Source organism: Ceratocystis lukuohia, assembly GCF_044167205.1.
Source record: "Ceratocystis lukuohia strain C4212 chromosome Unknown Supercontig4_pilon, whole genome shotgun sequence".
NCBI classification, from domain to species: Eukaryota; Fungi; Ascomycota; class Sordariomycetes; order Microascales; family Ceratocystidaceae; genus Ceratocystis; species Ceratocystis lukuohia.
The window spans coordinates 2,163,300-2,231,621 of NW_027263523.1; the positions used below are offsets into that span (position 1 = coordinate 2,163,300).

General features: G+C 47.2%; 16 protein-coding genes across 16 annotated transcripts; 9 read left to right on the forward strand and 7 right to left on the reverse strand.

Moving 5' to 3' along the window:
- Window positions 1–1,386: 1,386 nt before the first annotated feature.
- HOO65_040522 (G-protein coupled receptor protein) lies at window positions 1,387–2,491 on the forward strand (the record flags this gene model as incomplete). Its single annotated transcript, XM_071002907.1, has 2 exons — window positions 1,387–1,616; window positions 1,861–2,491. The coding sequence occupies 2 exons, from the start codon at window positions 1,387–1,389 to the stop codon at window positions 2,489–2,491; spliced, it is 861 nt and encodes a 286-aa protein (XP_070859365.1).
- Window positions 2,492–3,595: 1,104 nt separating this feature from the next.
- Window positions 3,596–5,201, reverse strand: HOO65_040523 (uncharacterized protein; the record flags this gene model as incomplete). The annotated part of the gene is made up of 2 exons (XM_071002769.1): window positions 3,596–4,509; window positions 4,580–5,201. The coding sequence occupies 2 exons, from the start codon at window positions 5,199–5,201 to the stop codon at window positions 3,596–3,598; spliced, it is 1,536 nt and encodes a 511-aa protein (XP_070859366.1).
- Window positions 5,202–10,209: 5,008 nt separating this feature from the next.
- On the forward strand, window positions 10,210–12,257 carry HOO65_040524 (purine transporter; the record flags this gene model as incomplete). Its single annotated transcript, XM_071002684.1, has 10 exons — window positions 10,210–10,233; window positions 10,295–10,391; window positions 10,456–10,549; window positions 10,616–10,749; window positions 10,798–10,973; window positions 11,037–11,146; window positions 11,202–11,369; window positions 11,418–11,682; window positions 11,739–11,863; window positions 11,924–12,257. 10 exons carry the CDS (start codon window positions 10,210–10,212, stop codon window positions 12,255–12,257), a joined length of 1,527 nt encoding a protein of 508 aa, XP_070859367.1.
- Window positions 12,258–12,686: 429 nt separating this feature from the next.
- On the forward strand, window positions 12,687–13,721 carry HOO65_040525 (Ubiquitin carboxyl-terminal hydrolase 2; the record flags this gene model as incomplete). Its single annotated transcript, XM_071002938.1, has 3 exons — window positions 12,687–12,708; window positions 12,776–12,789; window positions 12,840–13,721. 3 exons carry the CDS (start codon window positions 12,687–12,689, stop codon window positions 13,719–13,721), a joined length of 918 nt encoding a protein of 305 aa, XP_070859368.1.
- A 210-nt stretch (window positions 13,722–13,931) lies between these two features.
- Window positions 13,932–15,653, reverse strand: HOO65_040526 (uncharacterized protein; the record flags this gene model as incomplete). Its single annotated transcript, XM_071002742.1, has 2 exons — window positions 13,932–15,314; window positions 15,384–15,653. The coding sequence occupies 2 exons, from the start codon at window positions 15,651–15,653 to the stop codon at window positions 13,932–13,934; spliced, it is 1,653 nt and encodes a 550-aa protein (XP_070859369.1).
- A 1,050-nt stretch (window positions 15,654–16,703) lies between these two features.
- HOO65_040527 (Phosphatidylserine decarboxylase proenzyme 1, mitochondrial) lies at window positions 16,704–18,851 on the forward strand (the record flags this gene model as incomplete). The annotated part of the gene is made up of 3 exons (XM_071002660.1): window positions 16,704–17,326; window positions 17,468–17,599; window positions 17,768–18,851. The coding sequence occupies 3 exons, from the start codon at window positions 16,704–16,706 to the stop codon at window positions 18,849–18,851; spliced, it is 1,839 nt and encodes a 612-aa protein (XP_070859370.1).
- A 344-nt stretch (window positions 18,852–19,195) lies between these two features.
- HOO65_040528 (putative nitroreductase HBN1) lies at window positions 19,196–20,082 on the reverse strand (the record flags this gene model as incomplete). Its single annotated transcript, XM_071002987.1, has 2 exons — window positions 19,196–19,408; window positions 19,678–20,082. 2 exons carry the CDS (start codon window positions 20,080–20,082, stop codon window positions 19,196–19,198), a joined length of 618 nt encoding a protein of 205 aa, XP_070859371.1.
- Window positions 20,083–22,392: 2,310 nt separating this feature from the next.
- Window positions 22,393–24,578, reverse strand: HOO65_040529 (putative FAD-binding protein C12C2.03c; the record flags this gene model as incomplete). The annotated part of the gene is made up of 2 exons (XM_071002653.1): window positions 22,393–23,611; window positions 23,653–24,578. The coding sequence occupies 2 exons, from the start codon at window positions 24,576–24,578 to the stop codon at window positions 22,393–22,395; spliced, it is 2,145 nt and encodes a 714-aa protein (XP_070859372.1).
- Window positions 24,579–28,129: 3,551 nt separating this feature from the next.
- HOO65_040530 (uncharacterized protein) lies at window positions 28,130–29,455 on the reverse strand (the record flags this gene model as incomplete). Its single annotated transcript, XM_071000675.1, has 1 exon — window positions 28,130–29,455. One exon carries the CDS (start codon window positions 29,453–29,455, stop codon window positions 28,130–28,132), a length of 1,326 nt encoding a protein of 441 aa, XP_070859373.1.
- Window positions 29,456–32,111: 2,656 nt separating this feature from the next.
- HOO65_040531 (uncharacterized protein) lies at window positions 32,112–33,688 on the forward strand (the record flags this gene model as incomplete). Its single annotated transcript, XM_071002778.1, has 4 exons — window positions 32,112–32,190; window positions 32,478–33,017; window positions 33,078–33,282; window positions 33,352–33,688. 4 exons carry the CDS (start codon window positions 32,112–32,114, stop codon window positions 33,686–33,688), a joined length of 1,161 nt encoding a protein of 386 aa, XP_070859374.1.
- A 474-nt stretch (window positions 33,689–34,162) lies between these two features.
- HOO65_040532 (glycosyl hydrolase family 43) lies at window positions 34,163–35,833 on the reverse strand (the record flags this gene model as incomplete). Its single annotated transcript, XM_071002751.1, has 2 exons — window positions 34,163–35,221; window positions 35,279–35,833. 2 exons carry the CDS (start codon window positions 35,831–35,833, stop codon window positions 34,163–34,165), a joined length of 1,614 nt encoding a protein of 537 aa, XP_070859375.1.
- Window positions 35,834–36,575: 742 nt separating this feature from the next.
- Window positions 36,576–37,496, forward strand: HOO65_040533 (Rhamnolipids biosynthesis 3-oxoacyl-acyl-carrier-protein reductase; the record flags this gene model as incomplete). Its single annotated transcript, XM_071002979.1, has 2 exons — window positions 36,576–36,682; window positions 36,755–37,496. 2 exons carry the CDS (start codon window positions 36,576–36,578, stop codon window positions 37,494–37,496), a joined length of 849 nt encoding a protein of 282 aa, XP_070859376.1.
- A 203-nt stretch (window positions 37,497–37,699) lies between these two features.
- Window positions 37,700–39,069, reverse strand: HOO65_040534 (methyltransferase family; the record flags this gene model as incomplete). The annotated part of the gene is made up of 2 exons (XM_071002830.1): window positions 37,700–38,846; window positions 38,969–39,069. The coding sequence occupies 2 exons, from the start codon at window positions 39,067–39,069 to the stop codon at window positions 37,700–37,702; spliced, it is 1,248 nt and encodes a 415-aa protein (XP_070859377.1).
- Window positions 39,070–39,783: 714 nt separating this feature from the next.
- HOO65_040535 (uncharacterized protein) lies at window positions 39,784–40,447 on the forward strand (the record flags this gene model as incomplete). The annotated part of the gene is made up of 2 exons (XM_071003029.1): window positions 39,784–39,966; window positions 40,214–40,447. 2 exons carry the CDS (start codon window positions 39,784–39,786, stop codon window positions 40,445–40,447), a joined length of 417 nt encoding a protein of 138 aa, XP_070859378.1.
- Window positions 40,448–45,561: 5,114 nt separating this feature from the next.
- HOO65_040536 (Importin subunit beta-2) lies at window positions 45,562–48,532 on the forward strand (the record flags this gene model as incomplete). Its single annotated transcript, XM_071002561.1, has 3 exons — window positions 45,562–45,666; window positions 45,733–48,366; window positions 48,431–48,532. 3 exons carry the CDS (start codon window positions 45,562–45,564, stop codon window positions 48,530–48,532), a joined length of 2,841 nt encoding a protein of 946 aa, XP_070859379.1.
- A 16,997-nt stretch (window positions 48,533–65,529) lies between these two features.
- HOO65_040537 (Sterol regulatory element-binding protein ECM22) lies at window positions 65,530–67,748 on the forward strand (the record flags this gene model as incomplete). Its single annotated transcript, XM_071002644.1, has 5 exons — window positions 65,530–65,564; window positions 65,642–66,238; window positions 66,312–66,348; window positions 66,421–67,382; window positions 67,571–67,748. The coding sequence occupies 5 exons, from the start codon at window positions 65,530–65,532 to the stop codon at window positions 67,746–67,748; spliced, it is 1,809 nt and encodes a 602-aa protein (XP_070859380.1).
- Between the last annotated feature and the right edge of the window lie 574 nt (window positions 67,749–68,322).

Genomic DNA, 68,322 nt, shown 5'->3' on the forward strand with positions numbered 1-68,322 from the left:
AACTAGGGTCTTTGCCCAACCGCACCCCAACTCCAACTCCAACGGCTATTTCTCGTGAACAATGGAGAATTACGAGAGTGTCGGCTGTTATCAGCAATTCTAGAGCTAGCGTTATTAGTGCTAAGTGAAGCTAGTCTAATTTGTACACATGTTGCCAAGGACAATGAAGCAGGACGCGGACGCAAGTGGAAAGAATGTTTGTAGATAGGTATCTGCTACTCCAACCTACTTGTGCTTCTTATTGTCAACCCGAGTACCTCTGAAGTTTTACACTCATGTCCCCTTTTATGTTATAGAAATAGATGGCATGTGGCAATCGATGTAGTACATGGAATCAATGCTTTCATCACGCAAGTAAAGCCCGAGTTTGCTCAGAGAAGACGTGCATTGCAAAGCTCAACTTTCCTTTAGAGCGCCCTAGACTTACTTTTATGCATGATCTACGTGAGAAGTCTCCTACGTGATAACCACATAAAAAGAAATATGACAAGGAGCCCGACATCCTGGCCTTGACCCATACTATGGTAGGTTCGGATGGTCAAGCTGCGCTACTTGCTGTGTGTTCATGCGACTAAATAGATGACTGCGGTTAATCTTTTTTTTTCCTTTACCTCATTCACATTTTAGAGCGCCCAAAATAGCTAGTGCTGATGGACTGTGAGGACATGACGGCTCATCACACCTCTCCAACTCCAGAGATATCTCCATGCGTTTTAAACAAGGGCTGTGACAATAACTCCAAGCTTATCCCAATGCTACCTTGGCCTTACGTTTTACTCATGATGAAGAGCTGCGAAAAGGTTTGCCATGCGGAGTGCCGTGAGTCTCGCGAGCTTTTATTATAGCCCAAGGGCCGTTAGAAGACTATTTATCGCCTTTTGAAACATAATCATTTAAGTAACAGCCAATATTTTTTCGACATCACATCGTTTGACTTGTCTGCCTTTCTCTTCCTCGCAATAGTTGTTATTGTTTCTAGATTTCACATGGCATAATACGAATCTTGCTTGAGATTATGGCTGTAGTGAGGCCCGAGAGACTTTCAGAGAGCCAGCTCAACTCTTTGAGCACTATTGAGCGCACATGCTCGTCTCTGTCTTTGATGGGGTGTATAATCACCATACTTACGTTCACTTTCTCCCCCAAGTTCCGTAAACCTATCAACAGAATAATGTTCTATGCGACGTTTGGGAACATGGCGACCAATATAGGTACTCTGATGGCCAGAGCGTATATAGGGTCACCCAGTTCTGGGCCATGTCAGTTTCAAGGATTTCTGATTCAGATGTCAGTTGCTTTCTTCTTAAGAGACCTGCTCGGAAGCTACTTTGTCTAACCACCAGGCTCTTCAGGTTTATGCCCGCTGATGCATACTGGACTCTTGCTATGGCCGTTAACGTGCACCTGACCTTTTACAATCACTTTGGTGACAGAAAGCTGCGATCCATGGAGATTCCTTACATCTTATTGTGTTACGGAATCCCTTTTATACCGGCACTTACACTTCTATTTATTCGAAATGACGGAGACCTTCCCTATGGAGATGCTACTTTGTGGTGCTGGCTCACCCCAGACTGGGATCTCTACCGTATTGTCCTCTTTTATGCACCTGTCTGGTATTGTTGCTAGCTCTCCCCGCCTCCACGCTACCTTGTTTTAGCTGGTTGAAGCCTTCTAACGTCGTGATGGTAGGTTTGCCACGGTGATCACCATAGCCATATATATTCGAGCTGGGCGAAAAATCCTTAGAATACGGAAGCAGCTTCGTTCTTTTAAAGACACAGTAAAGTCTAAATCGGCATCTCTCAAAACAACAGAAATAGCTGTTACGTCTGTATGCTCCGCAAACCTTCATGATAGTCTCCCACCGGGTTTTGCAATAGAAGACTTCGAGGAGATACACAATACACTGAGTGCCTATTCAATCACCATTGATGCTACTGAAGTCCCATCATCTGTTCAAACAGTGCCGCTGGAACCCGGTAATCACACACCAGCTGTTGTGGTAGCTGCCGACCCGAATCTGGGGAATCTTCATCACCTCATGCCACACGTCATTAGACACTGGCCTCGGCGTCATAGCCGTGCGACTACCTCAGAAAGACTACATGCACATGATGCCAACAAGGCAGCATGGTCTTATGCAAAATGCGCCATTCTCTTCTTTGCTGCTATGTTGATAACTTGGATCCCATCAAGCGCCAACCGCGTATACTCCTTCATCCACAAGAACCGTACTTCTGCGCCGTTGGAGTTTATGAGTGCCTTTGTGTTGCCCCTGCAAGGCTTTTGGAACTTCTTCATCTACGCAGTCTTCTCTTGGCGTGCCTTCAAAGAATTGTGGGAGGACTTTAAAAGCTCGTCTCGCTTCTTCACTGGCGGTGGTACGGAAAGAGTCCAGTTATGGAAAGGGGTATCCATACATCCTGTAGATATAAGAGGGGGTCACGCTGATAGTGCGACTGAGCTTGCAACTCATGGAGCATCCTAAGAGTGTAAACATTTGGCTTGAACTCGCTACACAGAGTTGCTCTCTATAAGGTACTATAAGAATTTGCAAAAAACAATTAGTAATAGGATATAACAAAATAATTTACAGAACCGTGAGCCTTGATATCCTTCCACACCAATGTTGATATAACCAACGCCATTACGTGCCCCTAGGCTTAAAGAAGCTCACCACAAACTCAAATGTACATGCATAGATAGAGCTATAACAAAAAGAAATGGCCTGAAAAACAGTGATATCGGAGCCCAAGTCGCTTTCGTTCTGCTCCCTTAGACTCGTTACGCTCGCACAGCCTCTATTAGGTGGTACTCCCATGTCGTATCGTACTCCATACACTCTTGTAGTACCTCCGGATAGTCCCACCACCATTTGTGTGCCCCCACAAACCGGCTCCATGTTTGTTTCCACAACAAACGCCCAGTCAAATTTCTGAGCTCCGTTTTGGCTTCCAGATCTGACAATTGGTCAATCTCTGAAATGGCCATATTTTCTCTGTTTCGGGCTTTTTCCATTTCTTTGTGCATTGCTAATTGGGTACTTGATCTGAACAGTTTTTTCCGCTCACTAGGAAGAATAGCCTTGCAACTAGCAGTAGTGATGGTGCTTCCTGGTCCGCGCAAGTTCGCGTTTTGCAGCCATTTGCAAAATGTCTTTGATGGAGTACAGCACCGGAACTGTTGGGTCATGGTCTTGGATAGATTTGCAGTTATCCATTGTCTCAAAAGAGGGCCTACAGTCCTTTCGATGGGCATGGGATCAATTAAAGCCAGGTGAAGAGTGCCTCCTAGAGACAAGCAGTTATAAATACAACCTAAAGCTTCTGGAATCTCAGAAGCTGTAAGAGCTGATGGTAGAGAATAGGCATACACCTCTCCAAATGTATGATTAACTGCTGGTATCTGTGCTGGAGAAACTGCTGGAACCTGTATAGGAACCACGTTGCCATAGGCAGGCGATAGATACGCAGAGTTATTGGTGACAAAGAACACCTGCTTGGTCGGATTGCTGGTGGAAACAAACGAAGCCACCCCTATGATGTGGAATGGAAAGGTTAGGTATTGGATGATCAAGTCATACTAGCGGAATTTAATTAAGCTTACCAGGTGATTCGAAGAGACACATGATGCGACTAGTATGAGAAGATTTCGCAACTAAGCCAGTAGGTAACGGCTTCTTTTCCTCTTCTTGGTTGATGTTGTGAATGGCAGTAAGCATCCACCGCTTCTTCTCCATTTCCATTTCTCTATACACAGCTGCATCTTGCTCAGAGCCCCAATTTCGGTTAAGGGCAAACAGAATGGTTTTATCACAGGCTGACTCCATCATCTTGGTTGAATCTTGTAGCGCCTGGAACTGTTCTACTAGAGTAAGTTCTCTTGGAGGAGGATGGTGAGGAAGAGTATCTTCATCTGCTAGAAGGTCCTCCACGTTGACCTTGCTTGCAATCGTGTTGTTCTTCTCGGGCTCATCTTCCCATTCATCAGGGGTTTTCCAAGAGGCCTGGTCATTTGGACCGAAAGCCTGGATCCAGCCAGAGAGACTCCCAGGGCTATGGGACGCGGATAAACTAAAATTAACAGGGAAATCTTGCAAATCAATCGTTTTTATCGATGTGACGGCCGAGCTTTGATCGTCAACATGGGAATCATCTTCAAAGTCGTCATTGTCATATATTATTGGCTGTGAAGAAATATTGTGCGTTTGTTGGTTCTGGGGTGTTTCTGGGGGGGTTGGTGGTCGCCCAGTGGAAGCTGAATCCCCTTTGAAGGAAGAAGCACTCTTAGGTTTTAAAACGTCAGGGTCATAGTCTTTAGATTGTCTTGTAGCTGCGAAAGGCTTCGAGCCTAGTGTTGTAATTGACGATTGTCCTGATTTGTGGGCGTGTGATGAGTACTTGCTGTCCATTGAAGAGCCATATTGGTGTGATGTCTCGAAGGCGAGGTCGAAAGCAGTAGACTGCGTGTAGACAGAGGGTGTGGTCCACTTTGAAAAGACCGAGTCTAGATATTAAGTGTAAGCAAGCTGGACAACATAGTCGAGGGGAACAAGAGCAGTTCTTGTTTTGCTTACCTCGTGATACCGGACTCGTGGGGTCTTCAATTTCGGGTACTTCAGCCATGATACCATCTGCAAGTGCTGGATCTGGGATAACAACCTGGATGATGTCCTGGGCTGATCTCAGCTTTCTATTGCTCAGAGTTGAGGGACCAGGGCCGCCATCACTAATGTTTGAAATAGAATCATGGCCAAAACTTAGACGTGAATGTGCCCGTGATTCTGATCTTGGTATAGAAAGGTCTGTGTCTATGTTGCGTACGGACGGTTGGAAGGAGCTTTGTGATGTCATGGAACCGGCTTTTCCGCTATTTTTGCTTGATGAAATAGAATCTAGACCAAAGAATGAAATTTTGCGTTTAGAGTCATCGCTAGATCCTGGGGCCTGAATACTTGGTGATAGAGGTCGATTCTTGCTTGCATTTCTAGCCACGCGTCTAATAGTGCGGGAACTGAAGAGACTGCTGAAAGTAGTGTGCTCACTCTTCTCACTTTGCCGCTCGCTGGATGAAGTTGTACCGGTACAAACGGATGTCCGGGCAGCATCTGTTGTCTTCTGTCTCCTTTCGATTTCCTTGCGAGCGCGGCGCTCGCCGACTGACTCGCGTTGAGGGTCAGTCCATACGACGTCGAACATTTTAGTCTGTTTTAGAATAATAAATCTGTGTAGTTGCAAAAACTGATATCGAGAGTACTAGTAGAATGGGAAGATGTGCTGTAAATGTAACTGTTAGTGATATTCGGACAGAAGCTCGACAAGGACAAGGACGCAAGCAAGTTGGCGAGGTCTAGCGCGGTGAAAATATTGCTCTAGATAAGACCGCAAGTTCCAAGACACGGAAAGAAGAAAGCAAGCGTTTCGCTACGCAAGTTGTGCGATGAAGCAAGAAGCCGATACACAGCGAGCACCATGAACTTTTTCATAGCGCAATAGCAAAGCAGTTAAGACATTGGAGCGCGGATTAAAGGCTAATCGGGTTCTTCGAAACAAAATATCAAACTTGACAACTTACGATTGTGATAGACGTCTTTTTGGAAAAGAATTTCCAGCAAAGTTGGTGTTGAGACGGCCTCGCTAAAGTACCTGTGATATGATGTGATATAAAAGCACAGCGGTATTGTAAAATAGAATCTGAAAATTGGCGATGTAAAAGCGAAGAACAGAAGAAAATAAAAGGGTAGAAGGAGGGAAAGTAAGAACGAAGGCAAGATAGAAGAGAAAAAAAAAAGGAAAAAAAAAAGAGAAAGAACAAGCAGTTGCCTCAAGGAGAGACTTAGCAGGACAGGAAGGTACGGCACCGCTAGGGAAGGTACGTAGTTTCTTGAAAAAGTGATGATGTGAAGCTTGGGCTTGCGCCAGAGGAAGGAGCCGTCTCAATGCAAGGGATGTATGATGGAGATGAGATAGTAGCAACAGGGAAAAATAGCGCCGTCAGTAGATTTCTTTGTTGGTAGTAGCAGCAGTTGAAAAAAAGCAAAGGTGGATGTTCAAGGGAGTGGGAAATAGTTTCGAGGCATAAAATGTAAGATCTCAAACAGAGAAAGTGAAGGGGAGAAAGGGCTATTCGACGCAAAAGAAAGTATTGTTTCTTGTCCCTTACAAAAATTGAAGTCAAGAGAAGGCAGCAAGGGTGAAAGTAACCATCGACAAAGTGCGCGCTCCTCCCGCAATGGAGGTAGCCTGTGGCACTTACACATTAGTACCTGGGGCGAAACTAATGCCAAGGTTCAGTCAAAACAGCAAAAGCAGCTACCTTCTTCTTACCAGCTTTTGGCGCGGAAAGAATGATGGGACCTCATGTGGCTTGTATCAGGATGAAAAAAAAAGCAGTACTTGCTAAAAATACGGCCGGAATATCTTCACATTTGCTTGTACGCTTTGCCTTACCAGCAATTGCTAACCTCTATTTCACTCAATGCAGCTGCCACATTGGCGCCAGCTAGACCAGTTGTGAAAATTTCGCCTTTGAAAAGCCGTTTAAGGCCCTAGCTGTTCTGGTCCTTTTCTGTGTGGCAAAGAATCTCCATTGTTGTCGATGTTCTGTCCCCTTCATTTTCCAGACCTCCTCTTATCACCAACTCAAGTTCTACTAGGTATAGCTGTAGCCTATGTTTTACATCGTCATAATCTTCCGCCCTTGCTGTGAAGCACAGGCACAGCAAAGTGAAATTTCAGCCTAGCTTTTCACTTCATTAAAGCCGCATGCCAAAAAAAAAGGAGCATGAGATGAACAGAGACGGAGAGACCATATGGAGGGCTAGGCGGGCTACTATAAAAGGTTTAGAGAAAGACGGGAACTCACAGTGTTTGTTCCAAAGAACTAATCTTGCATCTAACAGTATCGAGACCCGAGGTGGCTGAGTGGCTGATTGGCTCTGGTGCATAAGCACGTAGTTGGCGAATCCTACTAGACATACGTCGTATGGGTGAAAGCCACTGATAATAACAAATCCCACCTAGTACCACTTGAAAGAGTTTTCAAAAATTGTGGCAATGAGATCGGGTTATGGCCTTTACAGCTCGCGTGGATTTAGACTTTTACATTTTCATCTAGAGTCCTGACAGAGTCCGTTCACGCTGTCAGCCAATGTCCAAGGAATGGAAAGTTCAGCCCAAGTGCTCATCCTGGATCGCGATTACCTACACGCCTTTTTGATCTCCAGCAGAATTTTCTGCTTCTGGATTCTTACCCCAGGTCGCCCAATATGTTAGTGTGGATGTACGACAGGCATAGTAGCGAGAGTGAAGTGCAGTGCAACACCCTGTACTACATGCATTATAAACACAGCACATGTAATATTTAGCTTAGCTTTGCACTCTTTCTTTTGGCCCTCCTGCAAAGGTTTCTTTGGAAATTCTCTAATTTTGTCTTAGAAGATAGCCACCTAGTTTTGATCCGTCCTAGCTCCCCTACAAGGCGTTGAAAAGCGCATTTCGGGATGATAGATAGCATGCGCCATACTCCCTTAAGACATGGGATTAGAGCTGCAAGTTCTGCTCCAACATGACCGGATAACGGTGCAGGGGATTCCTCTGATTAAAAATTAGCAAGATGCAAATTTAATAACGAAAAGCGCCTAAAACAAGCTAGTGTGCTAAGCTATCCATGGTCTTGCCCTTGAAGGATTTTACCGTCTCGGGGTCGGATGCTGAGAGTGTCTTATAACCCTTAGATATCGCATTTGCAGTACGTATTTGGTACTGGTTGATACAAGGCACGTACAAACCAATGATACAACGGCTTAGTTGCCGCCTCTGGCCAATATCAAATGCTAGCACACAAGGTCTTACTGGGCGTTAAATATATTCAAATCAAATCAAGGTCTTACTGGGAAATTTTAGACTAGCTGCATTTGCGCTTTTCCGAAGGGTTTGAAAAAAAGTGTTGGTGAAGGATTTTTTGTAAATAAAACTAGTTGCATCTAGCATGCCCGCTCATATAATATGGCCTTTCCCTCTCTCAACAAGCCCTAGGCTACGCTGCATTTAGTCTACATATGCGTATTCTGCATCAGCTTGGAACAGCAGCCTTGGGTGAATTTGCCTTGCCTCCTGTTTAACTTTGTTGTCAACATGTACAAAAAAGGGTTACCAAACACTGGTAAAAAAGCGGCATCCAGCTGTGCTGGAGCATTGGGAATTGAGCCCAATGCGGGGGTCGAACCCGCAACCTTGAGATTAAGAGTCTCACGCTCTACCGATTGAGCTAACCGGGCGGGATTTCACGAGATTTCGAAAATACTCATGGAAGTTTGCCAAGAAATTACTACCGTGTTACACAAAGCATACACGTGATCGCCATAGCTGTGTAACACATACTCGCGTACTTCCTGATACTCATGTATGCGACTAATTCCTAAGCATTTATTAATCTAAGTCTGTTGTTATACCCCAATTTTCTGAAGATATTAGAGGAAGTTCATAGATACAGTCTGCGATCTTGGCAGAGCGAGAATAAACTCCCTTAGGTGCTTGAAATGTACTTGTAGGCGTGAAAAAAAGCAACATCCGCATTGCAATTGTTCCTGGTCCTACGATGATGAGGCCTAACCTTTTGGCATATCGATACGTAGCTCTCCTTTGCTTCTAAGAGAGGAAGTTCTAGGAAATATAATTTTCGCACCCGGGAATATATTTATCGAGCTACTGATAACCGGTGCCTCTCGCTACGATGATTGATGTTTGCCTGTAGTGATTCAACTCACAAATTTTTTAACTCATACAAAGAATGCAACCGAGTGAAAGCTACACGGGAGTATCTGTCGCTGTGCCCAGGAGATATGCATATCACCCCTGCCTAACCAGTCATGGGCGGCCAAGAACCTTGTGCTACTCTGCAGTGATACGTCTAAACCTTGTGTTAGTAGAGGAAAGTCCAAACGAGCAAACAGTGAGCTTGCAACAAAGCGCCCCTTCTGTTTTCCCGTACACCCTTTAAGACATATAAGGAGGACAAAGGCGCGGACAACTCACCCGTCTTAGAAAGATTCTAGCTCAGATTCATGCTGCCGTTCCTGTCTTTTATAACCGAAATTATCACTCACCGTGGCGTAATACGTTAATCAAGTAGACTCACCTTTTATCCAGATTCAGAAAGAGCAAACGCAAGCCATAGCAACCCCCGCCTTTTGGAATAATCCTCTGCATTTGCATTGTCCAATACAACCCCACTCCCCCATGAACTAGTCGACAAACTTTTCTTTTCTTCTTCCTTGCCTTGAAGCTCCCAAACGTTGGTCCAACAAGACGCACAAACCAACGTTCTGGATATCCGCCAATAGACACGAAAAACAGAAAGCCAGTCTTAGACAGGTGTGCCTAGTGGAACCTTTCCCGCGAGACTATTCTCTATTCCTCCACGCCTAAAAGATTATAGCTTTACTTCATTTACGAGTCTGTTGGTACTAGACATCCATATCCTTCATATGCACCTGTCTTCGACTTGGTTCCACCTCGAGCAATCTTTTATGAATCAAGTTTTAGTATTCTATTGAGCCAATCTAGAGAGAGTCGGGCTCTTTAAGTCTATTGCTTCAAGACAATATAGTTCGCCATTTTGAAGACATGAGCCTGTCTACAAAATAGTTAGTGAAGTTTTCCTCATCCAGGATGGACATGTCAAACATGATGTCTATTCTTTACAGTTAACCTATTCACGCTAGCCTACAGCCAGTTCTTCAAACTGATCTTGATGCAACATACAGATATCGAAGCGTCACTCCCAAAGTCCAAACTATAGCGAGAAAAGCTCTCAGACTCTACACATCACCCGAAAGGTCACTTGCAACTTATCGAAGTTATCAACCGCAATATTTCCATGTCTCCAATACACCAGATGCATCACGTCGACCCACCCATGGGAAATCGAGCGAGTCAGAGCAGACACAGCCCTGAACAACCAACTTTTCTTAGCTGGTTTAAACCGAAATGGTCTTGGTTAATCCATGTGGCCCGGCATTTAGACCGCAAGATATCTTCTTCTACATTTGGAAGAATCTTTCGACTCCAGGGATCGGGACATGTAAGCAAACCTCAAATGATGTTTTGTAGGTTTTTTTCTGACCTAGAAACTATACAGATTGACGAAGTTCCATCGGCTACCTTCTTCACAGAGATTCGGGCAGGTATGACGACTTTTGCTACTATGGCGTACATCATCGCCGTAAATGTGAGTTTCTGTATTTGAAATTCAGCAAGAGTTAGTTGAAACTTCTAACGTTTTAAACAAGGCTACCGTTCTCTCACAAACTGGAGGAAATTGTTTTTGCAGCGAGTCTAACAGGCAAAACTGCGATAACGATCCCGAGTATTTGATATGTAAAGAAGGTAGGTGGTATACCCCGGTTTATACCTCCCATCCGTACAGACAGAAGATCTAACTACAAAGCAGAGGTTCGAAGAGATCTCATTACGGCAACAGCTGCGATTGCGGGTCTATCTAGCTTTCTATTCGGATTTCTCACAAACTTGCCAGTGGCACTTGGGTGAGTATATGAGCCAAACGGACAACCCCGATATTCAATGGATAGGCATCTAATCGGTGTATCTAGACCGGGAATGGGCCTCAATGCCTATTTTGCTTTCCAAGTTGTAGGCCCTAATGGCAGTGGCTCCATACCCTACAGTCTTGCTCTAACAGCCGTATTCGTAGAGGGCTTGATTTTCGTTGTCCTTGCCTTGACAGGTATGCGACAGTGGCTTGTGCGATTAATTCCCGCAACAATAAAGACAGCAACGGGCGTTGGGATTGGTCTTTTCTTAACTGAAATTGGCCTTTCATATGCTGCTGGTATCGGGGCCATCACAGGCGGTTGGAAATCCACACCGCTTGCACTAGGCGGGTGTGCCCCCGAGCTGATTGATTCACAAACGCAAATGTGTGGTAGCGGTCTCATGTCGAATCCAAAGGTTTGCTTATCCATAGCTTTGGATTATACTATTTGACCGACCAAGAAGGCTGACATTTTATAGATGTGGGTAGGCATTGTTGCTGGAGGAATACTGACAGCATTCCTCATGTCATTCAGGGTCAAGTACGCCCTCATCATAGGAATTGTTTTTGTCTCTATCTTGTCATGGCCGTAAGTTTCAACTTCATAGTATTATTGCATTGTTTGCGGGACTGACAATTAGTAGGCGCAACACTGCCATTACCTACTTTCCACACACTGATGAAGGAAACTCCCGATACGAGTTCTTCAAGAATGTTGTATCATTTCGTCCGATTAAGCATACACTAGCGCAGCTTGATTGGGATTTTGGTACCAATGGCTCTCAGTTTGCTCTAGCTTTGTTCACATTCTTGTATGTGGACATTATCGATGCAACTGCCACACTCTATTCTATGGTCAGATTTTGTGGTGTTGTAGACCCAAAAGATGGCGATTTTCCAAGATCTACTCTAGCATACTGCACAGACGCCATGTGTATTTCAGCCGGGGCTTTACTAGGCTGCTCGCCAGTCACCGCATTTATAGAGAGTGGTGCTGGGATCGCGGAAGGTGGAAGAACCGGCCTGACTGCAATGGCTACAGGCTTATGCTTCTTGCTATCAATATTTTTTGCACCTATATTTGCCTCGATTCCTCCTTGGGCGACAGGGTGTACCCTAATTTTGGTAGCTATTGTTTTCCCGGGCGTGTTACGAAGTATGAAGCGGCTAACATATATTAGGTCGGATGTATGATGATTCGCCAAATCACACAAATCAACTGGAAGTATATTGGTGATATTCTCCCATCATTTGTTGTGATGACATTCATACCATTTAGCTACAGCGTGGCCTATGGCCTCATTGCGTAAGTGCTGATTGCTGTCCAAAGCCAGGCTAGAGAAAGAAGCAAACTAACACCATAAAGTGGCGTCTTTGTCTACACTGCACTCAACTCAATGATTGCCGTTGCTGTTTGGGCATCGGGAGGCCGTCTTGAGCCGCGTGAATATGACATGAAAGAATATTGGACGTGGAAGGGAATGGGTAGACAGCCATGGTTTGTACGTGCCGTGAGGAACCGTGGACGGTTCTGGTATGATCAGGATGACCCGACAAAACAAGGCTACAATTTGGAGGAGGACCATGACCACGGCCGACGGTCATCCTTTGAAACTCCGCCCCCAGTCCAACCAGGAGAGAGAGACAAGGATGGCATGGCAGTGCAAATGCCCGAAAGGGCTTTTACGACACGCAGATGATGATGATGCCAAGAGGTGATGGAAAATCAAATAAAATACAAGTTAAAGGTAGAATACAAGAGACTCTGGCGTCTTGAAGTAAAGTAGTTTTGGGAATATGATGGAGCTGCTTTTGTACTGATGGAGATTCTAATTTGAGGTGTGTGGCTATTAAGATGTAGAAGTGGGTATGCTATTCTATTAGGAAGACTTGGGTTTTACTGAGGTGCTTTCTTCATTGCATATTTATGGTGGGGCATACGTAATATGGAGGTAGACCTTGGGAATTCAAACTTGCGACAAGGACTTCTTGTTCAGATTGAAAGCCTAATTTTTTCGAACTACAATCTTGTTCCTGTGGCTTACACAAGAAGAAATAACAGACAACAGCGACGGTGATTCTTCTTGACTCTCGATTTCTTTATCTTTGGATCTACCATCATATCAAAAATGTCTGGAGGGTGGAATACTAGTAAGCTACCTACTCTAGACTATTAGTGAAGAAAAAGAACAAATACTAACAGCTCTCTTCATAATAGTTGAGTCCGATGCGGTTCGTAAACCATCACATTCTAAACCTACGCGCGACTAACCCAATATCAGGGCGTGTTTACTTATCTGCTCGAAAACCTCGGCGTCAAAGGCGTCCAATTCGAGGAGCTCATTAGTCTCGACCCTGACATGCTTGCACAACTACAACCTGTCCATGGAGTAATCTTCCTTTTTAAATATCCTACCGACACTCCGTACGCCCCAACATCCGGTCCCCTAGATGGAACATTTGATCACGCCGCATCCGAAACTATGTTTTTCGCTAGGCAGACTATACAAAATGCCTGCGGCACACAGGCATTGCTCAGTGTTCTCATGAATAAGGCTGAGGAAATTGACCTAGGCGATGAGATGCGTAACTTCCGCGACTTCACCTTGTTTCTACCACCAGAGTACAGGGGGGAATCGCTCGGTAATAGCGATCTTATTCGCAGTGTGCATAATTCATTCGCGCGATCCAGTCCCTTTGTTGACGAAACCCAGCGCGGTGGCGAGACTGAAGATGTCTTTCACTTCATTGCATATACCGTACACAACAACACACTATACGAGCTAGACGGCTTGCAGCCAGCACCTATCGCCCATGGCCCATGTAGCCAGGAGCAATTCCCAAGCAAGGTTGTTGATGTGCTGCAACGTCGAGTGGCGCGGTATTCGTCTTCAGAAATTCGCTTCAACTTACTGGCAATGGTTGGCGATCAACGTGTGCGGGCACGCGAGTTTGGTGACCATGAAATGCTAGAACGGGAGGAAAAGAAGAGGCGAGACTGGATATCCGAAAACTCGCTACGCAAACACAATTTCGTTGGGTTTTCAGGCGAGATGCTTAAGTTGGTAGTGGCTGATAAGGAGGCCAAGGGCCAGTATAAAGAGTGGGTTGACCAGAGCCTCGAGCGCATGAAGAGCCAACAGGCCATGTATAAAAAACAATAAAGTGGGTGGCGCAGGTGATGGTGACGTGGACACGTAGGGGTAAGAAGATGAATTAACAATTCCGAGCACCATTATCATCATGACACAGCCTGTCAGTTTACGTTCAATTTCCACACCAAGGTTATAGACAATCACTTGTAAGAATTATTTAAGACTATTCCAGTAATCTCGGAAAAAAGGCAGGCAATCTATCTGTACGTTAGATGCTCCTCAGACGGTAATCTCAGGGGCTTGTGCATCCTGATTCACGACGGTAGTGGCATCTGTAGTTGAGCCTTCCATGGGTTCCAAGCTAGAAGTCCCGTCGGCCTTTTTGGTACCATGGTTATTTACCGCCGCCTCATCCCCTTGTTCTTGTTCGCCGAGTTCTATCTTCGCCTTCTCCTTCTCTTCGGCTTCTTTCTTCTTGGCCTCCTCTTCCTCAGCTCTACGCCGCTCAACCGCTCTCCGCCTCTCCTCCTCGGCCTCAACATTAGCTATGTGGCCTTCGGCAAGACCAGGTGCTAAGCTAGCCAGGAAGATCATAAGACCTCTTTCGAGCTGTCTGGCAATGTTCAGTAGCCAGGTGGCTTGATCTCGCTGTACGCGTCTTTGCAATCTTTCAGCAAGAACGGCAGGATTTGCTGGAACTTGACCGCCCTGAGGAGGGTCAGTTGGATGCTGTGCGTCTGCTGGACGACCATGGGCATCAATACGGGGCATCAAGCCTCCTACAAAGTTGTTCCAAAGCCTGCGACCGGTATCTTCAAACAGACCAACATTCATGGCAATGAAGACCATCGCCATGGATAATGCGCCAGCCCAACGGTATAAATCACTGCTGCCACCGGCAAACCACCAAATAAACAGGACAAGACGCAGTATGAACCATATCTCAGACCATAGGAGCCTTAAAAGCTGCTGCCAAAGCGGGCGGTTTGGTTGCGCCCGAGCAACACCTGGAGGCGGGACATTAAGATGGATCTCAATGTTGTTTGTTGCTGCGGGCGCCGGATTCTGGGCTGCAAAAACTAGGGGAACCGTCTGTGTAGGGGCAAGAATGGTGTTCTGAGATGGCGGGATAAACGCAGTTGGTGGTTTAATGCCACTGGTATCAACAATGATGCCATGAGATTGGCCATCTGGAGACTGCAACACGTACATCCTAGGTGTAGGTTGTGCAGCAGAATCAGCCAGCTGTGGAGTGTGAATACGGAAAGGCGGATGCGTGAATAAAGGCGTAGTAGAGGTTCCCCCAATATGTGGATTAGGAGAGGCATGGTGATGGCCATGTGGCAGAGGAGCCATCCCCGACAACGAACGCTGCATAGCCGTGGCAATGATATTGACCGCTTCTTGGGTTCTGTGCTCTGTTGTGCTGATGGGAGCTGGTCTGGGGCCAGCAGGGGGAATGTGCTGTGGGGTTTGAGAGCGGCGCTGGTAGTGAGCTTGAATGCGGCGTTGCATCTCGGCCTCTGTAAGTAGTGGCGACGATCGCACGGCAGGCGTAGGGCGGGAAATCAGTGTGGCAGCTTCGGGTTGGGGGGTGCTAGACTGCGAGTTTTCAGCGGCTGAAATGGCTAGGTGAATCGTGTGCTCGGTCGAGAGGCGCATCTAGACAATAGAGAGTGGATATTAGCGAATGTCACTGTGGGCGGGAATATTGGGGGGGGGGGGGCCTACCTGCTGTTCGCCAAATACAGAGAGCATGCTAGCGTTGTCATCAGTAAGAAGCCGGCCTCTGTAAATAAGACGGAGGCGAGAATCATGATCAGCAACAGAGCGCAAACCTAGGGAAACTAGGAGTCTCGGAATTCGCTGTCGCAGCTCTCCAATAGTAGCTGTGGTGTTGACATTGCGAACAATGAGGGGTTCAGGGAAAGAAGGGCAAAGAACGTGAAGCTCAAAAACAAGGCTATCAATAGGCGCTGTCTGTCGCGAAGTATCAGTCATGATGCGCCTAGATGGAGCCGGCTCCATTTGAGAAATAACGGCGAATTCAATTTCAAACAATAGCTTTGCAGTTGCAGGCTACAAGGAAAGCTGAGAAATCAGCCAGATAAGAAAGATGCTGACAGAGGCGCTGTAATATGAGATAAAAAAAGTAAAAATCAAGATAGAAATCAACGCTGTAACGGGGGAAAAAAGGAAGAAGAGGAAAGTCAAATTCGTCGCTGAGAGTTGACTAAACTCTCGTCTCAAGAAAAATATATGGTTTAGCGATTTATATGAAATGTAATAGAGGATTAACAGAGCTGAGCATCTAAAATCGGGAGTCGTTTTCTTCTCTTAGAACAAGTTGCATGATTTACACACGTTGCCAGTTTAGCGATAGGTACCACCTGGCCCATTTTACGCTTGGCAGGTACTTCTTCAAACATGGCCTTCAGTTTTAATTTTGCAAGGGACTCCCTCCCAACCTGCGTTGATATCACGTGACCGGTAGCTTCCCAGCTGTGGGCAGCTGCCACAATAGGCAGAAGGCAAAAAGGTCGAAAACTTATGGGCCTCCTGCCCCCGTTCTATTCTAGTATGGCCATACCCCTGTCGCCTGCGGGAAGATGTGTCAAAAGAACCCCAAGGTAAAAAAAAAGGGTGTCGTGCATTTTCACAAGCAAATTCGACAAGGCCAAAAAAAAAAAAAAAAAAACTGATAAAGTAGACCAATAGACGAAAGCCCACCCTTGCTACTATCGTTGAGAGGGGAGCTCCTTTCTCTGGTTCAACCGCCTCTAGTTATTTTTCTCTTATAACTTGCTCCTTTATCCTCTTGCTTGCCTTCTCTAGTCCTTCGCTTGTGCTCTTTCTTGCTTCTTCGGCACAGTCATGAGTTTCAAGGCAGTTGCTCAGTGAGCCTTTCTCGTTGTGTTTTGCCCATCTTAGTTTTCTTTTTCTTTCTTTTTTTTTTTTTTTTTAATTCATTTTTCCTTGCCATTTTTGCCATTCTCAGCCTGACGCCCGCTCCTACTCTTTTCTTGGATGGGTCGTGACTGAGGCTCCGCAATGGTGCTCTCTACTTCTACTGCAAATGCTAACCCCAATCTCGATTTTGCCGGGTCATTGGCAGCCAACTCAGACCTAGCATCGTTCAATCCGACAACTAGTAGCAACTCGACAACTTCGCGGCCTTCATCTTCGTGTTCTAACCATTCGACTTCTAATTTTACGACTGCGACTTTAACATCTTCAACAACCGTTTGTGACCCTGACGAAGATCCTGACGCCAAAATGAGACCCCGAGTCCCGCTCTCAGGTGCTGGCCCTGTGCCTATGCTGAAGCCTCATCCACTAGGTCCGCCATCTGGCGGCTTTGCTGCTGCTTCTATGCGTCGTCAAGATCCACTACAACAGCAGCAGCGGGCTCGTAGGCAGTCAGCAGCTTCTCTACGTACACGTTTCTTCTCAACTTATGCGCCGAGACGCCTGCGCTTCACCAAGATCAAGACTGCCATCCGCAACACCCGCCGTCACTGGTACCGGATCCCAGTTGGTCTAGGAATTGGTCTTCTAGGCATGCTCCAATTCTACAAACTGTCCAGCAGACAAGACCAAGAGCGTGAAGAGCTTTTGGGAGAGGAAAACAGATCCCCCAAGAGACGACCGCGTATCCGTCCTGATGGCCCTTGGTATGTTGCATTTTTTTTCCCTCGTTTTCTCCTTATTTTCTCTCTCATTCATTTCCGTTACCGCCATTATTGCTTAGATTCTTTTGATCTGCATGAGAAAAAAAACATGTAACTGACATGTGATACAATACAACATAATAGGCAAGTCCAGGTCATGTCTACTCTGCCCCTCAAGGCCATCTCTCGTCTCTGGGGTCGTTTCAACGAACTAACCCTTCCTTACTATCTACGAGTCCCTGGCTTTAAGTTGTACTCTTATGTATTCGGTGTTAAGTAATTCTCCCTCCCCCTTATCACCCCTCTTTCTTCTTTTCTTTTCTTTTTTTATTTCTCTTTTTTAGCTCCGTCCCTTTTCTATATCCGTATCATCAGCCTCCCCCCTCTTTCACATGCTTTTTGTTGGGAAAATTTTGAGTCCCCTGCGCTAACCCGTGCATGCAGCTTGGTTGAGGTCGCTGAAGATGATCTCCACACTTATCCTAATCTGGCTTCTTTCTTTTACCGCACTTTGAAACCTGGCTCTCGTCCTCTGGATCCCCGAAATGACGCTCTTATCTCTCCTTCAGACGGTCGCATCCTTCAGTATGGCAAAATCGAAGGCAACGACATTGAACAGGTTAAGGGGATGACCTACACTGTGGATGCGCTGCTTGGAAAGAACACTCCTGCGCCCAGTATTGTTTCCAGCCGCTCCCCTACTGCGACAACTGCAGAAGCTGTCGTGTCTGAACGCGATGAAGATATTATTAAGCGTGATGAGGAATTCGCCCGCTTGAATGGTATTTCATACACCTTACCATCTCTTCTGTCAGGTGGCTCTCGTGGCCGTGCTGCTTCTACATCCGCCGATCTGTCTACCCCCGCATCCAAGAGTACTGAACAGGAGGTCATTGACGAACTTGCCCTTGGTGAGCGTCCTTGGTACCAGCAGCTGTCTGGAACTCGCAAAACTGCCCTATTTTATGCTGTAATCTACCTAGCCCCCGGAGACTATCACCGCTTCCATTCACCTTGCAACTGGGTTGTCGAACGTCGTCGCCACTTTGCTGGTGAGCTCTACAGTGTTTCCCCTTACCTCCAGCGTACCCTACCTGGACTCTTTACCCTGAACGAACGTGTTGTTCTCCTAGGTCGCTGGCGCTGGGGTTTCTTCAGTTACGTGCCCGTTGGTGCCACCAATGTTGGGTCTATTATTGTAAACTTTGACAAAGAACTCCGCACCAACTCACTAACCACGGATACTGCTGCTGACCGTGCGGCCGAAGAGGCTGCGGCTCATGGAGAACATTATTCTGGATTTTCTGAAGCTACATACGAGGCTGCTAGCCCTGTTCTGGGTGGCCATGCCCTTAGTCGTGGTGAAGAGATGGGTGGCTTCCAGCTTGGAAGCACTGTTGTCCTGGTGTTCGAAGCACCTGTGGAAGGCGAGAATGGCGAGAAGTGGCAATGGGAAGTCGAGAAGGGCCAGAAAATCCAAATGGGCCAGGCGCTGGGCCACATTGCCACCAAGCCCAAGGCAGAGTGATCGGATTTTCAGTGACATGGTCAACTGGTGTGATGGGAAGAGCGGGAGAAGTAGATTTTGCATATACATACCCCTATACTCATGGTGCTATATTCAACACTGCCTAGAGCGTTTTTAATACATACCAACTTAGCAATCGCCTCTGCTGCTAAAGTGAGAAATCCCATGAAGTTTTGAAACAAGCAAGTGTGCCAGACTACTAAAAGCCAAAAGCCGATATCTACTTTCACAACCATATAAACCGCCTGTCACGTGAGAATGGATATGATATGCCACAAGTGAGGCAGGATTAATTCATTCACTTTATTGAAGCTATTCTCTCGTTAAATCATAAAAGCCGTAGCTTAAGCGCCGTAGGACTTCACACGCTCGTCAATGGGGGCGAAATCCTTAGGGTAGGTCTCGGCGGCAATACCGCCGAAGACCAGCTGGGCATCTAGAGTCCAGTTCTCGGGAATCTTCCACTCAGAAGCGACCTGGGCATCGATGACGGGGTTGTAATGCTGCAGGTTGGCGCCAAGCCCTTCGGCCTCTAGGGCGGTCCAGATAGCAAATTGCTAAAATAAAGTTAGCCAAGGCCATGCAAATATGGAAATCGTTGGTTATAAGAAAGGTTCAGCAGGAAATGTTGTTTTTTGAGAAGGTGGGGGGGGTAAGGACAAAAGGCGGGGCGCGGATAAGAAAGCTAGGGGCCAGCTTGTAGAGGATTCCTTTGGAAAAGAAAGGGGAGCTATGGGCCTCATCCAAGCTCGCTTGAGGGTTTCAACAACAGATAGGCAAAGTGGCCTAAGGGAGAGAACGGCAAATAGAGAGGGGGAATACGTACACTCATGGCGTTGGTCTGAGTGGCCCATCCAGGGAACTTGGGAGCATAGGTAGCGAACTTATCCTGCAGAGCCTTGACGGGGACGTTGTCGGTGAAGAAAAGAACGGAGCCGGCAGCAGCGCGGAAGCCACTCAGCTTGTCGCCAGTAGTCTTCCAGTTCTCAGCCGGGACAATCTTCTTGAGCTCGGCGATAGCGAAGTCCCAAAGCTTCTCGTGTTCAGCACCGAATAGGACCACAGCACGGGTGCTTTGGGAGTTGAACGAAGACGGAGTCTGCTTAATGATCTCCTTGACGATCTCGGTGACACGGTCATTCGAGATGGGCAGAGTCTTGTTAAGGGCGTAGTAAGTGCGGCGAGCAGTCATAAGACTGATGAGGGTATCAGCAGTAGCCTTGGTAGCCATTTTGGATGGTGATTGAGTGAAGATAAACGGAAAAAAGGATGACAGAAGAGGAGAAGATGCAAGTACGAGTTGTGAAGACTGAGAGAATGAAGATGGGAATACAGCAGCAAGTCCAACAGCTAGAAGCAACAGGAGAAGCGGGTATTTATATGTTGTCCCCATTGCGAAATCCCTTCTTGGGCTGGCAGGAAGGCGTGCTACTTAGTAAGTAGCCAACAATGATGAAGGGCGGGGGGTGGTGGAGTGGAGAGTGGGTGGGAATAGCGTGAGTGGAATAACGGCAAGAGGTTCCTCGCGGAATTCCAGAGCTGGAAAGAGGGACAGTCCGTTTGTGTTTTGTGGGCGAAACAGACAGAAGGACATAGCTGTCCCCTACAGAAGCTTTGGCTATCTCTTGCCTGGTTAACCATGGCTATTGCCGTTTTTGGTCGAGAGGTGGCTATGATGCCGTCGGATTGTTTGATCCTTGACCCCTTTTCCCACACCCTTGACTTGCCCGCCCGGCTCTTGCCAGATTTTAGCAGCAGCAATTGGAATCCATGTTCTTTTCTTGCCTCTGTAGCTACTACTACTACGTATGCATCTGCTAGATTCATCATGGTTAACTGCACTATATGCAACAAGGGAACTGCTGATAAACGACGCTAAACCGTAGTCTCAAGTCTGAAGGTTTCGTAACAGCCCAGGTCAAAGTAACACTGTCCCCGCTTTTTCATTACTGAGATTTTGTCAGCATTATATACAAGCCTTGGGCGTTGTTTCAACAGACTTTTGTGGCTAAGTATCACGAAATCTGTCCTCGGTGGCCGAATGGTACCCGACTGGCCCCCGCATGGCCCTCATCCTGCGTTATTACGAACAGCAAACAGCACACACCTTATGTTCTAGCACCGGGCATCGCTGCACCGACAGGATAATGTTGATATTCTTATAATATTAACCTAAAGCTAGACGGCGCTGAAAGGTTTATGACAGTTGGGTCCTCGTTCTACGCAACGAATCAACAAGCCCTAATCGTAGTGGAAACGGTCGAAAAAGACGTTTTTCTCTTTTTTTTTTTTTGTATTTTTACTTTTATTTGATGTGCTGTTTACTAAGCAGTTTGTAATACATGTTGCTAGCCAGCCTCTTTTTTTTTCCACAGCTGGCAGCCATCAAGTCATGTCTCTGTTCGTTGTAAACAACGCTCAGGATACCGCGCGGGGGGAGTGCGAGAGATAAGCTTGTTCTTACGAAATTCAACATTTGCGTGCTATCATGCAATGTAGCCAGATTACTAACCCGATCTTACTTTTCTTCGTCAGGACCGCTCATTGCTTTGTCCGTGTTCTCCACCCCGGCGTTCAAGCGCGCGCGGGTTCAGTCGGTCGGTGCCATGGACATTGATTGGGCCAGAGCCATGTAAGCTACATGTTGCACCTTGCATCTTGCCTGTATTTGCATATAGCTTCAGACAAATGAGGTAATGAGGCATTAGTGGCACGCCGTTTGATTTCCAGGAAAACGAAAGAGGCTGAAAATAGATGCATATGTATATCGATACCTACGTGCTTATTACATGAGGTGGGACAGGTTCGCACCAGGATTATACAGGTGCAAGACTCAGCAATTGGTATTGCAAAGCCCTGAATCGACCCTTTTCTCCATCGCATCCGGCATCTATTGATGGTATCTCTACAATATGCGACATGCTACATTCAACGCTAGGCGTGTACTTGTATTGTAGTATTGAGAAAGAATGAGCTGACTGCTGAAAACACACAAATCACAACGTCGCAGTAAATGACATGAACTCCCGCCCCTTTAGATAACCAGTCGATTTTCTAAGCACATGTACAAGAAATCATCATGGGTGATGGATGGTAGGGCGGGCAGGTATAGCAAAAAAGGGGCGGGGTGCGCTTTATCTACCAACCCAATACACAAGCAAGCGATTGTTCAGAACCCAAAAAAATTCTATAACCAAAAGATAAGAACAGCAAGGGAGAAGAAAAGCAAAGCAAAAGGGGGGCTCGAAAGGAATATAGAAATATGAGAAAAAATATGATGCAATAATGGCGATTTGGTGAGTAATGAGTGGTGTGAGTGTGCAAAAGATGTTGTTCAAGGCACAAAGTTCTGGGCAAACCAGAAGTTGGCCTTATTTGCTGGCACCATTCAGCCTGTTTATCCTCTTGGCTTCTGTCGAGCCTTCCAGCCAAAATGCAAACCCTCAAAAGGGAGAGAAAAAAAAAAACTCTTAATACAAGGCGAAGTATACATTGGGCAAAAATGCTTTTCTGAAGATGGCTAATTCAAAGCTTCTTGAGACTACCAGGTCTCGGCAATGTATTGGCCGGCTTCGTTCTTCAGCTTCCAGAAGTTCTTGGCCTCGTCTAGACCAAGGTTTCCTTTTTCCATGGCAACCTCAACTAAAGCTTCCTCGACGCCTTCGCCCATGCCACGAGAGCTACCGCAAACAAAGACACGGCCGTCAACGGAGTTGATGATGTACCACACTAGGTCGGCCTGTGCACGGACTTCTTCTTGAACGTAGCGGCCAGTCCCTCTGCGAGACTCAACCACACGCTTGACCTCCTCTTCATGGATACCCCATTCGCCGCTATAGATTTCATCAACAAGAGAATCACGGATGCCTTGAAGCACCCACACCTTGTTGGCACAGTTGGCTGTCTTCAGGCGACGCTGAACGAAGCCACGGAATGGAGCAATACCTACACCAGCGCCAATAAGTAGCATAGGACCGTCCGAAACAAACTTCTTAGCCAGAGGGTTCTGCATCAAGCCTTTGAACATGGGAATGTACACAACAGGTTCCGCAACACCGGCTTTCTGGGCTGCAATATACTTGCGGGCTTGGCGCTCGAAGAACCCAGAGCCAACACCAGTACGAGGGCCTTTCTTCCAGTCATGAGACTCGTGAACCGTGACCGCAATCTCAATAACACGACGGGCAGCCTTGCCGTCGGTAGTCATGGAAAACGACTCGTGGGGGTCATTTGACAGAGAGTAGAAGCGGGGCATCAGGGTTTGGAGGACAGAAAGAAGATGGTCAAGCGGAGGGGTGGCTGAAGGGAAAGCTTCGAGAATCTGCGAAACAGTCACATGGGGACCAGTGCGGAATTCGCAGAAGACTCCCTGGCCTTCATTGGAGCAAAGGTACTCTAAAATACGGCGCTCTGAGGCGTCGCTAGCATGCTCAGCCATCAAGCGCAGCATTGGCTTAGTAGGAGGGTACGATTGGACATCAGAGCACCAGGTAAGCAGGTCCCGACGAGTGGTAACAAGCTCGCGAGGCTTCTCGTCGCCCCATACGGTAGGCCAACGGCCATTGGTAGTCTTCAAGAGTGTCGGCTTGTCGCGCAAGGTGCGGGGAATGCACAGAATATCCATGATCTCCTCCACGAGTGATGTTTCATTCGGAGCCATAACACCAATCGCACCGCCAACTCTGAAGTCAACACCACTTTCACCAGGATAATCAGTGACATCAAGATCAAAATGATAGGTTCTTTTCTCAGCACCATCCCTAGTCAGCTCGCGGGCATTGTGGAGCCTTGCAGGGAATACATGGTAGGGGGGTGGGGCTGGACAAAGCTTGGAGGTTGAATGGAAGTATCAAGGTTCTCAAGAGAAAAGGACGATGACTTTTGAGTTTCGGCCTTGACTTCCTGGACATCATCATTAAGTGTGCTGACGCTTTCCATAGCGGTAGAGACAGTAGAGACATCTGAAACAACAGAAGAAGAAGTGTCGTCTTCATAAGTGATGTTGCTAGCATTGACGCTAGAGACAGTAGCGGGGGCAGAGGCTGCTTCAATGTTGTTGATGGCGGCAATCATTTCAGCCGGCGTGTCAAGAGGGCCAACCCCAACAACTCCTCCCGAAGCAGAAGAAACTTGATTGGGAGCGCTAGCTGTTAAAGAAGTACACGCTGAAGGAGTCTCGGGGGTATGGGCAGTGCTGGCATCTTTGTTGGGCTGAGAGACGGCTGTGATCCCAGATTCTGATGCCTGTAGCCTTGGGATGGCAGCATTATCCTTTGGGAGAGGCAGGAGATAGACAGTCTGCTCAGGGAGATCACATAGGCCAGTTAGTATGGTGGGAATGTCGTTGATCTTGAGATTCAAGGAGCGGAAGGCGTCATTGTCCGGAAGCGGAATCTGATCACACTCGGTGCCGGGATGCCTTGTGTTCTCAGAATTCTGGGCAGCGCCGTCATTGGTCCGGCAACAGCCACCACCACAGCAGCGAGAAACAAGCTCAGCTGTGGTTTGGCCTGTTATCCGCTCAATATCAGCAGCATTTTGAGAAATGAGGCGGGTGGATGCTCTGCGCTGTCGGGAGCTGGCAGAAACCGGAGCGGGGTCTTCGTCAATCTCTGACTCTTCGGAATATGTCAGAGAGGGGGCCAGTGATGCTACCGAGGGCTCCTGCGGAATGCAGCACGAGTTTGACTTCGGCAAGAGAGTGTGAGTGGGCTCGACAGCAGACATGGTGACGATGGAGGTTGCTAGGCTATATGTGAGGATGTCGAGGAAGAAGAATGGCGAGAGTTGCAGTGGAGAAGGAGAGAGAGAGAAACAGAGTAAATAAGCAGATTCGAAAAGGGCAAAGGGCCGGTTGTTTATCTGATCTTGCTCTGACTGAAAGGATTCCTTGCCAAGTCGACCTCTTTGCCTTGCCTTAGAGCCCAGGCGATTTGATTGTGCGGTTGTTGGTGGGAGAAGGGAGAAATATATTTACCGAGCCAACACAACGCAAATAAATCAAAGGCAGTGAGGAAACTCAAGTTCAAGCCGGGGGACAAGAAATACCACACCAGGTGACTAGGGGCAGGAAGAGAGGAATAATAATCTAAGCGGTGGCCAAATTGCAATGTGTTAGCGTTTTAAAGATAGGCACAGGGAGCCGAAAAAAATATAGAAAAAAATATGAACTAGGACTAGCAGCATGTGCAAAAGAAGCGGCGGGGTTCCCAGATTCAACGGAAACACTGCGAAAACGGAAAGCGGGCCAAGGGGAGAGAAGGAATTAAGGCGTACTAAAAAGAAAAAAATTCCAATGAGCTGGGCGTCTGAAAGGGCTTTTGGATTTGGTGATGCGGTGCTTATCTGATTGGAAGTCGATGGGAGGGAGAAGCACGTACTAAAAAAAAATGAGACAAAACGGGAAGTTACTGGTTTAAACGAAAATGAAAACGTGCGATAAGTAGTGAGGATATACTTGGCAAGAGCGATATTTAGCCTAGGGGCTTTACTTGGCATCAAAGACAGACAAAAGGGTTTCCAGGGCGTCTTTATCAATCAGAGGAAGCTGAACAAGCATCATCAAAGAAAGGCAGTTGCTACGATTTAATTAGGGGATGGATGGCCTGACTTTCTTGTGCGAAAGCCTCGGCATTTTCTTCTGCTTTGACTCAATTCAATTTCCTCTACGACATCTAGGCTCTGGATGTTGGGCAGTTTGCTTTGGTGATGCTCCCTGTTGTGGTTTTGTGCATGCGTGTCTCCATGTGCAGCCAACTATTTTTCTCTGGGCCGTTTCTGGTTTTCTCTCGTCGAATTTATCAGATTTTACCTGCGTCTTCCCAGGGCTGGGGCATGGATAAAATGTGGGGACATGCGTACATCTACAACAAAACAATTCGTCATTTAGCCAAGAAAAGTACAGCCCCAGCCAGCCCTTGCTGAGGCTTTACGCACCACACGAGCAGAGTCCTATATCAGCTCTCCAAGAGAAAAAAAAAAAAAGAAAAAAAAAAAGACAAAGCCAAACAGGGGAGAAAATAACACAGGGCCTACGGTGTTAGCGGCTATTGGCTACGGCAATTCGCCGGGAAGAACGAATAAACGGACGAGCCTTAGTAAGTAAGAAAAGAAAATTCAACAAATCAGCACATGTAATTTTACCAACTCAGCCGATGCTGGTGTGATAGCCATGGTAAGAAAGAAGGGAAAAAAGCCTGTCGTCTCCCGTTAGACCCTGTTCTCAACTCACAATAAGGCCATGTTGAATGTGCCCTGTCTGTCAAGCTTATTTATTACTCCTGGATTAAGGACACTGTTATTAAACAAACGCAAGTCCGATTTCGATTTCATGCATCGCCCTTAAGCACAGGGTTCTACAGCCTTTGGTGCAAGCCTTCATGAATGCCACTAATCTGATAAGCTCCATAGCCCATAGAATCGTGCGCGCAACTGTGAGGGCTACTACAACAAAAATCAGTTAGACTGTAGAATCTCGTAGAAACATGGGCACGCAGTGCAAGGCCATGGACGATTCTTGATGCAGTGCCGCCTTCATCGTCCTACAAGAAGCAAGTCCTTGATTGTTCTCTTCCAGTGATGCATCCTATGATTGGGAATTAGTCACATGGTTGGGCACTGGGCGAATCTTCGGTCATGTCTTGCCTCTTTCAACGATGGCCAATGCACATAAATTCACACAGGTTTTCTCAGCTCCACTTCCATCTGATCAAACTTGACGGACGGCATTAAGAAAAAACCACATCTGCGTAACTGATGGACGTTGGGGGCTAGCACTTGGCGTCGGAAAAATGACGTTTAGAGAAGCAAGCCCTCGTTGGATAGCACATTGATGGGTCTTGCCCACAACTTCCACACTTTGTTTTGTTCTTCCGCGCCTTGTCTTGCTCTTCCACATTTTGCCTCGTTCGCCCACGCCCTCATGACCTTATGGACTTGTATCACTTGAATTTCCAAGAGATCTTTGGATCAGGGGGCACGCTTAGCAAGGATCTGGTGAATTGAGCAAAGACATCCAGCGCCTCGTACTGTATTTTCAGAGTTCCAGGGTTTTGGGCGGTCTGTAGATCATGATTCTCCGCGGCTTATCAGATCAGATTAGCATAGCATCAGATAAGCAAACACAACACTCTGCCTCACAGGCCGAAGCCGGATCTCGCCCTTGTTTGCTTCATTTAACGAGAACTCACCCCCCCTTTCCTGCTTCAGGAGCCTAGAGCTCCATGCCTGCGCCAGGGAGAATACATTTGATGTCGCACTACTTACTACCCCTTTTATGCTAGGAAGCTCCCGGTCCTGACCGCAATTGTACAATCTGATAAGGATTCGTCTCTTTTCAACAGCCATTTCCATCGCTCGATTCTCCCTTTTTTTGCCTTATAAACCAGCATTCCTATCAACTACTCGACGCCCGTTTTAGTGTAGGCCGGAGTTCTCAGACAATACACCTCACCTCGCATGGGCCTCAGTAGCAGGTAATATCGCGAATGACAGGAGAATAGTTGTTCTCCCCGCAGGTCTATGACCTATCGGAAAAACGGAAATACGATCTGACTTCATACTGCTCATACTACGTAAATTCCAGTCTTGCTTCCATCGCTGGTGTAGGCTATAATACGCAAATATATAATTACCTCCTACTATTTTTCGTCTGGCTAGGTCCTAGGCCATGATACAATCCGTGCAGTTATTGTTGCAACTATTACTCTCCATCAAGCCAAATCCTTTCTCTATCTGCATTACCCCGCTCCTCCATTAACCGTCAGCCTGTCAGTATCCAAGTAGGTATCAACGTGGAGTGGGCAAATCTCGGAAATGAATACCTTGCTACCCACACGATGGAGGCAAGTATTAACTTCATTCTGATAATAGTAAAGATTGCGTTACACTAGCAAACTTGGTGCGACACAACCCTAAGAACGGAAACCCTAGGGCTTGCTAAAACCAGTCATGTACGCCGGGATAGGATTTAACATCGTATAACGCGTCACCTTGTCGTGTCGTGGGAAAATTCGTCATTGTTTGATTAAACAATAGATTAGTGTTTCATGTCGTGGTTGCTCTTTGCCAGCTATAAAAACATAAATATTTGTGACCACCCTGGATTGATTATTGAGGTTTGTTATTCCACTTGAGAAAGTAACACAGACTCAACCGCCACTCATTGCCATGTGCGTATATGAGAGTGCGTACATATTACATATCAACTCAAGTAGCCTATATTTCTGCTAGAACAGTCGATCCATCCTAATTTCGTTGCCCTTTAATATCTACTGATGTTAGGTGGAGACAGGTGGCGTCACGGGAGCCACTATAAAGCCATCATCATCAGCTAACAACCGGGTTTCATCATTATACCAGCTTTGCATGGCCATTCTCTCCCATACTTCGCAGGGCATGTTCATGTGAGGGTTAGCCTGTTCGAAAGCTCTTTCCAGCTGAAAGGCGCAAAAAGTGGAAGACCGAACTTGATGTTCAAGCCAAGTATTGACTAAAAGCCAATTTCCCACTGGTCTCTCTTTTCCTCTATCTTCAAGTTCATTCTGGGTGGGTGGTGCACGCTTGTCAATGAGGTTCCCTAAAGAGAAAGGAGAGGGTACACCGTCATTCTCTATTGTACCTGCTTTTGGCAGATTTTCTTTTACGCCATCGGCTAGCGAGCCTTCCATTTTCCGATGGGATGGTACGATCAAAGGATAGCAATCAGGAGGACCTGGCCCTACTTGTGACTTTGGCTCTTCAAGAGTCATGTCAGGGTCCAATTTTACTCGTGATGAATCACAAGGCTGCTTTCGTAACCATGGCATGAATTCGCTGTAGAACATGTCTGAGAGAACAAACATGATATCTAGTGGGATGAATGCAGGATCAGGCATATGACCCTGTGAAATGCATAAACGAAGCTGATTGATAACGGCTTCGCGGGCATCCAGGTGGGATTTTGACAGGCGTTTACGGTCTTCTGGAAAGGTGTCGATGAGCTCTTGGTCGTATATGTCGAGCTTAAAGTTAGGGTTGAAACGGCTCTTGTACTCTATCTCATCTTTTAGCTGCGAGTTACACGAAACAAGATCATGCAACTCTTCAAAGCAGAGATTAAAGTCAGCTACGGCGTTCTCCAACTTGATATATTGCGTAGGTAGGGGCGTTTGAACAAGATCTGTTGATATTCCAAAGATTTCAATTGGAACTTTGGGTAGGTTTGTGTTTTTTGGAAACTTTTCCTTTCTACTGTCCTCGGCTTCTGGCTTGCCTTGCAAAGCAGCAAAGAATCGGACTTCTAAGCTAGCAATCTCTTCTTCTTCGCTATCGAGCCGGAGATCGAGGTCATCGTATTCATCTTGAGCTCGCTGATATTCGGCCCGCATAGCTTGTGCGTTCGCAAATAGACGTTCGACAGTTGAAATTTGGGTTTCTTGAAGACTCTCTGGGAATTCTATCTTCATTTGGCGCCTGATCTGGGTTATCAGCTTGTACGAGATATCGGCCTCATCGCTGCGGATGCTTGAAAGGCGACTTCTATGTTTGGCCATACGACCCCGCAAGTCATAGACTTGCGTTTGCTTCGTCTTAAGAGTCTTCCATAGTAACTGGATTTCATCCATATCTATAGATTCAGTTATACTGGTAGATGGACTTGAAAGTTCCTTTTGATTGACATGTTTAGCAAACGACATCAAATGTGACATAAATCGAGATTTATCAGACTCTGTCAGGGGGCCGGGTTGGGTGGGGCCCTTCCGAGGTGGAAAGCTGTAGTCTTCGCCCTTTCTAATTTCTTCAATTTCATCGTCATCATATATAGTGGCACGGAGCTTGTTCCCGGAGCAGGCAGCCTCAAGTCTGGTTCTAGAGTTAAAGCCAATGAGGGCACTAGGGACTGTTTTACTACAAGTCGCAATTTTTGCGGAAGCCTCTGGCCCAATCATTGGCACTGGAACTGTTATTGGGGGAGGTGTGACAAATAGGCCATCGGTAGGGGGAGGAGGAGGTCTATTGCTGGAAACTACAGCATGTTGATGAGACCTGAGTAGAGATGAAGGCCTGGGAGAAGGTGTTATTGGGGATTGCGGCATAACACTTGGAGATGGTGGTGTTGGAGATGGAATAGGAATCAAAGGAGACGGGAGAACTGGCGCATTACTGCTAGGTGGTGTGCGATTTCTATTTATGGAATAGAACGGAGCTGTAGCTAGCAGAGATAAATAGTCTTGATTGAGCTCAAATGGAGGGGGAGGTGGTAAAGGGAAAGGGGAAACAGCAGGAAGCGGGATCCCGCCTGGTAAGAGGGGCGGTAGGGCTGATTGGGGAGGTGGAAAAGCTGGAGCTAGGCGATTTAAAGGTCTAGGAGTTGGCGTAGAGCCATCTCTATCACATTCACATGGCGGCGACAGCGAAGAGGGCGGTGGGTGTAGAACTACGGTTTCTATCGTCGGCAAAGGCAGTGAACTAGGTTGAGGCGGCGGTGCAGATATTGGGGAAGAGATTGATTTCTTGGAGTTTGGCCCCGTTGATGGTAAAGGGGGAGCAGGAGAGATGGCCGCCCGGAGGTTAATGGTTCCAGAAGATAAACGTCTAGGGACTTCACATGGGCTGTGGGTAGCCATGCCTAGATCCGAGTCTGGAGCTAGCAGAAGCCGTGGAGAAGGGTAATGATAGTCTTGCTCTATGAGGTCAACCGTGTTAAATGACGGGGGGAACAGGGAAGGAGAAGTATTGTCCGGTCCCGAGTTTGGAGTCCAGATATTGTGCTCGGTTGGGGGACTCACTCCGAGCCCATCTGAGGGAGGTGGCACAAGACTCGGACCCGGCTTTGAGTCCGCTATGAGAGGATATGGCCAGTTTTCTGGTGTTGCAGAAAGCCAATTTTTGTCTCCTTGGGAAGCCATTCTATAGAAAGACTGGTGCGGTTTTTGGGCGGAAACGAAGGCTTCGAATTTCGTAGGTTGACCTGTCCTCGCTGTTGTTGGCATCCATGGATGTGTAGGGACGCTTGGCACAGTGGGGTCTGGGATGACATTTGCATTTAACGGGGTCGGACTATCGACAAGATCGCGATCTGGAGGATGAGATTGCGACATGGTAGTTGAAGGGTTGGAAATAGTCGGATCACAAAGACCGAAATGTAAACCGGATAGCCCGTAGTTTGAGCATCGAAAAGGGCGAGGAAAAAAAGAGAATACGAAAAAAAGAGCAAAAGAAGACCGCAAGGCAGATGCCAGCGGAAGAACGATTGGACAAGGCTGGGGTTTGGATAAATCAACTTATGGGCGGGTAACTGCCCCACCCAGTCGCTGTTGCCTTGAACAAATGCTTGATTTGGCTGCTTTTTGCTCTGCCGGCAAAATAGACACCATCGCGTCGTCAAGTACCGAAATACTCTGTAGAGAAGAACGATCCCATTATTTCTATGGCTGGCAAGAAGACTTGAGTGGGGGAACCTGCGGCTCGCTAGGTAGGTGGCCTAAAAGGTGCAACATTTACATATGTATGTCTGCATGTACATACATAAGTATGTATGTGATGCAGAAAAGTGCAGGACAAAAAATGAAGATCGCTGCGCCCTCATCTCTGTTCCCACCTGTTTACACTTTTACTCTTGCCGGTCCTTCTCAGTCCACGCTGCATGTCGCAGCTTGCATGCCCTTCTTTGTTTCTAAAGAGGCCCCTCATTTAACAGACAGCATGCCAAATAGCCCACATCTACGGCCGGAGGCGCTATAGGGTAGCACTGCACATGTTGTGTAGATGTATATATATGTATATATACACCTACATACAGAAATACTACTCAAGGCAAAACTACATAGTATTCACTAGCAATACAGGCAACAACCTGCAAGCTGAACCAGGTAAAAGGAATAAGCCTGCGGCTGCGTTTTGCTCCCTCCTTCTCCTCCATTCATTCCATCGCAACACCCCAAGGTATAGGAACACCCGCCATCTGGTAGCTTCTTCGCAATTTCGCCAGCCTCGTTCCCGCGATTACTGTGCATCTTCAGGTAAAAGAACAGAGACTACCCAAATATCTACACTCGGGCGCATTTTCCGACCAAGAAACCGCATGTCAGGCTCATTTCTACAGCCTGACTGGGTCATGCCGATATTGTCAGCTAAGCTACCTTGCCGACGATGATACCTTTACCTGGAACTGCCACAGAAACAATTTTGCACCGCCCATTTTAGTTGCTCTTCCTCTATCTTACTAGCCCTAATCCCCATCATTCTCTCAGACCCGTATCACAACTTCAGCCTCCCGCTATGGAGTGGAGCGAATTTGGCTCGTGGATCTGGAGCCCTCAGTTCCAACGCTATTACCGCCAGCGCCAAAACCAGTACCGTAAGTTTCACGCAGCTCCTTTCCACCCAAAATCTCGACCCCCGCCCCCTGACATAGACTGTGCGCACAGAACAAAGAGAAACACAATGGGCTCCGCTTCCATCCGAACACCACAGTAGCCAGTGTATTCCAGGGCCGTCGCTGTGTCAAGAGCAGTCGCAATCCGCTGTCTCAGTTGTCAAGAAAAAAGATAAGCCTAAGCACCGACAAGCTAGACGAGGGAGAAATCAAGGTGAGAAGCTTTCCCTAGTGCGATGCATATGGAGCGATTGACTCAACATATCCAGATTTCACATCCTCTGCCACCACAACTCTCGACTCTGGGTCCGACTCCGGGCTAGACAACCCGCCACTTCCTTCTGCCGATGAAAATAGCTCCTATACCACCTATTCCCCCGATTCCTCTTATCACGATGATCTCGATATCGCTTCTATACCGGCATCTTCAGCAGCAGCTCTGGCTGCATCATACAAAGTAAACAGCCATGGCGTCCATGTGCAAGGGGAAGTCGCATCGGATGGCGGTCCCCTTGTGCGACAAGGTTCGTGCTTTGTGTTCAATATGCGCACTGTTCGCTTGGCTACAACATGTCGCAAGTCCACTAACACCACGATAGACTCGGTACCTGAAGTAGATATATATGATAGCTCCGCCTACAACGCCGACAGCCAGTACAACGTAGATCCCATGGTTCTGCAGTCGGCGATGGAATCTTTGCAGATAAGCCGGCACACTAGAGTATCCACGTCGATACCCCATGATCGCCCTTCTCAAATTAGCCAAGAAGACACTAGTCTGGTAGATTTTAATGAAGTTCTCGACCCCCGTAAGTTTACAGTCTGTGGCACTCCACACCAAAAAAACTACCTCTCTAACATGGATCCAGGCTACCAAGTCCACAAATCAACAAATTTCCAACCAGGGGAAGTCTTCAAAGTCTTGTGGTCAGAGCCAGTCGGGAAGTCTGTAGCCACCAGCTCTTCCACCGTCTCGGGTACCCAGACATTTGTTGATTCCTATGGTGAGAGATTCTATGTTGGTTTTCGGCGATTCATCGTAGTAGCCAATGATGCAGGCCATTGCACTTGTGTGTAAGCAATAAGCAATAATTAGCCTCCGAGACGCCATTTTTGGAGCGTGCGTAACTAACCCACGTGCAGTCCTATTCTTACTTATGGAGGCAGAGGTTGCCAGAAAAGTGGTGTCAAGCCAGATCGCCACGGAATCGTTGTTCAGTGCGGAAAAAAGGCCAAACCAGCCGCTGGAGAGCCAACCCTTGGCTTCCCTCCTATTCGTGTCCAGATCCGTGCCCATGGGGAGCGGCTGACCAGAGAATCTCGCATCAACTACTCCAAGCTAGTCACAGTAGAACATAATGTTAAGGTGTTCTTTGTCGGGAGTATTCTCGCTGAAGACGCCGATCTACTACAAGATGCAGTCAATCAATGCTGGGAACGAAAGTCCTTTCATCGCCGACCTTATACGCGAGTCTATTAACGTTGTGATCTGCGTCCACCATGCTGTACGACAGGTCGGATCTATCTTCTACCCTGTATCTTTCCATGGCCATCTACATCGTCGCCTTACAGTCCGTTTTTATTTACATCAAATCATACATATATGACAAGCCCCAGTCCATAATCCCACTCCCAGCGGACTTCCAGAGAGAACATTCTAGCCCACCACTATGAGTCTGGCCAGCTATTCGAATACGTTTTACATGCTCTGATATTTCTCTACGTTGCTCGACTTGACCTTTTAAAAGATATAAAGTACCAAACTTGACTTACATATCAATATAGTTGTCTTTCTTGTTATCTGTCTCACAAAAGTTCGTGAACCTAACTTGGAGTCACAAAAACACTAAGAACTACCCATAGTAATAGTAATAGGCTTTGCTTGTTTCAAACTAGCTCGTATAATTGAGAAGAAAAGAAAAAGCAAAACCATTAAGCCGCTCCATCTTAACAATCATCGCAACTCTTGTGTCTCGCATTCCTCTACCACAATCTTTCCACCCAGCTCAACGGTCGCATAGTTAAACACTGCAAACCGGTAAGCCATGAAGAACTGCCACTTATGGCTAAGAAGATACGTATTTCCAAACTGAGTGAAATCGATCCCGTTTGTACTGTACCAAAAGGTCGCCGGTCTGGGGTCATTAAACAAGTCAGAGGTAAAAGCTGGGCGGACATCTGCGGTCACTCTCAGCCAAATAGCCCCATCCCGCACTTCATCGCCAGCTAGAATGTCCCCTGCATGCCCTGTAGGTATCCATGTTGTCTGGTTGAGAACAAGGTTGTCCACATAAATAAGACGCTTCACTCCGCTATCCTGATGGACGCCAATATAAGCAGAGTCATCTCTAAAAATGGACACACCAGCGCGATCACCATCTTTCATCATCGACAAATCCAGCTTAAACGTGGCCTGTGATTTGGGGCCAAAGATTCTCGTAGTCAGAGTGTTAGGTGCAGTATAAAGTTCTGAGGCAAGTCGTTTTGTCGTCAGTTCGAGTCCGTGCTGAGTCAGTTTCCATGCGCTGTCCAAGGGGTTATGATTCCATTCCCATCGTGGCCCAAGACTAGCCTTCCCAGAGAAAATTTCCTTGAACGCGCCAGGCAGATTTTCTGGCCCGGCTTTTCTATCGGTGGATACTGGCATGGCATATTCTGCTCCCCAGCCGCCAGCCGCATCCGTAACTACATGCGGCCATCCGTTGGAGTCCCAAGTTATTGGTGCCAGGACGGGGCATCTACCTAAAGGGAACGCATCGATAAATGCCATGTAGTACCAGTCCCCGCTTGGTGTTTCTACCAAACCTCCCTGGTGTGGTGTACCAGCTCCAACAACTGGGGCAGGCATGTCCACAAGGACTGCCTGGATTTCATACGGCCCAAATGGGCCTGTGGTTGATTTCAAAATATGCTGCTCGTTTGCCGGTTTTGTAGCGAAGATATAGTAGTTCCCGTCTCGCTTATACATACGAGAACCCTCGATCAGGCGGCCATCAGGCTCGGTATAAACAGCCTAAAAGTACATTTAATATCAGAGCCTTTCATCCATAGCTCACGTCGTGTCACATACCTCAGATTTGACTTGACTAAGCCCATCTGACGACAGTTGGGCCACATGTAGCACGTAGTTTCCATATGCTATATACATAGTATCGTCATCTGGGTCAATAAGAAGGCCGCAGTCGTAGTAGGCCTCATCCATGGGTGTATGCTCGGTCCAAGGGCCCTCAGGTGCAGGTGCTGTGAAGACATGGGTTTTCCCCGTGCTTTGAATCAACCCATACCAGTACCATAGGCCATTGCTGTGGCGATACTGTAGTGTTGAAGCCCATACACCCCCATCATAGGCCGTTCGCGAGTCTTGTAGAGAGTACTCAGGCCCAAAGTCGAGATGAGGAACGGAATGGCTAAGATATTCCCAGTTAACTAAGTCATAAGATCGAAGAATGGGAGCACCTGGGGAAAAGTGCATTGTCGAAGCAGTGTAGTAGTAAGTGTCATTAACACGAACGACTTCCAAATCAGCCAAGTCTTCGTAGATGACGGGGTTGGTGAAGTTAAGTCCCGTCGTAAGGGTTATAGACCCTATGAAAAGTGCGACCGTTGCATGAGGATAGAATTTCATGGCGAAGATGAACGTTAGTTTGCAGCATCAGGAGCATAGGTCGACGAGTGCTGCCGAACTTATATTCCTTTCTTAGAAGCATAGCAGCCACCACGGTGCTGATTCTACCCATTTGATGCTCTGTGCCCAAATTAACAAACCAAGACTCCAAAGACACATGCCCCGTGAACTTGTCGACAGGGTTGCAGCCGGAGCTCCAAGTTTTTGGAGATTGTTAAACCCTCCAATCTCAAACTGGCGCATAATCCAAGCAGGGAGGGATGGAAACTGTATGCGCGCCATAGAGGGAGCTAGGTTTTAGGCGCAAGAACTCCGATTTCCAGCTGGGGAAGAATTCAGGGAGTCGGAATGCTGTTGAGGAAAGGCCGGCTGCGACACTACATAAGTTGCACTAAGTCCTGACTTGTTCCGGAGAAGAGACGCCCGGTCTCAAACATATGGGCATAATCAAATGCCAGAGGGTGGTGCTGTTAGTGTGGTTAGTAATACTGTTGCAGTGAGATATAGTGAGAATACCCCACACTGAGCGTAAATACCGCAATTCTATTGGCCACTCAGTTAGCCAGCACAACCTACCGTAGAGCCGAGGCCTGAGTTGCTCCTTCCCGTTGCTTCCAAAAGCTTATATAATCTATGTTTGCATCTGGTAACCCTCTTTCCCTCGCCTCCCTTCGTCTCTCTCATCTCTCTAGCAGTGTATTTTTGCTGCCGTGATTATCTTCTCAAAGATCTCCTTGTCAAAATGGCTGAACACGAGCTTCACGACTTTGCCTCCCTATTCTCCCTTAAGGGTAAAGTGGCTGTTGTCACCGGTGGCTCCCGTGGTCTAGGCCTACAAGCTGCCTCTGGGTATGGTCTCTCCTGTCTCCATATGCGACCCGAAGTATATTACTAATTCAATTCTCCTGCCCTGCGCCATAGTCTTCTGCAGGCAGGCTGCTCCAAGGTTTTTATTTCGTCGCGCAAGAAAAAGGCCTGCGATGATGCTTGTGCTGCTCTTAATGCGCTGCCAAATCTGCAGCCAGGAGCCAAAGCCATCTCCGTGCCGGCCGACTCTGCAACTGTTGCCGGTATTGAGGCTCTTGTCGCTGCCGTTAAGGAGCATACTAGCAAGATAGATATCCTTTTCGCCAACGCCGGGGCCACTTGGGGCGAAGCAATAGAGACACACGGAGACGCTGCCTTTAGCAAAGTCATGGATCTCAACGTCAAGGGTGTCTTTAACGCCATCCGACTTTTCTTGCCGCTACTTGAAAAAGACGCGTCAATTGAAGATCCTGCGCGCATCATTGTCACTGGTAGTGTGGCTGGTATTGGCCGGGGGCCACCCAATACGTACGGCTACACCGCTTCCAAGGCCGCAGTCATGCACTTGGCCAAGAATCTGGCCGTTGAGCTAGGCCCGCGTCATATTTCAGTCAACTCGATTGCGCCAGGGTTTTTCCCGTCTAAAATGACCAACGGCTTGATTAATATGGGCGGTGGAATGGCGGCAATGGCCGAAGGCAACCCCATGGGCAGACTGGGGCGGGGCGAAGACATCGCTGGTGCTGTTGTGTTTTTGGCAAGCCGGGCTGGAGCACATGTCAATGGGGATATCTTAACAATCGATGGCGGGTCGTTGATGCTATCGGGAGAAATGAACGTTGAGTCTAAGCTTTGAGCGACTACAGGCTGTTGGGCTCTGAAAGTCCAAGAGCGCTCTTGATGTCAAACATGGAGATAACGTCTCTATACTTAATATTACATTGAATTTCATTGCATGTACTAACCACAAAAATTTCATTTTAACTTTGCCAAGATCTTCCGTGTTGTATTTATTTGTCCAGGCTTTTTTTTTTTTTTTTTTTTTCTTTCTAGGCGAAATCATGACTTTGGTTTGCGCGCAACCCATGTGCTAGCCTTGTAAACTGTCTGGAGCATCGATTCAGGATTTGTGATATAAGGCGCTGCAAGACCCGTCTCACGCGACTCCACCCTGAAGCCAATCTTGGTAAGCAGTGCCATGACTTCATCATCACTGAGCTCAAAGCTTCCTGGGTCAGCAATCCCTGAGGATGTCCCGCTTTCGTGGAGGCCATCACCATCAGTGTCTTTGCCGTGGTTTCCGGGGGCATTGTTCTCAAAATGCCAGAGCAGGGGGCCCATGTTGACAAGAATACCGCCAGGCTTCAAGCAGCTCCAGATCACTTCAAGGTACCGTATCAAATTAGGTGCCGTATCCAGGAAGAAGACTGTCGCTACTGCATCATAGCTTTCTTTGTGTTCATCATCGCCGTAGAGGCAGATGAAGTCCGCAGCACACATGCTCATTTCTCCGACAAGCTTCCCTTGCTCTTTTAACGACCGCATGTGAGCGGCGGGGTGTACATCGGGCACTGTGTAACTACGCAGATGGCTATCTCGTGTAGGGTGGTTTGAGAATGTGTGTACCCAAGGGAAAATGGTGTGTTGGTTGGCAGTTTTGGCGCAGTTTAGTATGTACGACGAAGCCACAAGCTGATGGTACGAAATTTCGTTGCCCTCAGCATTGTGGCCATGGCAGCACAATTCATACACCAGGCGGCCTAGCCCAGCGCCCGGGACCAAAATGTCAAGGGGCCCTTGGCCGGTATGCAAAGCTCTCTCCTTTTCGAGGGCCCTAATGACTGGCCCATAGCTAGCATCGCGCTCTACTTTACCGGCTTCACTCCAATCACGGTAGAACTGGCGGATTGTACTGCGCGCTTTGTCAATGTCGCTATGAGATGCTACTCCTGCCCAGCGGGGTGGTATGGAGACATCGGCATCGGGGCCTTCTGGTACATCTAGGTGAACAAAGTTCTTTAAGCCAAACCTGGCAATTGTCCGTGCCAGCTCAGCGTTAGAGTCGATCGCATCATCGGTGCGCATCAAAGTATCCAGAAAGTTGAAAGGAGGAGCAGCTAACATCTTCCAGTGAGCTTCTGGGAGAGCATAAAACGACTGACGCCGCAGATGAGTTACGCTAAAGTGTGCAGTACGAGCGTAGCGGCTAATCATGACTAGTTAGCTATTAGGAAAGAAACGGCGGGAATATGGCCTGCCTATTGCTAGAGAGCTTCTCCCTACCGGCCTATGCCTTGGGTTCTATGAGCAGTGGGAAAATAAACATACACAAATGAGTCTAGAGCGCTAAACAACACGCGTGCCTCTTCTTCATCCTTTATCGCTGAGCCCTCTAAGCCATGCCAGTCTTCGGTATGAGGCTTTGCCATTTTTGCGAGCAGTAGGGACGAAAAGCGACAGATATTGATACCTCTAGTAAAACCATACAGGCTCTTCTTGGTCAACAGCTGATCAAGATTCTCACACCGTAGCCCGGAGGTTACAGGGTCTGATGTGACTGTGTCACCAAATCACCAGCCAACTTTTGACAAGGTATCAGTGCACTGACCTAGCTTGCTGAGGGGTCAAGAGACAGCGCCCACAGCTCACGCAGGAAGCGCAAGTTGGATGGTTGGATAGGCAAGCAGCAAAGAGTGAGATCAGGTCTATCAAAAAGGAGCCTTGTGGGTAGGGAAATAAATGCTGAAGTTTGTGGAATTCGAAAGCCACGCACGCTGATTTATTAACCAGAGGCAAAACAAAACTAGGCAAAGAAGCCTTGATGCCCAAGTTTTTGAAGATGTGATGTGTAGCGTGATTGAGGTGCCTCGTTGCTTGTGCTTAGTGCTTTATGCTTGTGCTTGTGCTGTGCCGTTGATGGGGGGGGCCTATCATAAACTCCAGAGCCCGATAACAGATAATCACGTGATCCAATTGCTCATTGCAAGTTTGGAAGTATTTGTGCCCCACCAAAGCTTTCAAGCTTCGCTCGCTTCCTGTTAGAGCTAAGCTCACATCGTCATATTTAACATAACCACAACTTCTTTCTAGCCTATCGGCGGCTCCTGTCTGAATCTTTGACTTAGCTCTCCCTTTATTTCATCATGGCATCAACTCTTTCGAAGGTCACCCAGGTATCACTGCCTCTCCCCCGCTCCATGGATACCAAGATCTTTGTGCGCATGGAAGTACGCGACAAGTCCATCATGCTTTTCTTGACAACAGCGGCCGTAGAAGATGCTGGTACAACGTCGAGCCTGGGTAGTCTAGTCTATGCCATCTCTGATGTAAGTACCCATTCACAGGAGCTGAACGGCCAAGCAGCAGTCCAGGCGGATAAACCAGCATTCCATTCCTCCCCTTCTTGCCCCTATAGGGTTGATGTCATTCCTAGTAGCATGCCTCTCTAGCCCTCCATCAGATGATCCATCTGAGTCTTCTCCCTACTCGTAGCGCATCACATTGTGTGCCATTTCTTTTATCGCCGAGCTAACCGTGTTGCTTCATACACTAACCATATATTCTTTCATGCAGCGCTACAACCCTGCGCAGCCCATGGCTACTGTTCTGTATTCTGTAGAGTCCACAGTTGAGCCAACTACTCGTCTTGCCAAAATGATCGCCCGAAAGACAGGACTCCCCGTCTACGTCAGCAACTCTATCAGCCTAGCCAGCACGGGCATGGGTGGCTCTCCCGAGGAAGAACTCGAAGCCTTCACAAAGGTTGTCGAGGTTGTCGCCGCCAAGCTTCCTCAAACAGCGGCATAAATCATGGGAACGAAAGGAATAGGAACAAGCAAAAATCCGGCAAAAATATTTACAGAGACAGAGAAAAAGAGACATGTATTGTATCATCTCAGTCATTGTCCGTCTCAGTCAAGTCAATATGCACCTTGCTCTAGGTGTGACATATACTACATTGCCTAGGCGTCTCATCCGCATAAGGCTTGAGGTCGTCTTTGGCGAACTTAATTTTCCGTACATCACACCATATCATGGCCACTGATCCATGCAACCTTGTTTCTTGGTGAGGTCATTTGGCGCCACGAAAGGAGCACCATGTGCATACGTACTTGTACTCACAGTTACATATCGGCTTTGTAGAGTCACATAACAAGTGTGGCACCGCTATGCCGCCGCTGGCCCGGGGGGGCACTACTTGTGACGAGCCGTTGGCAATACATGCCCTAGTTGGCAATGGCTGGCGGAAAATGCCGACAATTTTGTTTTTTCTGATGAAGCAGGTTTCAGAGGTGACGGTTGTTGAGACAACTGACTATCACTACACTACCGCATCACAGCCAAAACATGACATAGTATGTAGACGCAGTGTGGAATGATGTCTATTGGTCAGTCTATGGGGGGGGGGGGAGGACTGATCTCTTAGCATAGCATGTCGGGGAAAGCAGATATGGACACAGCCGATATTGCATGCTCTATGCTACCTAATATTAAGACGGGGAGTGCGGAAATGGGGCGTTCTGTCTTGCTTCGATAGTGCTGTGTGCTCGGCTTTTTTTTCCCTTTTCTCTTTTTCTTCTTGTTTTTTCGCTTTACCCTCTAATTTCTAATTTCATGCGGCATATTCTGTAGACTCAAAAGACATCCTTGGTTTTGATTGCAGCGGTTTCTAAAATAAGGATCATTCATTCAATGGTTGGATGGGATGGAATGAGATGAAGATGCAGAAGGCTTTTCACATGCGTCCAGGTCCCATCAAACACCAAGCCGAGCTGAGTTCTGACTCTACTGTTATAATCCATACTCCCAGTCTCCAATTCTATGGAGCTTGGTGCAAGATCTAGAACAGCAAAACAGAAAGCTGCTACTCGCTGCTACACTCCATTTTGTCGCAGGTTCATACATGGTCGGTGGACAAAGCACATTCTATCCTACTAAGTAGCCTCCCCTGACGCTGGGCAAAGAAGACCCAAACACATATGGTTAGTGGCAAGGGACAAGACGTTTTAGATTCAGTTGCTGAACTGCCTAGCCATGGGTGAGGGAGATGATGAACAAGGTCAACTAGACGGTGCTCATCATGGAGAAAACAAGCTGGGCACCAAGAAGAGGACCTTGAGAGAGTTGAGTCTCCTTCCCCCTTCTCCAAGACCCTCTTTGAGAGAGCTCAAGATCCAGATCACCCGTCGTCTCATCTAGATCGTCGAGCATTCCTAGCTTGTCGATTTTGGATTGGAGGGGCTTTGCTAATTTTGGATTGTCCTCTTTCCGATTCCTTTCTTTTCTGGTGTTGAGAACAGACCGCGCGCTCTCTTTTTTGCCTTGTTGCCTTTTCGCCTTTTTTTTTTATCTCCTTGCTCAGCGATGGATTTGTTTTCTTCCTAAAGCGAGACGCAAGGTGCAAGTTGTGGCGGGCATGAGCGCATGTAGTATATAGTGTATAATAAGCATGCGCTATGTATGTATGCATACAATGTAATGTACGCTTGTGCTTGTAACCAAGTGCGCTGTACCGACCCGACTTGTGCCAGTAGCTGGCTAGATTACCCTGGCCTGACCTGCTACCCTGCCGACCCCTAAAAAAAAGATTGCAAGGTCTTGGGGCGGTGTTGCTGATATTTTAGGATTAGGTCAATGAAAGGGCCTGCCTGACCTGGTCAGGGTTCTTGGTCGGGGAGAGAGAGGGGGGAGAAGAGAAGACTTACACAGACCGGGGCCTGGCATCTCCCACATCCATCTTCTTGATAGATAAGTATCGAGGCCGGTCCTCTCTTGTCACCAGCCAGACTTCCTTTCCTTCTACTCTTCATCAGGTCAGCGCCTCTCTTTGGCTCTCCTCTGATTTCCGTTCATTCCCCTTCGTTCACTACATATTTCTTCTTCTCTTCTTCTCCGGCAGCCGACTCCCCAGCTTTCTTCTGGCTTTTGCTAGCTCAGTTGAAGGCTACGGGTCGTCGTCCCATTGCCCTCCCTCTGCCGGGTCTTTTTGGTGATCTTTTTTTTTTTTTTCGTTCTTTCTCTCGTTTCTATGCGGTCAGCATTTTGCTTGTCGTTGTATCATTGGTCTTTCCGCTTCTCAAGCTCTTCTGGCTCTTCAGCCAACCACACATACCTGGTCTCGTTTTGACCGCCACTTACACCACCGCTTCTTCAAGCCCTCTTGGCCCCCGTCCCGCGGGACCGGCCACCCCATCACCATCGCTTCTTCAAGCAAGCCTACCCCCGGCTCTTCAGCCAACCAACCTCCTGCTCTTCAGCGACCATCTTCTGGCCTTCTGGCCTGTACACTTCCTCTTCAGGAAAACCCACTGCTCTCACACGCTCACGCGTCTTCCGGCTTGACTAGCCACCGAAGTCTTAGGACTGCTCTTTTCGTCTCTCGCTCCCCATTCCACTCGTTACCCCCGCCATGAAGATCGCGGCTACTGCTACTACCTCTTTGGCTTCAGTCCCCGTCCGTCTCTGCCAATGTAATTGAGCCTTTTTGCCCCTCATCTGGGCTGGCCTGGCTGGCTACTTGCTGACTCCATGCCAGTAACCAACCTAACCAGCCCAGATCGTCCCCAGCCTCCTCTCCGAACGCTACACTGCGCTGACTTTGACCCCGCTGTCAGCGACACCGCCTGTTGATATGCAGCTCGCCCCCGGACTTGTGTTCAGGCGATCATCGCAACTCAGCATTGGCTGGTTCCACCGGAGCACGGAGCCCTGGGCTGGCGTCACAAATAGGCCAATGCATTTTTGGCGGAAACTTTGACTGCTTTGCCTGCACAACACGGTTGGAACGATTATCGACAACAATGTTGTGTTCCAGAGCTACTGGCAGTTGTCTCTGCTGTCTTCGGGCCACGCTCGCTTCGTCCCTGCCCAATGATACACGTGCAAGTTTATGCTGACCGTTATGCCTTTTTTCTGTTGCATTATTGTTGGTGTTGTTTGTTTTACTCTCACTTCAGACCCTAGGTATAGAGAACATTACTTTTGGTGTTTGCGCCTAGGGTTAGTTTCTTGTTTTTGATTTTTTTTTTTTCTCTCTTGTGGGCCCGCCCTTTCCTAATTGGTGTTCCAGAGGCGGCTTGAATTTGGTTCAATTGATTTTTTTGCTTTTCTTAAACTTCTAGCGGTCTTGTTTCTTTAGGTTTGCTAGTGGTTGATCGTTCTTTTTAGCATTGCTTTCCATAGAAAATAAAACAAAGCAAAGCACCGTGGGCTACGTTTTCCCACGCCGTATCTTTAATGAACTGGGCTCATTTTGCTGAAAGCCGTGTTACTGTGATAGAACATACATACATGCCTTTTTGAAATTCCTCCACACCTCCTGTAGGCCGGCCTAGAGTTTTTTCACTTTCCCCGTGCCGAATACCCGGTGTGGCGCAACATATCCAGCACACATTACGCCACATCCTCAAATATGTGGCGCCAGCAAGATTGACTAGGTTGGTTTTTACACTCGGGGGTTGCATGTCACCTTTTGCCCATGGCATATGCACAATCCCGTAACCAGTTCACTCACTAGTGCCAGACAATAGCACCTCCAAAGCAAATGCGAAGTCAGCGGAACGGATGATTGCATATCCACGTTTTGTTGTCTGGACACCCATTCTTTTTGCTTCTATGTCTCTTGATCCAGCCTCTCTCTCTTGACCTCTCTAGAGCGGATCAACAGCGGATAGACGTTGTGATACACCCACTTGACGGTGCCACAAATGCTGCAAATGCCTACTCCATGTCTTACTGCTGTGCTCTTTTGTCTTTGGCCTTTGTCGAGCGCCCGTCCGACCCAGCTTCATTGATTTCTTTGTTTGTCTTTGATGCCTGCCATTGTTCGCTGTCACTGTTTTCTGAATGATGCCATAAGTCGTGTGCATGCATCCTGTCAAAAACTCCATCTGTAGCCAACTTGTATTGGCGCTACTCTGCATATGAAAAGCCACGTTTTATGTGATCGTCGCCGGTCGATGCCACTGGCATCATCATGGCTGCAAGGGTAAAGACTCAAGCATGGTGCATTAACATGTTAGTGCACATCTGGCCTGCGTGGTATTTATTGTTATCCTCTTCCTCTTTGTTTTATATCTAACGAGGTCCTCCATCATTTGGCCCAAGACTAGCCCCGTGTAACGATATGTACATGGAGATCAGGAGACTTGGGTAAGGAAGCAAGACAGTTAGGGCGTTGATCGCCTCTAACAACCTACGGTGGAAAGAACGGTGGCTCCTTTAAAAACCTAATAACATCGAGCCAGCGAGCCTGGCCTTCATTGATTATTGCGGCTCTGGCTTGTTCATAAAACTAAACAAACCCCGCTGTTCTTCTAGCTCAGAGATGGTGAAATGTGAGAGTATCAGGTTGTAGACTCATCCTTTCACGTTCCTTTTCGGGGGTTGCAATATAGCGAGTCTGCCCCATATTTTATCTTTTTACCCATAACTGCCTAGTATTATTCCCCTTTACTGCATAGCATTCTACCGTCACCCTCAACCCACCCACCAAGGCGCTTTTCCCCATATTCCCACATACACTATACAACACACACTCTCACTCCCTGTTTATGCTACCAGCCGGAGTCCCCCCAGCTATAGCAGAAGTGTTTGTGTTCTTATTAGCTTCGCTTTTCCTCGCGAACTCACGAATCTACTTTTTTGCCATTTTCTCTCTTTCTTGAGGCTCGCCTTGGCTTGTCCTAGACCAGCTTTAATCTGGCCTTGCGTTTATCCTTCCCCGCCTCGTTTTTTGCTTGTCGTCGCCGTTTTACCATTTGCCGCCCCTCCCATTTGGCTTGTGTGAATCGCGACACACACACACACACACACACACACACACACACACACACACGATTGCCACTCTTCTCTCCTCGTAAATACTAGCTACCCTTCCTCGTTTCTATTAGGCGACGCTACACTACTAGAACTGTGCGGCCATGTCTTCCTGGGAGCCAAACCCCGAGTCTCTGGGTCAGTTGGCCCAGTACTTGAAAAACTCGCTGAGTGGTTTCAACAGGGAACTCCAAAGCCAAGCCGAAAAGGTGAGTGTGGCTTAACATAGTACACTTCTCTAGTCAACTGTATTTTCTCTTGCTGACCCACCCTAGATGCTCAAGAACGCCATGACCTCGCCCGACTTCAATAACTATCTTGCCTTTATCTTCTCTAGTCCCGAGACACCTCCCGGGACAAATCTATCCGCCGAAGAATTTTTCACTGTTCGCTCGGCTGCGGCTATCATGATCAAGAACAACATCCGGACAAGTCATGCCACTATTCCCGAGTCTAGCTTGTCCTTCATCAAAGTGTCTGTCCAGATGGGTCTCCAAGACAAAAACACCCTTATCCGCAACTATGCCGGAAACATAGCAACCGAGTACGTCCGTCGGATGGGGCTTTTCAGCTGGCCCGAACTGATCCCTATGCTCCTGGGTATCGCACTCAATGAGGGTGGTACTACCCAGTTCTCCAATGAAGCTCAAGAAGGTGCCATGTCTGCCCTAGCCAAAATCTGCGAGGACAATACCAAGGCGCTAGAGAGGGAGCATGGCGGCGAACGCCCTGTCAATGTTCTCCTCCCCAAGCTGATTCAGGCTACCAAGAGCCCCCTGACAAAAGTCCGCGTCGGTGCTCTGACTGCTATCAACGAATTTGTCCCTCGCAAAACCCAGGCTATGCTCAACTGTATTGACGAGCTGCTGAGCCAGCTTTTTGCCCTTTCTAGCGACCAGAGTGTTGATGTGCGCCGCCAGGTCTGCCATGCTTTCGTTTTGTTAATTGATGCTCGCCCTGACAAACTTCACCCCCACATCTCCGGCCTGGTTGAATACATTATCAGCCAGCAACAAAGCGACGACGAGGAACTTGCCTGTGAGGCTGCCGAGTTTTGGCTAGCCATTGGCGAGCACGACCACTTGTGGCAAGCCTTGACGCCCTACATTGACAAGATTATTCCCGTTCTCTTGGAGTGCATGGTGTACAGCCCTGAGGATATTGCCATTCTAGGCGGTGGCGATGACGACGAAGAAGAGGAAGATCGCGAAGAGGACATCAAACCCGTCTTTGCTAAGAAGTCGCAAGCCCGCAACATGACGGAGGGTGGCGAAGGCGCCGCTGCCACCCATGCCTATGAAAAGCTGGCTAGCATGGATGCCGGCAACGACGATCTTGAGGACGGCGAGATTGAAGATGACGAATTCGGTGGTGATGATGACCCGGAAGAGCGTTGGACTCTACGCAAGGGCTCAGCTGCTGCCCTAGACGTGTTCGCTCGTGATTTCCGTGATCCAGTTTTCTCTTGTATCCTTCCCTACCTTACTACCAATCTCAAACATGAGGAGTGGCCTCATCGCGAAGCTGCTGTGCTTGCTTTGGGCGCTATTGCCGAAGGCTGCATTGATGTTGTCACCCCTCATCTCCCTGAACTAGTCACATATCTCCTCAGTCTATTGAATGATACTGAGCCTGTTGTTCGGCAGATCACATGTTGGACTCTTAGCCGCTTCTCTGGATGGGCCTGCAATGCTTCTGATCCTAACTCATGCTCGGAGTACTTTCTACCTCTGATGGAGGGTCTCATGGGTCGTATGCTAGATCGCAACAAGCGTGTGCAAGAAGCTGGCGCGTCTGCATTTGCCAATTTGGAAGAAAAGGCGGGCAGAAAGCTTGAGCCTTACTGCGAGCCGATCATCCAGCAGTTAATTCGCTGCTTTGGCAAATACAAAAACCGCAACATGACTATCCTCTACGACTGTGTGCAGACTCTGGCCGAGAGTGTTGGGCCCCACCTAGCTCAACCCCATCTTGTCAACCAACTGATGCCTACTTTGATCACCAGATACCAGCTGATCCCGGATGACTCTCGCGAACTTTTCCCTTTGCTGCAGTGTCTTTCATACGTTGCTATGGCGCTTGGCGATGCTTTTGCCAACTACTCGCAACACATCTTTGGCCGCTGTGTCAACATTATCCATACCAATTTAGAGCAAAATGCCAATTCTAATACCGATGCTGATGCGATCAAGCCTGAAAAGGATTTCCTCATCACTAGCCTGGATCTTCTTAGTGCGATTATCCAGGCTATCGAGGGCAACAAGGCTGCTGAGCTTGTTGCTCAAGACGAGAGACACTTCTTTGAGCTTCTCACAATGTGTATGGAAGACTCTGCAGACGAGGTGCGCCAGTCTGCCTATGCCCTGCTTGGTGACGCGGCGAAGTTTATCTTCCCCCAACTTTCCAAATACATGGGTAGCATTATGCCTATTCTCATCCGTCAATTAGACCTTGACAATATTGTTGATGAGGATATTGACAATGGGTTCAATGTCATTAACAATGCATGCTGGTCCGTTGGTGAGATTGCTCTGCAACTAGGCGGCCCTGATATGATGGTTTTTATGAAGACTCTTGTTCCTGCTCTTGTCGAGATCATCACCAACCCTCGGATCCCGCCTAATGTCGCTGAAAATGCGTGTGTTGCTTTAGGTCGCCTAGGAATCAAGAACAGTGATTCTCTTGCCCCTTCTCTCTCTGTCTTTGCTGAAGACTTCCTCGCAACGATGGAGGGTGTTGTTGCCGCCGATGAACGTGCCAGTGCCTTTACAGGTTTTTCTCTTATCGTGCTGAAAAATCCCAAGGCCATGGAGAGTACTCTACTCGACTTCTTCAGTGTTATCGCCCGCTACCAGGACCTGCAGTTACAAAGCCCGGTCAAACAAGAAGTCCATGATTCTTTTGCTAGTGTAAGTTACATCTGCCCTGTTCCATCTGATCTGTGCAAAAGCAAGCATGCTAACAAACCCGCAGGTCATCAACGTTTATCAGCAGATGATTCCTCAGTTCAACGAGTTTTTAAGTCAGCTTAAGCCCAATGAACGTCAAAATTTGCGCACTGGTTATGGGGTCTAGACACCTAGACACTCGTTTGCTTCGGAGGTTATAGGGAAAGTTGGGCTGACCCTAACAGGCCAGCCAAAGCATCATGTCGCTATGGTTGAGGACAGACAAAAGCCGAGGAAGCGGGAAATCCCCACAGAGCGAGAGATTAATTGCCACATCTTGCTCTCATACACGCATGCGCCCATTAAATTTCCCCGCCAACCCAAGATCGTTTTGGCTATGCCCATTCTAGTTGCGCTATGGATTTCGAGACTTGAGAGTTAGGGACTGTGCTCTGCTGCTTTTGCTTCTGCTACTATATCTGCATATTTGTCTATCATGGGAGTTTCTTTCTTTCCCTTTTTTTCCCTTTTTTCTGATTGTTTTATTTGGGTCTTTTGTTTCTCGGTCAATCATCGCCAACGATGAGATTGTATAGAAAGAGGAGGATATGTAGCACTCTCGTGCTCGCACGCACAACATACGGACAACACGATATCATCAAGGCTTGCTACTTCTAGGAAAAGTTTTTTTTTCTTTCGTTTTTTGCTAACCCCTATATCGGATTGGATTTTGTTATTATACTGTTACTAGGCTTGGGCTCTATTAGAGAAGCCAGGCACCAGCAAGCTTCGTTTGGATTTTGTTTTCTTTTTTTTAGGTAGATAGTTTCATTTTCGTACCATCCTCCCTTTCTGCTCAGTTGATTTTAATTTCCATGGTAAAAATCACGCCTTGATGCAAAGTGAGGATAATCCCATCGGATCGGTGTTGGTGATGTCTTTGTGGCACATGACAAGTTAAATAGCCACGCAAACTCAAGGTGATGTCGCCATGATAACCCTGAATAACCCTAGTATCGAATGATTTTCAGTGAACATCGTCTACGTGCGTTGAGGCATCGTTCCAGTTCCTCCGGACTTTATTAATCATGTGTTAGGCAAACACTTTTTGTCTCTCATACCCCCCCCCCTATTATCTGCAGAAACTGTCTCTAGAGAATGTGATATTATGCCTTCTAGTCGGGTACAGGGTCATCTCAAGGTGACCAGTAATCTAATAACAAAACTATGCTAAAAAGGAGAAAAGAAACAGCATGTGTTTAACAAGCTTCATGCGTACATACATGATGTTGAGGATAGAGAAAGAGCGATAAGAACAGCGAGAAGAGGGGGGAGGGACACGCCCCTGATGCGAACAAGTTTGTATTTTCTGAATACGAGGATTTCGAAGAGGGGCGCGTGGATGTGGTGGGGAGGGGAGGGGGGGGGGGGAGTGAAAATCAAGAATCAGTACGGTATGGAGATGGGAACGAGAGAGTACTGGAAGATAAAAGCAAGGGACTGACTAAAAGCAACGATCTATTTCGACCTAATTCTAAGAGGAGCGAGTAGCGAGCGATTTGGTGAGGGATATGAGCGAGTTCCATCCATCCATGCCCGGGAGGTCACCAATGCCGGCCTGTGCTGTGTTGAGGGCAAGGCATACCAGACATAGCCCTTACTTCTACTAGGCAATGGTAAGAGACAAAGAGGTAAAACTGGTCTTTATGACAGGGCCTTTGAAACCAAGAGCAGGTGGGATTGGGAAGAGTAAGTGAAAAGGGAGCGAGAGACAAAACAGGCTTTCTCCTATTCTTACTGTCTGTTGCCATGATCTCCACGATGCCTAACAAAGTACCTCGTGTCTCCCCTTCTCCCCTCCTATCCTAAATCGGCGGCGCTATTCTAAAGTCATCTAAGACCCAAGACATCCTTTGGATTCGGGCAGAGGTGGTGTATTTGGCATCTGGCCAATGAGCAGTCAAGTACAGTTGTTGCCAAAGCTGTAACATGCAGAAGCAAACATGAAGAGATGCAAGCCTGGATGCCAACAGCAAAGCTTGGACATTCTGGCTATACAAACGAGGCGCTAAAAGGCCCGTCAAGAGCGAGATAACCCTCTGAAAGCGGAAGGACGGAGAAGAAGCTGTGCGATTGCTAGTGCCACTAACGCACCACATCTCAAAGATGTACCCAACACCTTGCGCTTTGTTGTCCGCGGATGCGCATATCGGCATGTCCTATGAGGAGTCCATGGCTTCTGCGCTTGTGCTTCTGCACTCCTGCGCTTGACTGTATCTTCTCCTTCCGACACCTTATTATCTTGGATGCAGAATCAGATCACTCAGAGGGCCCGATATAGGTAAAGAGAAGCCGGCCTTTTTCTTTTTGCCAGTAAACGCTTGTGGCTTGATTTTTTTGGTATCTAAATGTACCGCCTCGGGCTTCCTTTTCCTTCTATAGTTTTTAGATCTAGCACAAGCGAACCATAGGTCCAGGCCAATGTCAACTGCCAGGAGACTTTCCTTTGCTCATTGCCATCAGAGCTCAACAGAGGAGCGCTAGCGATGAATAGGATCAGTTAAGGTGTATTGATTTGTTCTCCATAGTTCCGCATAGAGTTCTAACAGGTAGCTACACGTATACACCTTGTAATAACAGCATATTTATGTGCATATATACTAGCACAATAGATCACTAATGCCTCGCTTGTATAAAACTCACTCAAGACTTATGTCCCACAGACGAGCTCTTCTGGCATGAAATGAAAAGCCAGCAATGCCTACGGGCGAGAAGGCTTTGTGGACTATACATTATAGTGCTATTTTGATGATGTGAATACGAGGTTTTCTTTGTTGACCTATATGTAGCTACCCCCTAGTCCACCACTGAAAAGTCTGTGCTAAGTTTATGCCACTTCCTTTCACCCTGAACTGTGAGCAATGAATGGGCTTCTCAAGGCTTGGCCAAGGTCTAAAGACAGCTATGAGTCGGCTCATAGCTTCTTCATACACCACAAAATACAGCTGAGTCTACAAAGCCGAGAATTGCCATGGGCAGTCATTTGCCGATGTCGACGACAAGAATACCCATTCGTTCACGTTCAAGGGGAACTTCAATAGGGAACATCCTCTCGGCCACTGCAAGGCATTTTGGAGCGCCAATCAACCAACAATGTAAGCGGCTTCTTTAACTGATAGCCCCTTGTTTGAAACTGATCCCAGTTAGCTTTCATATTTCTGTTCATAGACGAGCATAAATACCACACGGAAATGATGTTCGCCTTACGCTGGCTGGAACTGATGCAAGTTCCAGACAAGCCCAAAGCTAAGACTTAGCCGGAGATATAACAAGGAGATAGAGGCTGAGACAGAGACAAAGGAGAAACAGACAGATGAAGGCAGAGGCAGATTCAGATAACATGTGGTATGTAAGATGTCGAATTTGTTGGCTGACGACCAGACGTGTCAAGTTGTTGATAAAGGAAGAAACAAGGGCTAGACAGTGTCAGGCTACATTAGGCCAGGCAACCTACCACATAACATCTATGAACCATCAGGACAGATAGCAGCACTGGCAGTGGCCTAGCAATGAGCTATCAAAGCAAATTGCTCATAAGTGGTAAACTGACGATGTAATTCCCGACGACTTCAAACTGCTCACAATCGTCTTCCCACTAGCTTCAACAGGGTCGCCATCCTATCAACAATCACTAACGCATTAGACATCTTGCCGGAAACGATAATTCCGCTCATAATAACTCCGGCTACCAAAACTCTGTTTGCAACTACGACATACGGTCTTTTGTTCCAGCTTCTTTGCCGGGTAGGTAGATGCGAGTCATCCTTTCAAAAGTCAAGAGACGGACACGTGCAAAGGAAAAGAGCAAGTAAGAGAAGTGGCGAGTGATAGTGAATGAAGTTAATCACAGATCACTTAGCGGATCAAGAGCTGAATAGTATATGGGGACAGGCTCAAATCAGCATGAAGGCATAGGGGGCTTGCTCTTGTCTACCTGTTGTGATATTCCTTCTCTGAAATCGGACTCCTTTTTTCTCTCCAAGCACAGACATACATTCTCCTCACATCAAGGGGAAAGAGGAAAATGACCCGAGAGTCAGCGGAGCTCACTATTGTCTGTTATGATTCTCTGGAACTCTCGCAGTTCCATTATTGTAATGCAGTGCAGCCCAGAGTCTGCAAATCCGCTGATGGGTCTCGTTACTACTATCAACTAGTTTGTAATACATTTGCTAGATTAGTCAAGTTCACAGATCAACTGGACCAACGTTTCTTCCTCCTCTTCTCTCCCATATTATCATATTCTTTCTTTGTCTTGTCTCCTCTTCATGGCTCCTCATGTTCCCCCCCCCCCCCCCGAAAAAAATCACCCCTGGTCAGCAAACCTCGTATTCCCAGCCCTATTTTCCAGACAGCCGCCAGGCGGTAATTATGTGGTTTACCGTGTATATGTGTGTGTGTGTGTGTGTGTGCTGCTATCATTGACCAGAAAATGTGGCTGTTCATAGAAAAGTGTGGCTGATGAACAGGAACCAACATAGCCAGGCGAGAGAACATGTAACGCAAAGCGAAACAACCAGCCGAAACAATCTACCCTTAAACATATAGGTGTAGAAACAAACATGCAGTGGCTGCTGTCATGGTCGGGCTGGTCATCATTCTTCCTATTGTCTTTGCTTATGACAATCAATGACGTACATGACTGGAAATCAGCCCGGCATCCTGAACTTCTAGTAGCATTGCTCCCAGTCTCGGGCTTCTCAAGCTGGCCCGAAGAAAGATCTGTCCATCTCCTCCTTCTTCTTCCCCTCCCTTCTGTTATCTCCTTCCTCTTTGGCCTCATTCCTTTCAAGTGTTTGCCTCCATTACCTAGTCCATCGCCATATATTTCTATAGCTTGCCCTAGGCTTTAATGGACTCTGATTCAAACAAATGCAGAAAACCCCGGTGCAAATGCCCAGCAGAATGCTGCTACCTACATAACGAAGGAATTATAGCCACAAAGATGGTAACGGTTCCTAGCTTTGCTAGATGGTTCCAAAGATTTGATGTTACAAACAGCAATCAGAGTGTTGGTCTGGTTCTGTTCTCCTCCATGTCCCTTATCCTAGCTAACTGACTATAAGCGCAATGCGCAATACACAAAGACGGCTGGTTCAGGAAACAGAAAAAGGGAAATAGGAAGGAAAAAAAAAACGTAGGGGCCCTGACCCGAGGTTCTTATCCAGCTCTAAGTCAGCTTTGGGGCAAATTCTCCCAAGCACGGGCTCTCTATTTTTTTTTTTTTTTTTTTTTTTTCCTTCTCGCGTCTTTGTTCCCCTATTAGCTGGCTCCGCTTCCAGCATCTCCTCCTAGCCATTCATCGTCACATTGTAGCCCTAGAAGGGGGAAGGGGGAGGGAGGGAGCTAATACGTCTCCAAGATTCAACGAGATACTACGCTTGCATCAAGCCACTCGGTGCTCCGTGATCATCAGACAACATGGTTGGGCCTGGCCAAAAATAGAATACCTTCCACCTTGTCTCTGTTCAAGTCGATAGTGCGCTTACAGTTATAGTTTGCATCAGAAACTTGGAGTCGGGTTCATAGCCTGGTTGAACCTCTTTTTTTACTCCTTAGAATCCCAACCTCCGCCCGCCCTACTTCCTATAGCACGTCATGGTGGCAACAGAAGAGAAACCGGGGCTTAGCCAGGGCTTGGAAGGACTGGTCACTTGCTTCTGTAATACTCTATTCGAACAGCTGCTCGTGGCTTTGACTTTCACATGGCTTTTGTGCTACTTTTGTCTTGTCTGGCCTCTAAACATGATGTCCTCATCGTTCGTTTCTTCTATGTCCATGATAGTTGATATCCATGTCACATTCCGTGGATCATGTCTCTCTTGATCCGTTGCCAACTTTAATCAACTTCATATGCAAGTAAAGCCCAATATTGCTTTCGGCCTTCCGGACAAAAGGAGGCCCATCAAAAAAGCACATCACATCGCCTTGACATCAGGAAAATCAAGCCAGTCAATACCCATAGCGTTCTTCCCGCATAGACCAACGGGGATTTCAACACAGCTCTGGCTTTTTTGCACTTATTACTAAGAGGTGGAGTTAGTTGATTGCTTGTAGCTAGCGCTGTTTGTTTCCTTTAGCTATCTTTTTGTCTTTCTTTGCGCCCGTCCGTTCCTGTGCGTTCTTGTAGCTATTGTTGTTATTCACATTGTAACAAAACTGCATGATAGTGGATATTGAGCTTTCTCTGCACCTTTGCTTATCATCGGCCCTATTAGGCTTATGTTTGGCGGGACAAACACCAGCCAAACCTGTTGGAGCCAAAATGGTTCGACTTAACCTTGTTGGACATTATGTTGAATTGTTTTAGAAGGCAACCAGCCAGCCAGCCAGCCAGCCAGCCAACTTGTCTTGACTGGGTCTAGCTTGGTTGTCTTGGTGGGGAGGTCATGGTTGAATGTCTCATTGCACAGCACACCAAGTCATAGCCACAACACAAGCAAAGAGTTAAGCTTGCTGCTGTATTAGTATACCACATCTTGTACATGCGCACCAATCTCCTCTATGGATAGTAGATATTGATGTGTACCAGGCTTACCTCCCTTACATATGCACAAACGCACCACGTACAACACACGCCAGTCCCAGGCGGAGGGAGTATGGCATAGATGACTTGTCGGGTTGAAATTTGGAGGTGTCCTGACCACTGACCTGGGTTCTATAGTGCGCGGAATATCTTCCGATGATGCTAAAACCCCCCGAGTTTTCACAAGTATACGCTATGTGCAGTAAAGAGTTTGGTGGATAACATATGGGTTTTCAGTTCTATAGACACATTAATCAGTGACTTGTGAGGCTTGATGGCAGAGCCTGTGAAACAGATGTAGCAGGGTTTGACTCGAGTAAATCTCAACGGTAAGATAATGAAGAAAAAAAAAAAAAAAAAAAAAAAAAAAAAAAAAAAAAGAAATAGAAGAAGCGTTTTAGGCTCGACTTGTGCCAATCAATCAAAAGTCGTCTGATATGGTCCGGAGAATAAAAAGAATCGCGCAGTTGCCTCCGTTCTTTTAGTTGGATTTCTTCAGGGAAGCTGCTCTATTAACCGAGTTGATCTGATGAAAGTCGCCGGTGTCCTCCTTCTACTTACTCTTCTTGTCTTGCTACTCCCTAGTTCCTGAGGAAAGTGCATGTGGCTTTGCTATGTTACGCTTGGCGGGTGAAGTTGAGAGGAAAACAAACAAACAAGGCAACTGCGTGAGATATAAGAAAAATCGCTAGACAAACGGGCGAGAACAAGAAGGATCCCGTGAGAAACAAGCTGTAGCTAAGAATAGCATATTGCTTTTGTACACACACCCCTCCCCAGTTTATCCCTGTGCTTATCTCAAGTCATGAGTACCATGTGTTAATCCCATAAGTGGCTAGTGTTATTTTCAACCACCCAAGAGGGGGTCAACGTCAATGCTCAGGCAAAGAGCAAAAAGTCAGGGAGAAAATGCTACATCTGTTACTCTTGTTTGTCATACTTTCATGCAACTAGGAGTTGAACATTTTCAAGGCCTCGCTTTTCTACAGCCTTTGGTCGCCGTATGAACGACCGTCAGTTTGCCGCATTTCTATGCTCCGAAACACAATGCTCGACTTTTTCTTTTCTAGGCATACTGGCGCTTGCTATGGGCCATTACGGCATTGATATGATATATTAACGAATATATGAACCCGTGCCCTGGAAAAAAAAGGAAACTGACCATGAGATGGCCGGACGGAGAAAAACAAAGCCAGTCTCCCCCCCCCCCCCCCCCCCCCCAAATTCTCTTGGAAAGGTTCATAGAACCTGGAGCAGACAGCCCGCTTGAAGTGGGTTCGGGTTCCCGTCACGCCAGAGCAACAAGCGAAGTTGTTTCCCTGCTGTCAGACCTTGGCCTTGATTGGTTGTGGCCTGGCCGTAAGGTCTGCCAACCCAAACATTAGGAAACCCCCATTTCCCCTAGCATAAGGAACCTTTGCACAGCCGTCACAACGAGTAATATCACACGAAAAACCTTGGCTCAAGTCCAGTAAAAGAGAAAAGAACAGAAAAGTAGGATGTTGAAGATGCATGACCTGGCCTTCTAGGGTTGTAAGCACACTTCTTGGTAGCTTTTTTGGAACATCATATTTTCCCCATCCTTTGCTTCTTTCTCGCGCGCTCTGTTCCTTATCGCTTACTTATGCTTTTACACCCAAGCCTATGATCAAGAAATCAAATCACTGATTGGCCTAGCAAGGACGTTGGGCGTCTTTCCAAAAGCCCTTTTCTTTTCTCTTTTGCTGTTTCTAGAACAACAAGATCGACATTCACTTAGAAGGTCGGGTCGGCCTTATCACAAGGGCCACCCACCTAGGGACTTCCAGCTACATGTAACACTGGGAAAGTCTATCGCACTATGTAGGTAGGGAATGCTCGCTTTTTGGCCCAGGTTGGGCTGGGCCCTGGGCCTGCCTTACGAACGAGCACTCAACAAAAGGAGAAGCCAATCTTCTTCAAGGTTAGCCACGAAAATCACATTCTTGCCCTAGCACCACACAACTACTCTATTAATGGTATATGTAGGGTATTGTTCGCAAGGCATTTTTCTAGCCCCAAGGCCCCCCGAAAACAGAGGGGTCTAGACAAAAGTGCTGCCCTTGCCCAGTTCTCCTTCCACTTCAAATCCCAGACAGAATACAGATCAACAAGGTCACTCACTACCCAGCCTGGGGGGACTTGAGCTCGGGACTTGAGATTTCGGATATTGCAACGTTTATTTTTGGTGTAGTTGTAATCTGGCTGATGTTCTTCAACCCTCCATCCAAAGCAACGATGCATGCGCCTTGCTTTTTTTTTATTACTTCTTCTTCTTCTTCTTCTTCTTTTACTAGCATCTAGCTTTTACCTCCAGGGAATCAGCCCCTTCTTCTCCCCTGGAATTTTGCGTATCCCACCAGCAACAGCGAAGGCTTAGATAGCGAAAGGGGCTTATAATGTTCATGTTTCTAATAAAAGAAAGGCGACGACAGCAAATTCCGTCGAGGGCCATGATCTACAGAACGCATGGAAAAGAAACTGCTTGGAAACATTTCTGAGACCTAGACCCAGCGCTGAGTTAGGCTTGCATTGGGCGTTTGCCCCCAATCGACGAACATCAAATCCGTAGCAACTAGGACAGCAATGGCCGTCGTACCCTGACCTTCCGGGCCTTCCAGCATTACCTTAGGACCTGGATGGCTGTTCCTCAAGGTCACACAGCACTGCCTGATATCTATCTCTCTGTTTACTTCTGTCTTCCTTCTATAGTACGAGGAGTCTAGAAACACAGCCTTCGCTCTTCCCTTCGTGTCCTCTCCATCTCTCCCTCTTCAGCCCAGCGACTAGGAAGAGAGGGGGCTTCTTTTTTTCTTCTTTTCTTTTGCTGGGTGTTCATGCTGTGCTACAAGACTCTGTCGCTTCTTCACACAAGGTCAGCCTCGGATTTCTCAAAGCTGACTTACCTTGGCAGGAAAGCATCCTCTATTGGCCATCGTTAACTCCATCGGCTTCTAGCCACTGCATTGCTAGCAAGTACAAAGCGCACAAAAGACGGAAACTGAGAGGACACAAGTTCTCGAAGCCACGACTGTGTGAAGCTTGCACGACGAGCACAAATACATGCTATTTTTACTTTACAACTTCGCATCTATCTAGGATGTGGAAAAGTACAGTACAGTGCAGTACAGTTCAGCAATCACAAGTTAGAACAGCCCGGAATAGAACGTCGTCCTCATCTCATATGCATATTGATTTGTGTTTCTTGCATTTGCAGTCTTTTGTTCTTCCTTGTGCTCACCTATCGATTTCAGCTATTCAGGCTTGGCGTCAGCTTTCTCATTGTAACCTGTGACCTATAATTCAAGGGTTATTGGTAAAGATACGATACTCTAAAGCAGTAACCCTAACCAATATACCTTTTATTATTATTGCATGGCCTTGATGTTCCCCAGTTCTCCTCTTCACTTAACCCCTAACGCCAATAAGGCCCGTTTATTCACAACACGAGTACTTAGGTTTCAGGGAACTTATAGTCGGCAAGCTATTGAATCAAGAAGATAGCAAGAAGGAAAAAAAAAAAAAAAAAAAAGAAGAGGCTAAGTTTCTATTTTCAGACTGTTATGGAGGCGCTTTTAAGCCTTGGTCAAGGCAGACAGGCGCAACAACCCTGTGGACAAAACCTCCTTGTGAGCAGGGTAGTTCCAGGCCTAAACCAAAGCAACAGTCCAAATGGTAAGACAATGAGAGGGTAGGCTGTCCTGTCCCCTAGCCTACAGGCTTCCCTTCCCAGTCAGAGACAAAGCTAAGCCTGAGCGGAGGTACTTTTTCTGATCACATCCTAGCGCAATCCTTTTTTCTGAGAACCTTGCTGCAGAGTTTGGACATGACAAATTAGCAACGCTACGGTTATATTAACTCTCTAACAAAATAAAGAGGCGCTGAAGAACGAAAAAAAACGTGGGCCAGGTTTTTGACGTGAATCAGGTCCAATAAATACGATCAGTCCGGAGAGTTTATCCCAGGCTTCAAGAGGGGTTTGCATAGTGATATATCGGGCGGAAACTACTAGAAAGGCTTTGTGTCTTGTCTGTACTACTCTTGTCGCTAACTTGGATGGATGCTACGATCAACGTTACTTGCCTACTATGCTGCAGTATGCGCCGATTGCCTAGTTGCAAGTCATGAAAGAGGCAAAAAGTTCCTTTACTGTGAATGACATCACGCGCATAGCATGGTGAACAATACCATTGGGTATTCCATACTAGCATAATGGTTTAGTTGTACTATCTCAGACACTATTCTTGCGGGAGATTTCCTGGGCTAGCGTGGATGTCTACCATTGGATTGATGCCTTGCTGCCCATAGATTTTGTTAGTCTGCTTTAATATGGGAGCAGATCTAATAATCATGGCATGATGTGCTGTGCATTTGTGCGTGTGCTAACTGTTTCTTGGACTTTCTATTTGCCTTCGGGCCTTCCTCCCCGTGATTGTCATTGTTTAGGTTGTTGTCGAAAATGGAAATAACTCTTTTTGTGTTCTTTTTATTCCTAGGACCCATATTTCGGACTCGGGACTCGACGATTCGCCGAGTCTCTATTGTCTGCATTGCTTCCCCATCATATTTTCAACTTTTAGTCAGCGATGCCATTTTTGCGGAGGCACTTTTTTTTTTCTTCCTTCCACTTGCACTAATAGGAAAAAAGAAAATAAACAAGCGGAGAGGCTTCTAAATGGTTTAGCTTTGTAAGGACTAATTGTTGTACCTTCAAGTGTATTTGGCTACCCCTGTTTCCCCGTTCTTTCTTTTTTTTTCCCTGGAGGATATGGAACCTTTGTCAACTCCAAACTAAAGTTGTCCATGACCCCTCTATTTCCTTTCGCCGGCCAAATCCAACTGGAGAAGAAGACATGCCATGGGTAGGAGTGCAGAGGAGAAAAACTATTGGCCTCGTTGCATACATTGTTGAACCTGGACTATTTTATGTCAGTAGTGGGCTGTTTGTTTGTTTGCCAAGAACAAACTTTTGCTAGGTTGTTTCTGGTGGTGCAAAGCTCTTCAAGCAGTCTAGCTCGCTTATCCTCTTTAGGACATACCCACTAACGAGAGAAAGAACTAGAAAAAAGGTATCAGGGACGAAAAAAACGCCCGTCTCAGCTGGACTTCTACAGGCAAGTGATGCCGAGAGTACTTTGACAGACAAAAAATCAGGTAGCAAAAAAAGGCCACTGCAACTCACGTGAGTGCAAGGCACAGTTATCAATGGCCACAACCTTTATGAGGCGGGCGGAAGCTTATCAGTAGAAGACCGGAATAGTAGTTCCAAAGAATTTGCCAAGTGGCGGACCTAGGGAGGGCCGTTGTGCTCGTACAAAAGAAATATTTTTGAAGGAGCATGAAAAACATCATAGGACTTTTTCTCAAGCTCACACACCAGTCGTTGAATAGAGGCCACTGGGATATTCATCCAGAAAGATTGGTGTGTTTTCATCCCTCTTTTTTTGGTAGGGTATCATCAAGCTTGAGATTTCTTTCTGCCCTTAAACTCTCCCTAGCTCAACTACTCCGCCTCATCTCATATATAAGCAAGCCGCTATTACACAAGAGTATCCATTCAAACTGCAACTATCCATGCCGTCTAGCTGTAGCTATGGCAGAGACGACTAGAAATTTGCGATGATGGGGAGGGGAGGGGGGGTTCAAAAGTTGGACCGGAGGCACCATTCAGCTGCTATTGTTACGTGCCACAGTAGAAGGATGATATCGATGTGTATCTAGGTGTCTATGAACGCAGAGAGGCGATATCGAAGGGGGGGGGGGGCTGAGAAGCATAGCTAACGAGCGGGGGTTGTGGTAAAAAAAAAAAGCAAGAAAAGGCATAAGTGAAACACTCTCAAGCTCACTGGCCGGCTGTGTACTGGACTGACACTAGTAGATATTGGTTAGTCTGGTTATGTTTGGGGGCTCCCATCACTGGTACAGCCGCATTATTACACTACCAGTTTTTGAGGCTCACTCTAACCCAAAGCAAGATTCAGATTCACGATCAAGTCATGCACACCAAGGGCGATGGAAGAAGGGTAGAAGGGTGTTTGTTTGAATCCGCATCTACCGGCTTCTTTTGAGGGGGGGGGGGGGGGGCAGTGACAAGGCTCCTTGGTTTTGACTGGCTGATATCCCATGAATTGTTTGAAGGCCGAGGCAAAAAGGCTGCTTCCATTCCTCTTTTGAGGCTTGGAGACAAATAGACTGCCAATATGTGTCTTGTCCCGTTTGCTTTTCCTCAGTGCCCCCCCCCCCTGGCCCCCACAGCCCCTGTCTTAGAAGATTTCTTTTTTTCCTTGTTCCTCCCTTCTTTTGGGACTTGCTGGGTTTCTTAGTATTTTGTCAAGTCATCAGGAGGGGTAGCAAGTTTGTTTTGACTACAGAGTTGTTATGTTAGCCTACAAGAGTGTGGGAGAATTTCAAAGAGTACGAGATTAGCACAGGTCTATCTTCCTGTCATCTTTCAGGATGTAGTGACTACCCGCCCCTCGTTTTGCCTCGGGCTCCAAGCACTTGGCGTTTTCTTCGTCCGTCCAGCCGGCCCGGCCACCTAGACTAGCCCGCCAAAGCCACAGCATAAGTTACCAGCAGCCAGAAGGAAGAAGAAAAAAAAGGCAAGGTGCGCTTTGGTACAGTCCCAGCCGCAGGCTGTTTCTGTCTATACTAAGTAAGCCTTATTATCCCTACTATTTTTTATGGAAAACAGCTTAGTAACCTCCAACATGTCCTTATGTCTAGCTCTAATAGGTTTAATTCATGCTAGTATATTGTCTTTTCTTTTTCTTCTTAGAAAGGAAAAATAAAAGGAACCAAACCCAAGACCGAGCGGCCGATTTATGGAGTCAAGTTGGGTCTCTTTGTATCCTTGCAGGTAAGTTTCTTGGGTGTTTAGGCCCAATGTACTTTCCTATAACCCTTAATATTGGAGCGCTAAAACTAAACAACTCTGAACATGTAAGCCAACCTTGTCTTGTTTCTTCTATATTGCTGGACTGGGCGCAGCAACTTGGTATCGTGGAGTTCCTGCTATAGCAAGTGCAGGACCTAGGTTGACGACAACATGGAAAGAGGACATGAGAAGAGCATGAATCCGAAGGACAGAGAAGGCTATACAGGAAGGAGAGGAGGAGGCTGTTTACCAATGAAATGAGGCATGTAATAATGCTCATGCATGTATGCATGTATGTATGTATGTATGTACATTATATAAATATGCATATGATCGATAACCTAGGGCTGGGCTGTCTTTTCACGCTCCTACTCGCGCAAGCTTATGATATCCTCTTGAACACCTTTGTTCTTGTTTGCCATCCCCATCCCCATCCTCGTCCCCTGCCCGTCGGCTTATAGTCAGACGGATCAAACTAGCTGGGAGATGGGTGTAAAGCCTCTGTGGCTATAGGCTGTCATTTATCTATTTACTTTGTTCCTTTCTGCCCCAAGCAACAAAAGACGGCTAATGACCATTTAGGCATGGCTGGGATGGATTGCACCTGGTAATGAAGAGTTATACCATGGGGGACGGACAGTAGGAGACGACTATAGCCCGTCAAAGGCCAACTGGGGTTAATATCAGCGTGTCCAAAAATATCTCTGACAAGGGGCAATTTGATTATCATGAAAGGGATGAGGCAAAAAGAAGGACAAGAAGGAAGTAGCCTGCTTGTTCAACGTCATTGAGTCTGCATGAGGAGACTGCAAGAGGGAAGAGGGCTTCGCGAACAAGCAAAACTTAGTTGGCGGAATGTGACGTTCCAGAGAAGAACAAGAGAAACGAAAGGAATGGAACTAGTAGGCAAACCCAAAGAAAGTTTTTTCCTTTGGCCCTTTATGTCTTCCTGGGCTGAGTGAGGTTCATGGGGCTATGAAGTCACCAAGTGGAGCACTACTTGGGAATTGATGAAGAAGGCCAATGCTAGTCCACTGATTTTGAGTTTTGACTTTATAGTTGCTGGGAATAAGGGGGCAAAGAGAAATGCGAGAGAAAGAAAACATTTAGTGGCAGTTGCTATTTCTCCGCAACGGAGCTAGAGGGGGGAAAAGAAGAAGAAAGAGGAGGAGAAAGAGGAGGGGAAGAAGGAGAAGGGGAAGGAGAAAGAGAGAAGAGGGAGGCGTGTAAATAAGAGCGGGCGTAGGAAGTAGTCGCTATGATGAAGCGGCCTCTGGCTTCGGTGTCTATATTTACATGTCTGGGGGCCTTTTTTTTTTTTTTTTTTTTTTTTTTTAATCCTCTCCTTGCCCGCAGCAGATCAGTCAGATGGCCAGATGCCTTATCAGAAGAGTAGAAGACATCTAGTTGGGAACAGTAGAAAAAAGGGAAAAAGCAGCCCGACAGGTGCAGCAAGGGCGGCCCATCAAAAGCAAAGAACGAGACTAGCTAGGTGTATGGAAGAAGCAACATTACAACCTTGCAGCATTGAAACCTTTTTTTTTTTTTTTCTCCAAGATCTCATTACTGGCTTGTTATTTCAACACCTATAGAGTAACCTTGCCTTGTAGGACACCATGCCCGGGGTACCCATACAAGTGAAAAGACTTACTACAAACACACCCCAACACTGGCCCATGACAGCCCCGTTGTCCCTTGTAACATCCCCACAAGCACATCTACTTGCTGATTCACACAGGGTCCCGGGGGGGGCAAGGCTAAAAATTTACACCACATACTCTTCCCCGTCTCCTTCCCTCCCTCTCTATTGTTGGTTGGAGGGCTGTGTTTCTACAGGCCCTTTTGGCCATTTTCCACGTTTCTGCTTTAGTCTCTCCTTCCCATGGTGATGGTGATTTTTTTCTTCTTACCTGCGCTAGGACGCAAAATTGGCCAATCCAAAAAGCCGGACGGCTGGCTTGATAAACGCATTTGAAGAAAGAAAAGGGCAGGAAATTGGTGTGAAATTGATATAGGGGACGGAGTCCTTGGCTTGGCCTGTCCAGCAGCAGCAAAAACTGCCTGACAGACTTTCTTGCTGCCTCCCGAAACAATGCTGCAAGCAACCAGCCGACAAGACAACGCACACAACAGGGCATTTATCAATGATATTACCATCATGGAGTGTTTAATAAGAAGAAGAAGAAAAAAAGGACAAAAATAACAGCTGGATAAAGAAAAAGAGAAGGTACGAAAAACAAATGATGGTAAGCACCTCGCTGACCTGACCTGAGTGACTCGAAGGAATAGTACTTGCCTTGCGGGAGGTGCAAAGCGTTGCCGTGCAGGAAGGAGGACAGACAAAAGCAAGTACCTGGTCCATTTTACTCATTCGCTGGTTCTTGCCTTTCCTTGTCAGTTGTTTCCAGTTGATTGCTCTTTTTTATTTTATATTTTATTTTTCCATCTTTTTTTTTTCTTCTCTGGGAAACTGCACACATAAGAGCTGGGACTTTCCCATCCCACAACTCCATCTTTCCCTTCTCGTTCCCTCCTCCTTCCCTTACCAACACTTCATCTCATTAGCTTTTAACCACATTCGCTTTGTTACTACATACTTATCATCTTATATCTCCTACTTCATAACTCCTATTTCTCTTTTCCCTTTTTACTTTCCAAGTAAATTTTCTGAGGAAGTCCTCGTCGACTCCTGTCACTCGCTTGATCTAAAACAAAAAACCAAAAAAAAAAAAACCATTCGCTGAAAGAGAACTAAAAACTCACCCTTTGAAGTCTCTTCATCTGTACCTTTTCATCCTCCACGAGCTTTGTCGATATTGAACCAAATCTCGTTTCTTCTTCTGAACTCTCTCCGTCCGTCCCAAGCTCTCGACTCCCTTCTTTGAGATCCAAATCCCCTCCATAGATTTGCCTTGAAACTAGAGTAGCTTCTGCTTCTCCCTTCTTAGTGTCCTTATAAAAACCATTCGTTTGGTTTTTGTGCACACTTAGAACCCGTTCTCCCAGTTCTATCTGAGAGAATCACCAAATGTCTCGGGATTCTTATTGAACAGCCTTTTTTGCTATTCAGTAGCCCACCACACTCGCTTGAAACCCCTCCCCCAACACTAAAAGCCTCTTTCCACCTTGACGATACCCGAAGCTATAATTTCCCAACGTTACTCCTTTGAGATATTCTTCAGATCCTTGATATCTGACCTCATAAACTACCGGTGTCTTGCAAAAAAGAAAAAAAAAAAAACCTATACGCTCGCTACCAACTAAATCCTGCCGGAAGTAGAAGTCTTAAGAGAGCTAGCTCCAAGACTTATATCTTAGTTCCGCGCTACCGTTTTCTATTCTTCTACTTTTTTTTTTTTGCCTCCATCAAGAGCTTCTGTGGCTCGGAAAGCTTCATAAAGTCGCCGATTTCCACCAGCACTTGTTCGAAAGTGTTGCACGACTTGTTTGCCATTGCCTGCCTTCGCTTCTCTCCGTCAACGGCATCCACCTTTCGTTGTTCGTCTTGTGCCTTGCATTTTTGCCTCTCGCATCCTGCCAAGCCATCGACCAAGTCGTGGATTCATAGCAGAAAACAAAGAAACTAGTAACTCTCGCTATATCCTAGTTGTGATCTTCTTGACGTTGATTTGAATCTCAAGTCAATATCACCTTTTCTACTCCTTCGTTTTCTCTTTCAAAAGCCTCCTTCACTTCTTTCACAATGGCCGGTCCTGGTGGTGGTCCTCCTCGTCGCAGGTATGTATCAGTAGCTCGCCTTTCTATCTTTGCTTTTTATTTTTTTAATGTGGCTTCTAACTAACTCGTGCTTATAGCCACACAAAGTCCCGCAAGGGCTGTGATGCCTGCAAGCGTCGCCATATCCGCTGTGATGAGACCTTCCCTCAGTGCCTGAACTGCACTAAGCACAAGATCCGCTGTCCCTACAACGACATGCCAATTGACCGCTCGGCTTCGCCCGACAAGGCTGGTCTCGTGTGGGCCGACGATGTGGTCAAGGTTGCCGACCAGTGGCTGAACACCATGGTTTGGCCTTTCCCCATGCTGAACCTCTTCAACTACATTGACCCCAAGAGCCTCAAGCTGGATGATCTCCGTCTGCTGTGCCATCTCTGCCTCGTGTGCAGTGAGCTGGCTTCGCAAAACAACCTTGGTCTCACTGTATGGTCTAGCCAGATGCCTGACATCCTTAGCTTTGCCGCCGTGTATCCGTTTGTTATGAACGCTGTCCTGGCTTTCTCCGCTACTCATATGGGCACTGTTCAAGACTCGCCTGCTATCCGCAACATGGCTTTTGCTCATCGTGGCAAGGCCCTCAAGGGACTGAGCGAGGCTCTGCAGCTGTTCAACCCAGAGAACTCGGACTCTGTCCTTGCTGCCTCAATGGTGCTTTCGTGGCAAACTACTGAATGGTAAGTCCTGCCTTGTTCTCTAATTGTCCGTTCCCTTTGGCTCAGCTGGCCGTCTAACAAACCCCTCCAATAGGCGTGATTGGTCTAAGCATATGAACGGTACTCTTTCCGTAAGTAGTAACTCCCTTAGCATAACGATTGTATCACCAATCCACGCGGTGCCGTTTCCCTAACAATCGTAGATTATCGATCTCATGCGCAAAGGTAGTTATGTTTCCAACTTCCAAGCCTTTATCGACGAACAGCACGTGACCACTCTTGCTCCTCCTTCGCCCCGGCCCGACCACAAGACAACCCAGCCTGAGAAGGAAGACATGGAAGTGCTCCAGCGTACTGTGCAGCAGCTACAGGTTCTCGAAGCCCACCTCAAGAACACTGGAATGGACCTCAAGGATGTTCAGAATCTGATCAACTTTGTCAAGAATGCGCGCAAGGCTAGCTCGTCCGGCATCACTGTGCAGCAGCAGCATGAGAAGCTGGCTCCTCTACGGTCCTGGCTCTTCTGGCAGCCTCTCAGATATCTGGGTTCCTCCAACTCGTCGTACACTGGCTTGGTGATCATTTCGCACCTCTATGCGGTGGCCCTCGTGATGGAGCGCCTTTTCCCTGATATTGGCGCTGGATACTTTGGAAGTCTGACCGTGAAGCCTATCTTGGAAATGAGTGAGCGCCTCTACCATGCTGCTGCTTCCGGTGACGGTTCGGTGGCTGCTCTGATGACTCTAATGCGCGGTCCTGTTGGAACTGCCAGTGAGTTCCAGCAGCGCCGCGGCTTTGTCTACCAGGCTGCTCCTGAGGTCTATGGTACCCCGACCACTAGCTACTATGCTGTGTCCGAGGCTCCATCAACCCCTTCCATGCTGTTTGCTGGCACTTCTGCTTCGCCCGTCTTTGCGCCCGAGCCACTTCCGTTCTTCGAAACTCCTGCCCACACTATGCCTATGATGTCGCCTGGCCTCTCGACAAACCTGTACCTTTCGGTTCCTAGTCCTGGATACGTCGCCAGTGGAAGCCCCTACAGTGCTGCTTCTAGCCCCGGTACTACTACCTATGACAGCTCCTACGTGTCTGACCCATCATTCAGTGGGGACTGGAACCCTACGCAGTGGCAGTTGCTTCCGGAGTTCTCGCCCATAGCCCCCGAGTGCGTTCCTCCTTCTATGACGACGGCTCTGCTATACTAGAGTGAAGCCAGCTTGTGGCTACTCTGTATAGTATTACCGAACACAAACACATAACAGGCCGTTAAAAGCACCGCATATGTATACACACACAAGGACCCCCGCATTGACCAAGACCGCCTTTTTCTCTCTCCAGGACTCACTCAGCTAGGAGCTACTCGGTGGCAGGAAGCCCAGCTGTCAGTTTTGCCAGCCACAATGACCCTTCATCCTCTATGGTTGATCTCTCCCTGACATCACCTCGAGGCATGAGCGGCTATCTGCAACCTCCCGAGTCTCCTGCTCCTGTTGCCCCTGAAGCCCCAGGGTCTGATGCACCGCAGCCCTGACTTGACGCCTTGCTCTCTCTCGCATCGTATGCTTTTCCGTTTTTCAAGCTCTACCACCGGCCTGGCATGTTCCCCCTGCTTGCTTTGTTTTCAACTGCCGCTTCGTCTTGTTCCATCACCGACCAACCCGCCATTTCCAAGCATTAGTGTCCTTTTTTTTTTCTCTTTTTTTTTTCCTATTTTCTCCTGCTTCTTCCACCTTAATTCTCGCCAATACAAGACGCCACGTACAATCGACGCTCCTTATCACGATATTCAAGAGGAGGTATGAGCTGCCTGCTCCCCCTCTACGACATTCCTTTAGATTACAGATTCTTTTTGCATTTCCAACCTGGAGATCAGCAGCAAGCTGCTTTTTCTCTTGACGACATTCCTTTATGAACTATGACATCCCAAAACTTATACTCGAGGCTCGACGCCACTGCTCCCCCTCCTCCCCCATCACCTCTTATCCACCGCCTAATAGTCTATTGTCATTGACATTTTCTCTCCCCCCCTCCCTCTCCGTTCATATCACCGACCACCAGACGGTTTTTGTACCACTATTCATACTTTAATGATACCCTTAAACAAC